This window comes from Sitophilus oryzae, unplaced genomic scaffold, assembly GCF_002938485.1.
Source record: "Sitophilus oryzae breed Bouriz unplaced genomic scaffold, Soryzae_2.0 scaffold_649_pilon_pilon, whole genome shotgun sequence".
Lineage (NCBI taxonomy): Eukaryota > Metazoa > Arthropoda > Insecta > Coleoptera > Curculionidae > Sitophilus > Sitophilus oryzae.
Genome location: NW_022147250.1, coordinates 149,696 through 221,784, shown reverse-complemented (window position 1 = coordinate 221,784; position 72,089 = coordinate 149,696). Strand labels below are relative to the sequence as shown.

At 33.8% G+C, this 72,089-nt stretch overlaps 1 long non-coding RNA gene across 1 annotated transcript; it reads left to right on the top strand.

Moving 5' to 3' along the window:
* The first annotated feature begins 64,446 nt into the window (after window positions 1-64,446).
* LOC115887865 lies at window positions 64,447-65,375 on the top strand. The gene is made up of 3 exons (XR_004051168.1): window positions 64,447-64,664; window positions 64,716-64,823; window positions 64,876-65,375. It is a non-coding gene; the product is annotated as an uncharacterized LOC115887865 (long non-coding RNA).
* Window positions 65,376-72,089: the final 6,714 nt, after the last annotated feature.

Here is a 72,089-nt window from a genome sequence, read left to right as displayed (position 1 = left end):
TCTTAAACACGTATATTTTATTTTGTTTTTTTACACATTTTAAGATTTTTGAAAAATGTATACAGGGTGTTTCATAAAATATGACCATTGAGTAATCACGATTCTGCTTAAACTGTTTGACGTTTAAAGCTGATTTTTGGCAAAGGGATTGACTGTGGGGTGTAGAGGTTTCTCGAATCTCAAATTCCAAGAGGGTGAAAACGACCCTCAAATATTACAGTATTTGTTATTTAAAAAACGGTTAGTCTTTCGCGAAAACGCTTGGGCACGCATAATTTATTTTGTTTTTTACATATTTTAAATTTTTTTAAAAAAATCATACAGGGTGTTCCAAAAAGTTGGGTAATAAGGTAGGGTAAATAAGTAATAGGTTTAAGCAGAATCGTGATTAATCATAATCACGATTCTGCTTAAACTGCTGGACGTAAAAAGCTTATTTTTGGCAAACGGATTCTTCGAAAATCAAATGATAAACGAGATAAAATTACCCCTCAAATATTACGAAGTTATATAATAATATCGCCATATTGTTTTTTCTCATGCTGACATAAATGTGAGAAAATTTTATCCAGTTTGTATGTTAATGGGAATTCTTGCTTTGCTTTATCATTACCATTACAAATGATTAATTCGACGCGAACGAAGTCGCGGGTTCATGCTAGTTTACAATATTAACATTAATAGTACAACCAGTAAACGAAGCAATATTTAATCCCAAACTAGATAGTTCTGATTTTGCTTCAGATATGGGGGTTTTGGGCTTTGATGCACTATCCAATTTTGATGTAGAGGCACTTGATCCTGGTATTTGACGCTCTAAAATTTTCTTTGATATTTGAATTTTATTGTTGATAGAATCCTCGACGTATCCCTCGGCCACTGTCGAAGATTTCCATCTTCCGTGGCGCTTCAAACTAAATATATCACCCCCTACATTTGCAAGGAGTGTGGCTGAAGTTCTCCGGAAACAATGCCCAGTGTAGGCCTCATAATCTGGCAGCTTCAAGTGTTTTGCTATCATGCTAGACATCTTACCAATAGAATTTATGCCGACCACTTGATTAACACATCTTTTATTTTGATATTTTAAAAACAATCTGCGACTGGTAGCATTTGTTGGACGAAGAGCTGCGTAATGTCGGTAAATCTCAATATAATTCAAATTTGACACTGTAAAGACTCGGTCTATGTTTGTTTTTGTATCGGGTACTTTAACAATCAAAATTGAATCTTTATCTTCTATGTTATCGACCGTCATTTTAGTAAGTTTCTCACGGCGGCAAGCTCCAGAAATAGCAAGTATTAAAACGACCTAAAAGGAAATCGATGACGATGTTCAGTAACAAAAAAACATACATTCCAAGCTCACGCTTTTTTTTCGAAGCAATAATATAATAATAATAATTTTTTGGGATATCCTGATTTTAATGTTTGTAGAAAAAATGTTGTTTGCAACTCGTGCGCGAACTACTTTGGTGATCTCGACTAATTTTTCAACTCGGCTACGCCTCGTTCAAAAATTCAAGTAGTGTCGATCACCAAAGTAGCACTTCGCGCCCTATATACAAAAATAACTATTATGGTTGAAAATCTGAAAAAAAATCTATTTCAGAAAGCCGAAATAACTTAAAGTACTTAATTTAATTTAACGTTTTGTTTGTACAACTATATTGGTGTGATTATACACCCAACACTTCCCTTATCTTGCTTTGAAGTGATTCCTCACACGAGAAACATGAAAATAAACATTGTGGCAGTTACAGTGCTCTTATCAAATTGTATTCTCAAAGGGATTATTTACAAAGTCGAGGAGAAATGGGTGTGTATTTACATATGTGTGTTAGTAATTCCCTTGATAATACGTATATAAGTATTGTCAAATAAACCATCAAAGCTGGTGGATCATTATATTATATTCGATTCAGTTTGTGTGTGATTATTTTGTTATTATTTAAACGAACTTAACTTTATGTTTGTGGTTAACGATTAATTGAAAATTGAATTAGATTGATTGGTAATATCTTTGGAAGCATTTTTAATAGTAGTTAAAGCGTAGGTAATAGGTCTGTTCCCAGAAGAATCTCTGACTAGTCAGCGCGTTTCTTATTGGTTGAAATGCGTAGAAACCTGACTAACAATCAGGTTTCTACGCATTTTAACCAATGAGATACGTGCTGACTAGTCAGGGTTTCTTCTGGGAACAGACCTAATATGTTAGTGTCAATAATTCTGATTAATTTTTGTCCATATGTTTATCTACTGGCTGTTGCACCGGCGGCGGCGTTGCAAGCATAGGAAATCCCATACAAATTTTAAGGTAAAATAATGCAAAAATTCTATAAAGTAAATAAAGAATACGGAGCTTCAACGGCAGAATAGCAACCTCGCAACAGACGAATCTAGGAATTTTCATTCATCCTCGAAATCCTTTGTACTACACCGGCATATTTCTAAAACTGACGTTGCAAAACTGTTTTTATTCTTAAAAGAAACACGACCATTATAGTTTTATTCCATTATAAAATTTAAAATAATTAAGCAGTTAGGTAATAAATGAAAAAATTGATGTTAACAAATTAATGTACTTGATATATTACAGAAACATAACGAAATTAATTATTACTTCATAATTGTTTGTGGTATTTAATCTAATACTAATACCAGAATACAGGTAAATCTGGCAAAAGTTTTCGGTGTAAGAGATGGGAAAATAAGGATAGAATAATGGCTGATGAAGGAAATAGGTAAATAATTTTTCAGCTCATCGAAAGTCGACCCAAAAACGGGCATTATCTTGCAACTATCTTGACACTTTTATTTTAGTTATTTAACACATGGTCCCAAATAGAGAATTGTAGACATATATGTATGCGGCAGACATATATGCGGCAATGCTCCTGGCTGAAGAACATCATAGATTGGACAGGCCTGGACTCACATACTTTGCTGAGAAGAGCGAAAAATAGAGAGGAATTTGCCATGGTTGTTGCCGATCTTCACTGAATGGAGAAGGCACTTTAAGAAGAAGAGAAGACATATATGATTCAAATCATTTTTGAACAACGATCATTCACAATGTCTAAAAAATACACACTAATTTATTCCACTAATTGTTTAATCTTGTCTAATCTGGCGTACAAGGCGTTTCCTCTTAGGCCTATCAAAAGTAAACAAGGTATACTCTGGTCTACTATAGGCTTACGTATATTTGCAAAGAACATGCGCTCATTATCTCACCTTAAGAAATTCACGGACAGCGTCTTCTTTCATAATTACGTGAAACTTTATAGAAAGGTTTATTGTAAGACTATAAAAGCTGCCAAGGACATTTATTATAATGCGAGGCTAGCCAAAGCCGGTAATGTCGCTAAGGAGACTTGGGCTATTGTAAATGACTTATGGAATAAGACTTCTTCGTCTGGCACAGTCTTTAATTCCACCTGAAGATTTAAACACTTACTTTGTTAATGTGGCTAAAAATTTAGTGAACACCATAACTCCTTCCCATGATTCACTTTCATATCTCCCTAAAGCAAATGATAATTTACACAGTTTCTTCTTCACGCCCGTAGCATTAGATGAGCTCCGTAGTACAATTAATAGTATTAAAAACAAATCCTCATCTGGGACTGATGGGCTTATTCTCAAAATGTTCTCTGAACTTCCTGAATGCACATTAAACCATCTTACTACTTTAATTAACGAGTCATTCCAAAAAGGAGTTTTTCCAAACTGCCTTAAGACAGCAATAATTATTCCTCTGTATAAAGGAAGTGATAAAGATGAAGCTTTGAACTATCGTCCAATTGCACTCCTGCCCACATAATCTAAGATACTTGAAAAATTGGTTAAAAAAAGGTTTCTATCTTTTCTCCTTAAATATAAAATACTTACTACCCATCAATTTGGATTTCTAAGTAGCAGTTGCACAAATGATGCTATGTTCGACCTTTTTAATAATGTATACTCTAGCCTGAATAACCATCACTCTACAGCTACAATTTTCTGTGATTTCTATAAGGCTTTCGATTGTGTAAATCATAATATCTTAATTAACAAATTGCAATACTATGGTTTCAGGGGAGTGCCGCTTGAATGGCTTAAGTCATATGTTGGCAACAGAAGGCAGCTTGGGAGGATTGATACGTCTATGTCTTCTTGTAAGCCTATAGAATATGGTGTCCCTCAGGGTTCAGTACTTGGCCCTATTTTGTTTCTGGTGTTTATCAACGACATTGCAAATCTAGACATTAGCGGTAAAATCTGCCTCTTTGCGAACGATACTAGTTTCACTTGGAGCGGCCCAGATATTGCGGCACTATATGATACTATATCCAGTGACTTACGCACCATTAAGTCTTGGTGCGATTCTAATCTCCTATGCCTCAACCTTTCAAAAACTAAAGTTTTGTCATATAAAAGTACTATACAACCTTTTGTACTTAATAACACCACCATTGACGTCGTGGACTCGTGTGAAATTCTTAGGACTTGTTGTAGACAACTCGTTAAAATGGGACTTTCACATTGAAGCTCTATCAAAGAAACTAAGCGCTGCCTGTTTTGCGCTAAGATCAGTTTCTAAGGAACTCAACTTCACGACCTCTAGAATAGCCTATTATGCCCTTTTTGAGTCACATCTTCGTTATGCCCTTCCATTCTGGGGTACTTGCTGCGCAACAAAATTTGATCGTGTTTACAGACTTCAAAAGAGAGCAGTTCGATATTTATTGGGACTGAACAGTAGAACTCACTGCCAGAATTTCTTTAAAAATTTGAAAATACTGACTCTTCCTTCTTTATTCATTTTTGAAACCGTTTGCTTAATACGCAAGCACATATCTGCTATTCCCGAAAGGCCATCTCATAACTATCCACTTAGGAATATCGATCTTTATCTGCCAACCCCGAGCTTAGAACTAGTTAAAGGTTCAATACTGTACAATGCCAAAAAAATGTACCTTTGTCATCTGCCTTTGAATATCAAGTCGCTTTCATTCTTTCCCGCATTTCGCAAAGCTCTAAAATTATACCTACTGGAGAGAGCCCTATATGCGGTAAACGACTTTTTTGTTGATGTTTAATTATATGAACAATTTTGAATTTTAAAATTTTTATCATCTCACACACTGGTCAAAGGTCAAGTATTTAATATTTTATAACTCTAAAATTATATATATTTACTGCGTACTGTTCTAAAATTGTCCATGTATATTCTTTTTGTAATTTTAGAGACTTTTTTGAATTGTATTATTTGTATTGTGTATTTTTTGTTGTTTGTATTTTTTTGTGATTTTGTTGTTTGTGAGTGCTTTGTCGATGAAGCTGTTTTGGCTTTTTGTACAATAAAGCGTTGTTTGTTTGTTGTTTGTTTGTATATGCGAAATTCTGAATGAAGCTTAATTCTAAAAATGTTCTTTCAAACCATAAACATGCAGGCTAACCCATCGACTCAGTTTCACTTTATTGACCGCGTCAGTGTCAGTTGGTGGCGCATTTTCACGCACAACCAGAGCAACAATAACCGAAAGTGTTCCACAAATCTACATTCTTTCTTTCGTTCATCTGAAACATTCGATTATAAAACACTCTCGGTCCTTCAATGGTCGGTCAACGACCTTCTTACTCTCCTCGAAGTCTTGCGTTGGCGATCGCGAAGAAGGTGCCGTTATGATGAGTCGTCGACCAAAGATAAAAAGGCCGTTTGCATTGCAAATTCGAATAGGTTTTCGTTCGGTTTGCGTTTCTCGTATTTAACGAGCGTCAAAATTATATTTAATTTAGGATTCCTTTGTGATTACTTCAATATTTTACCATAAATCTTTTTAAGTTGTGTAAATTTAACACGTGTAATTTAAGTGTCGCTAAATAAAGAAATGCTTTAAAGCAACTGAACATTCTTGGATAATTGCTTTCTTTCATGTCTAGGTCGCCTCTGATCTACGGACAAAAAGATATAATAATATACCTAAACCTAACCCTACTTATTTTTATTTACCGGTGAAAAGCTATATTTGGATTTAAATGATACACTTTCTTGTACACAATACATGAATGCACCATATTGACAATATCTTCAAATTAATGTCCACAGAAATCCACAAAATAATGCAAAAATACTATAAAGTAAATAAAGAATACGGAGCTTCAACGGCGGAATAGCAACCTCGCAACAGTAGAATCTAGGAATTTTCATTCATCCTCGAAATCCGTTGTACTACGCCGGCATATTTCTAAAACTGACGTTGCCAAACTGCTTTTTATTTTTAAAAGAAACACGACCAGGATATTTTTATTCCATTATAAAATTTGAAATAGTTAAGCAGTTAGGTATTAAATGAAAAAATTGGCGTTAGCAAATTAATGTACTTGATATATTATAGAAATATACCTAACGATATTATTTATTACTTCATAATTGTTTGTGGTATTTAATCTAATACTAATTACCAATATACAGGTAAATCTGACAAGAGTTTTCGCTGTAAGAGAGATGCGGAAATAAGGATAGAATAATGGCCGATGAATGAACAATGTAAACAATTTTATCTCTTGAGTTTAAATATCTTTGGTGTTACCCTTCAGCTCATCGAAAGTCGACCCAAAAACGGGCATTATCTTGCCACTATCTTGACACTTTTATTTTAGTTATTTAACACATGGGTCCAAATAGAGAATTGTAAACATATATGATTCAAATTATTTTTGAACAACGATCATTCACAATGTCTATAAAACACAATTAAAATTAATAGAATATCCTAGCAACAACAACTTGCGGTAGTCAATTGTATCCATAGAGAAAGAAAGCTAGTAACTTATAATAACTTACTCGTTTTGGCTCTCAAATAACTCACCTCCTGAACTAAAGCGAAATAAATATTTTAAACAATTTCAAAGGGATTAGATCGTCCTGAAAGAATCCTTCAGCTGCTCACGTATAAATAAGTAAGTCAATTTGAACTATCGATTTGCAGATATTGAAAAATACAATTTTCAACAATGGAAAAATAACCAGCCAGATCTCTTTCTTATATGTTTTTCGAGACGTTTAAAATGGAGTTTCTGTTTTGTGACCGAAGTTGTCGCAAAATAAAAACAATTCCGTAATGCTGACTGATCCCTGCTCAATTTTCCATCGACTTTTCTTCGTTTCCTTAACTTAATCGAAAAAGATGTTTTAGTTTTGTTGGTTGGCTGGAAATATAGTTTAAAAATTGCGAATTCCCTAGAACTTTATGTACTTTGTAATAAATATAAAGGTTCATTTAACCACATACAAATTTGGAAATTCCCAAAGAAAAACAAAATTCCCAAAAGAAATATCAGTTTTGACTACCTAATACCATGTCATACCGAGTGGTTTAAAAGGTTTTTCTACTTTGGTATAGATAGGTACAATACTTTTAATGATCAACGCCTTCTACTGAAAGAGCGAAAGTCAAATTTTGTCTTATATATTCAAAAGGAAACAATTTTCTTATTTGTAAAATCGCTTATTTCTGGGGCTTACTGAACCGGGTCTCACAATGCAAATTCACCTCAAATATTCATTTAGTTGGTCCTTGGCAAGCAGGCTCTCATTGTACATGAAAATAACAAAACAAACATTTACTGATCTGGATAAAATTGATAGTTAAATAGTAAAACTCACCCGGGGGTACTCCGCTCCCTAGCCACTGGTATTCTATTCAATATATCCCATTCCATATCTTCCATCTAATCCAAATATTATTAGGATCTATTGGTTAATCTTCAACAACTAGCTGGTGTCACCTGAAATAAGTATAGGGGCTTTCCCCGGACGCAAATCTGCATGCTAAACAGATTCGCATCCCTAACAGCCAAATAGACTCGCATCCTTAATAGTCATAAAGACTAGCATCCTAGTAGTCAAAAGACTCGCATCCTTCGCATTCTTAATAGTCATAAAAACTCGCATCCTAATAGTCAAAAGACTCGCATCCTAACAGTTAAAAGACACGCATTCTTAATAGTCTTAAATACTCGCATCCTAATAGTCAAAAGACTCGAATCCTTACCTAATAGTCAAAGACTCGTACCTTTAATAGTCAAAAGACTCGCATCCTAATAGTCAATAAGACTCGCAACCTTAGTCAAAAGACTCGCAACCTCCAAGTGTCAGCTCTGTGACAAAACACAACACAACACTACTTTACACCCGGCCGTCCCGTCTGCTACTGACTCGCCGGCAAGCTTAGCCTGTCCTCTTACATCACAATTTTACCTAATCGCAAATATTTACATCGCTTATGAATGAATAATACTATTTTCTCTAATCGACTTTCAAATTAATAGAGTGTTCTAGCATTATTAGATAAATAATTAGAGAGTTTCCGAATTATAAAACCATTATTATAACCAACTTATTTTCGAAGTTTTACATATTAAATATCGATTTTATGTATAGGAAGTGCTTAATAAAACAAAAAGATTAAACTAAACTTTGTTCGATTATGATACAAAATACAGGACAACAAGATTGCAAATATTCAGAGGCTTATATAACACAACACAATTCTGTTGCGCAACGAGTTGCCAATGTATGGTAACGTTTGATGCGTTGCGCAGTTGTTTGATAAGTTTCAAGAATGTTTGAATTCTTTTGGGCAACAGGCGTTTGCGCAGCGCGTTGTGTAGTGTATGTGTGTGTTACGCTTCGTTGTGCAATATTTTAGTTCTTTTATTCAAATAGTTCTTTCATTCAAATTCTTTGTTTTTTTTTCGTTTTTGGGTATCATTGACATCATCTAGGGTATATACGATAATAATTGACGCAATGGCAATTGAGGACATGATTATTTCTCAAACAATACACATCTTTTAATAAAAAGTTTGATCAAAACTTTACTAAGCGCATGGGTGACGCAGTTGTACAACGGAACGTTGCGCATCGTCTTCGTAGCCATACTAAAATAGAAATAGCCATACTTACGAAACTTTTTTGGAAGCCTCAGACAGCCTGTACGAGGCTATTCGAGGATAGAAAATAAAAATAAAAGAAGGTTAGGAAACAATACAATATACAAATATCATTTAAGACACAAAACACTGTTAAATCCAAGGGATTCAATCGCTTTATCAAAATCCCGTTGGATTATTGTGACAAATACCAGCAATCAATTAAATTTATTAATATTGAATGGCGCTACTCCCAGTGCACGGAAATATATTGACAGAAATATACCTAAGGGAATTTGGCTGCCACGAATCCAACTATTAAAGGGAAGCCATTGCCCTAGGATGTTTCCCAACATGTCGCAGAATATAACCAATTCCATAACATCGACTGATCCTGCGTCAATTTCCCGTTGGCTTTTCCTCGTTTCCTATTCGACATCGGAAAATAATAGCTTTTCAGTTCTTATTTTCTATTTTTCGTCGAATTTAAAACTGTCGATATATTTTTCAATTCATAACGGTCGATTTATTTGCATCTAAAATATAATAAGCCGTTCTTTAAACAATTACGTTTTATTTGGGGCATTGCTTGAGCCCTGATGCTCTATTGTTCAAATATATGTTTAAAATTTATTTTTTTCCATAGCAACTGTTAAAATTGCCTTATATCCATCAAAAATAGTAGATAAAATAGTACTTTAACCGCAAGGGTGTATTAAATGATACTTTAACAGCGAGGATAGGTTAAAAACTTTATTTTTTCTCGTACGTTTTTTAATTGCTTCCACTTTTGAAAATTTTTGTATTCCTTTTCATAAGTTATTAGGGATTTAAATAGAAGTAGTTTGGATATGTCGTTTATCAACCTTTTAAAGGTTGATAAATTAACTTTAATCTTAATTTTTTAAACCAGTACCTTTTGACATTATTTTTCTGCAGTACTAAAATCCATTATTTACCTATCGTGTGATGTCGATATTTTACGGCTACTCCAGTAGAATATGTTTAGTAAGATACTTGTAGCATACACGAGATGCACTTATCTACGACGAGATGGTATACAAACTTTATTGATGGTAACTTTATTGGTCTATAAGGCTTTCTGCCTGGGCAGCGAGTATTAACTACAAACTGTGCTCTGGGTCTACAGTTAATTTTCCCTCCACTTGGCTCCAAAAGACACAAAACACACGTAATAACACGAATCAAAATGTATCATCTTCCAAAACGCAGATATTTGACATAAGTTGACACAAAATTATAACCTATAAATTGGTAACCTGGCACAAGTCTCAAAAATCTAAAAGCGAGTTTATATGCATCGGCGTCCGTTTGTCGTTCATCGTTCCGTCAAACCAATAAAATTGAAATATGATCTGTCATTTTTAAAATAAACCAATAAAACTGGTTAAAAACAACAAGAGACAACGTATGACGGATTTATATTTAAACACATGCATAGTTAACTTAAAAAATATTAGTAACTTTTTTTAGTAAAATAAATAGATTGGTATGGGATGTCATCTGCTTTTCTTCTGTCATGGTCTATTGAAATCTTACCTGAGAAAAAAAAACAGAGTATAGGTATACGCATGGATGTAAAAAAAATAGTTATCAACGACTGAACCGAAAACCAGTTAACTCCCATACAGCACATCAAATCACATTTACGATGTGTTTACATTATTAGATGTAGACACAGGGTGACACAATTCCCCCAATGTAAATATGATACGTTTACACATTGTAGTTCAACACGTATGCACAAAAGGTTAAACGTCCGCCTCACAATGTAGCCACAGTATAGCATTTACGTATACACAAAGTAAGGGACACACAGTGTGCCGTAGGATACACACTGTGTGTCCCTTACTTTGCTTTGCTTGTGTATTACGTTTAAACTCTGTTTACACATTGCAGTTGTGACTACTGCGTGTATACGTATGTATTTTGCTTCGTATATACATCTTGTGCTAGATAAAACTACTTCTTATGAACGAATTTAGGAAATAATACAAGTTTTGATGCCTAACTTTTCGTTCTTTTTAAGAAATATTTATTCAATGATACGAATTATATCTTTTTAGAACGAAAATTAGGAATGCAAAACTTTGTATTTTCCAAAAGGATCTCGATCGTAAGTTCAAGAGAAGTAGCCTTAAAATTGTTCCATTTTTGTTTTGTATTAAATGTACCATTTTTCTTCCATAAAATGGATTAAGTGGTTAAAAATAAAATTCTTATATTTCTTTATATCATGGAACGCAATAGCGCAAATAACACAATAATAATAATTATTTACACTGCAGAAACCAGAAGTAAAAAAACACTGTAAAAGAACAGAATTTGTATCAAAATGTATTAAAAATATAAGTACCTAAGTATAACAACATACTAAAATGGTAAACACTGGTATATCGCCACGATTTGGTGGACCTCGTGTAGTCATTTTTTTCTCCTCTTTTCCCTCCAAGCAGTTGGTTTATTAGCATACTCATTCATCGAGCACTCTGTTGGACTTTGTTGTATTTTATTTCCAGATTAACAATCTCACCCTTAAATTTTATGTGAAACTGATTATTGAATATTAAACATATCTGTATATCGATCCATCAATAACTTACCGAATATCTGTGTAAGAAGTTCTTTGAAGTGTTTAAATCTTTCTTTCTCTGGTCCATTTAGATTTTCATTATTTCCAAATTAAAAAAAAATTATATTGCAGAGCTAACTCAGCTAACCTCTTTATCATTATACGAGAATATTTGGAGTTTTCATTCATTGGAGTCAAAATTTGGTAAATTGGGTATCGAGTAAGGGAAGAGTTGCTGCTATAATATTAATAATACTCTTAGGAAGGTGTAACAAGGTAATTAAAAACTTGTACTTACCTTAAAGTCTCTTTTAAACTACACACAAACAGAACATTTATATAGAGCTTCCGAATGATAAAACAATAATGGCTGCTAACACATACCACTCCTAGAAAGGAGAAAGGAGAGGGACACATAAGATACACTTGGTCGGTGTATCTACGCTGAGGCTATCCGCGCATGCGCACACCTTCATTTCATGCTAGAATGTAGACACAACAGTACACTATTACAAAGTGTCTATATAGATATTTATATTATATGTATACGTCATATTTTTACAAGGTGTGTACTATAGGCACAATATGATACGAAGTATCACACATACATATGACTTATACATTGTATGTCTCATATACCGACGTCAGATTTCATAATTTTAATAATTATTTGTTACGTTACAAAAAACTCTTTAGAATCTTGAGTGCATACGGTATACAACTAGTAAACACTGTATCACACAATTCTATCAATATAAACATGCGTGTATCTCATATGGATATGTTAGAACTAGATGAACACTTAGGTTCACTTTAACATATGTTGTTTCTCATGTGTCTCCCTTGTAGAAACGTAATTTCATTTGGACGTGCTATATGGGCTAGCACTAAATTAACAAAGACAATATAACAAACTTAAAATCTCATCATAAGAATTTTCAAAATAATGGGCCTTTTCTTTCATACAGCGACTCGTCGTAACGGTACCTTCTTTGTTATAGCCAACACTTTGCCAACGTCGAAGAGAGGTCGTCGACCGTTCATTGAAGAACTGTGTATTGCACAATGACTGTTTCGACTGGACGGAAGAAGGAATTTAGATTTGTGGAACACTTTCGGTTATTAATGCTCCGGTTGTGCGAGCAAATGCAGCATCAGCTGACGCAGGCAATGAAGCGTAACTGACTCGATTTGTTAACTTGTTCGCTTACGATCTGCGCTTTTATGAGAGAACGTACCACGTATATTACCAACTTTTAAGGTATAAAATTAAGACGAACACAAGCAAAGAAAAAATATAGGTATATTGAAATTCACATCAAACAATATAAACCAACTTAATTAAATTTGCGAAAAAAAACTTAAAATATTGAATTAAAATGCAAATATCTATTAAAAAGATCCGGGAATTCATGGTACTTCCAAAATCGGGATTTCTCGGTTCTGAGCTCTAATTGCGAGTATTACGGTTTCAGGAGCCAGAACTGTTTTTCGGAACCGAGAATTTCTGTAGATATTATACCTCTAAGGAACCGGGATACATCGGTTTTGTCCGTACCTTCGGTACTAGCAAATGTTTGTTTAATTATTAAGGTTAAGGTATTAAAGAAAAAGTTCTAAATGGGGATGTTTTGTGGTTGTTTGTTTTGCTGTTGAAGGTTTGCGCCATAACAACCACTGATACCGGTAACTATAGATATGGGAATGCCAAAACAGAAAACGACAAATTTTCGCATATTTTTTTTTCCAAATAAAATACTGTCCCTATTTTTTAATTAATGATGTGGTTGTAAATAAAATAGTATACAAAGCTCGGAGGAAAATTTTAATTATTGTCTCGAGATTTAGTTAATCTCTCGACAGTAATGAAATACTTTCCTCCTCAGTATGTAATATACTATTTTTATATTGTCAATCATGTTGAATGTCAAATTAATACTTTTGTGACGTTTGAAAAAAAAAAAGATTATCAAGTCCCGAAAGAACCAGGGATTAATAATTTTCAATTTCGGTTCTCTGGTGTCTCAAAAGAACCGGGAATGCCCGGTATTTTCGGTACCCAGGATTTCCCGGTTCTGAACCCTAATATTCTTATATATTGTATCGTCATTTAGATTATAACTATGTTGGACTTATTACTTGGTCACTAACAATGCCCGTTATGAGTAATTTGTTTAAATATTTACATAAAAATATTATGTGAATTCAAAATAGAGAGCAAATACATACATATGCCGACTGCATTTCGAATCCTACCACACTGCCGGTGCACAAATACCGACATACACAAATAACGCCTCCCCCGCCCGACACGAGAGCACTTGAAAAAGAACAGACCGCAATCCATTAGGGCTGGGGCTAGTTTTCAATTAATAATTAAAGCGGTTCGGTGACGCACTTCCGGTTGGCGACCGGCCTGCAGCCCGCCGCCCGGGCCCTTTCGGCAACTATGTTAATTAATATATTAGCCTGCTGCGGTTTTTTTGACCGGACCGCCATTTTCGACTTGAATAATGCAATCCGTAATTAGAAAAATGACCGCGGTTTTCCATTTTCGACGTTGCAATTAATAATGTGAGAATTGCGGTCATTGGCGAATATCTGTATACCGTACTGGCAACTGTTACTTTTGGCTCGGTATTTACATGTGTGGAAGTAAATCGCATAGGGATCTTATTAAGTCGGAGTGAGAGAAATGCGACGGTGTGCTGTTGCGGCGTTGCCGGTACGCCTTTCCCTATCAAGTAAAGTCAAATCACGATCGCTAACCGCTTATTTTTCAAAGACGTGTTTTTTTTCGAAAAGGTAACTAGATAAAATCATTAGGTATGGTTCTGAGCATCTGAAATGGAATTATAAGGATATCGTTAAGGTGTCCATTTATAATTACACGCCATAACTTAAGAACCACTTTAGATATTGAAACTCTTTTTTTATTTTGAAGATCGGATCTTTTACAATATGTTTAAATAAGACAAATTCGATAGGTAAGGTTGTTTTTTCCATTCAAAAAATTTAAACAACCCACCCATTCACTTTTAGTGCATAGCAATTTTCAGCAATCGTGTAACTTCTTTATTTGTAAAGATTGTCACATACTGTCTGCGAAGAAAATATAGCAGGAATGTTATGAAAGTTTTTGAAAAAACTACAATCAATTATTTTTAATGGTTTCGAGATATCGATTTTTGAGTTCTAATAGCGCGACCACTGTCGAACACATTGTTAAATCGTGTAGCTGAACGCATGATGTACACATTTCCCTAGAACTTTATGTACTGATAGGTGCTGATTGGGTCGGCCGGACGACTGCGACAAATCTGCTATATCCCCTTCCACGTTTCTTAGCAATGTTCACAGTTTCTCGGTTTATTTCATACATTTGGCAACGTGGTTTACTGTCATTTCTTTGTCCAGTACATTATAAACGCATTGTACTCTTCTTACATACGGAAATTTCGACCCAAGACTAACTTTTGCCAGCCCTTAGTATATGTGAATGTAAACACACACAGGTCCGAACTGTATTCCGGAAACTTTGGCAGAATATTCTGCAGATAAGTAATAAAGTTCGTATAAATGTATGTCCTAAATTGCTTTTAAGTTTCGAAGGTACAGGATGTAAAAGTTTTATTTTTATTTCGATTTTTTCTAAATAATTTCTGAAGTAAGAGTGTCTGGTAGTTTTTTGATATGAGAAATTTGATTTTGATGTCAATATGACTCCTACTTGTAGGGGGCGGCACTTACATATTTTTTAACTAATTTGAAGAGTAATAACTTTTCGTCCGTACCTGTATAAAACTACTGAGCAAAATATATACGAGGCATATTTTTTAAGTAAGTACCGTTTTGGAATTAAAAAAAACGTGCAAAGATATCGCAATAATTTTATTTTTACATGAAAGCCTGTACCTTAATCTACTTTTCTACATAATTTCCGTGAATATTGAGGCACTTGTCATAACGTGGCACCAGTTTTTCAATACCCTCCTCATAAAATTCTGCCGCCTGACTGGTTAACCACTGTATCACAACTGTTTTGACTTCGTTATCGTCTTGAAGACGCTGACCGCCCAGGTGTTTCTTCAAGGTGCAGGAATAAATGGTAGTCACTGGGCGCCAGATCAGGGCTGTATGGAGGATGATCTAGAGTTTCCCATTTAAAAGATTTGATGAGATCTTTGGTCCGATTAGCCACATGTGGACGGGCATTGTCATGCAGCAAAACAATACCCTTACTCAACTTGCCACGTCTTTTGTTTTGGATTGCACGGCGCAGATTGTTCAATGTCTCACAATAAGATGTTGCATTGATTGTCTCATTACGAGGCAGAAACTCCACTAGCAATACTCCTTTTCTGTCCCAAAAAACTGTGCACATGATTTTCCGGGCAGAAATTGTTTGCTTAAACTTCACTGTTTTGGGTGATGATGAATGTCGCCATTCCATGGACTGTTGTTTCGATTCTGGTGTGACGTAGGCCACCCATGTTTCGTCACCAGTAACAATTTTGTCTAAAAAATCTTCACCTTCATTGTGGTACTGCTCAAGGAAAGTCAATGCAATGCCTGCCTAAACGTTGGGTTTTGTGCAAATCCGTCAACATTTTCGGAACCCAACGTGAACACAATTTCCGGTAATTCAAGTTCTCGGTCACAATGCGATACAAAACACTACGAGAACATTGAGGAAAGTAGTCGCACAATGATGAAATTGTAAAGCGTCTGTTTTCTTTCACCTTTTCGTCCACTTTCTGCACCAAATCTTCATTAACGACCGAAGGACGCCCACTCCATTCTTCATCATGCACATTTGTGCGGCCATCTTTAAATGCTCTCACCCATTTCCTTACCATTCCATCACTCATAATGTTTTGTCCGTAAACTTCACAGATCTCACGATGAATATCGATCGGTTTTACGCCTTTAGCACTAAGAAATCGTATGACAGCCCGTACTTCACAATCGGCGGGGCTCACGATTGTCGGAGGCATCTTAAATACTCAATAAACAACGTATACAATGAAGAATCAGACTGTACTGGCGTCTTTGCATAGACAAGAGATGTAGGTAACCAGCGCGCATGCGCGGAACGCCGAACGTAGCACTGCTAAAAAACATGCCTCGTACATTTACGACGTAAAAAAGTCTCTTGGTAAAAATCGCTACGAGTAATGGTTTTCGAGATATTTGGAATCGAAATTGTCAATGCCTGTCATTGTCATAAATTACACATGTTGACTAAATAGTTATTAAGCCGAAATCATAAATTTGAAATGTTTTTGTGCCAAGAGTTCAACAGGAACTGTTTAACATCCTTTTTTCGCCTCATCATCCTTACACAGCATACGACGATAGAAGTACATCTCAAAAGCGTTAATGCGATTTTCCAATGTCTGATTTTTGAAATCTGAAATTTTATTTTGAGTGTCCAACTCTCAGAGCCGTAGAGAAATACTGGAAAGATGTAGCAACGCAGCATACGTATGCGCAGTTCGAGGCTTAGATCTCGGCTGGAGAAGAGGGTTTTTATGGAAGCAAAAGTACGTCTGGCCTGTTCGATCTTAGCTAAAATTTCAGTTTTCGCAAGCGTCGTTAACGAGGGCTCCTAGATACTTTATAGACGATACTTACTTACGATACTTGTTCATACATACTCGAAGCAAAACAAATATTGCACTTCTGTAGCAAAATCTGTAGAGGCATACATAAACTAATAGTCTAAGAGCTAGCAACGTTTTCGAGAAAGTATTTTAAGACGTCTGGCTCTTTGATATATCTTTTACTATGCTCTCTGGAACAGCATGCGGCCCGTCTGGCTGCCGATACACGTTACGTTTACTACTGCGCATCCAAAAAAGATCCTCTATTTTTTACTTAGCGGTTTAAATTCTAGTATTGAATAAAAACCGAGCAAGTCTCCATTAGCTCGGCGCGTAGAGCTTTTGCCTATGAAGCGAAGGTCAGTGGTTCGATTTCGGCTGGGGTTGCAACTTTTTTATTTCTTTTTTCGTTTATATTCTGATAGTAAAGTATATATATTTGCTTTTTTTTATCACCAGAACGGATAGCGTTTATGGGTTTATGATCCCTAGTGTATATAAGTAGAATTTGATACTTTCATTTGTTTTGAAGGATTATTGTGGTAATTAATTATTAGATAGGTTTAGGATGGTCTGGCTGCCGCGCCGGTAGGTGGCGTTCACTACTGCGCATCACATGGGTACAGGGTGTCTCATTTTCGTGCGTTTTTTGGGATTTGGGATATCTGGGATTTCTCGTTTATGAGTGGAAATACAATGATGCGTTTTTTTTTCACATTACTTTGCTAGTTTTTTATGTAACTAAATATTTTACCTCTAGATTTGTGCATTTTCTACACATTAACATTAATCAATCTTGTTTAGAAAGTATTATTATTTTATTTAATTTAATTTAACCAGATAATTTTGTTTTCCATCGTTATCTTAACAAACTGAACTGAAAATAAACTTGTGTAGCTTTTAGATAACAATCTGTTAAAAAAGTATTATTAAAATAATAAACAACAGCTGAAAAAATTTTTGAAGAAAGACAGGCAGAAATTACCTTAATAAAGCATTAAAATGTTAATTTTTATATATTATGTTTAAATCTTTAAAATAAAATTATAAACGAGAAATCCCAAAAAACGCACAAAAATGGGACACCCTGTACATATCTGATGCGCAGTAATGAACGCAACCTACCGGCGCGGCAGCCAGACCATCCTAAACCTGCCTAATAATTAATTACCACAATAATCCTTCAAAACAAATAAAAGTATCAAATTCTACTTATACCCACTACAGATCATAAACCCATAAGCGCCATCCGTTTTGGTGATAAAAAAGCAAATATTTAATACTTTACTATCAGAATATAAACGAAAAAAAAATAAAAATGTTGCACCCCCAGCCGGTATCGAACCACTGACCTTCGCGTCATAGGCGAAAGCTCTACGCGCCGAGCTAATGGAGACTTGCCCGATTTTTAGAATTTAAAGCCCTAAGTAAAAAATAGAGGATCTTCTTTGGACGCGCAGTAGTAAATGCAACGGGTATCGGCAGCCAGACGGGCCGCATGCTGTTCCAGAGAGCATAATAAAAGATATATCAAAGAGCCAGACGTCTTAAAATACTTGTTTTTCCGACGTTACTAGCTCTCGTGCTATAAATAATAGACTACAAAAATGACTTTTTTCCTTTTATATTCATTCTCTTTTAATCAAAATATCATCTGCTTATGTAGCTTTTGTCGACTGCAAATCTGCATGTTCCAATAAATAAAACTCGTTCGCAACTTGTGATTCATTTCTTCGCGTTCCTTGAAGCCAATTGAAAAATGCGAAATCCATATATCCCGAGGAAATATGACTATTATAATAACAAAATCCGCGAAGTCCCAACAAAGCAGAGTCCTGATTTTCATTTACCATTATCCATAAGATTTATTTTGGTATTGGTATATTAAATTTCATTCGGTACTCTATTCACCGTTATATTATGAACATTTATTATTTTCTACATATTTTTCTTTTAATTCTTCATGACATAAAAAGTTAAATTTTGGGAAATTTTATTTTTACTCAAAAAAAGTTCTTTCAAATCTTGCACGTTTTTCATGTAATTCATCATCATCATCATCATTTAGCTTATACCGTCCACTGCTGAACAAAAGCCTCCCTTAACTCTTTCCTTCTATTTCTCTCCCTTAACCATTTCTTTCTATTTTGTGCCACTTGAATCCAGTTTCCAGCCACCCTTTTATATACCGATGGTAGCGAGTAGATACTCATTTATGATCCCGATAGGTGACAGATCTACTTCAGGGATGCGCTCCTGCCTAACGTGAGCCTTGGTTTATCTCCAAATTCCATACAGGGGAAACCATTGTCCTATCCTCAGTTCCTGTCCAAACCTAAAAAAATTTCCCTGTTCATATCAAATCCAATCTTTCAAGACGTTTGGCCAACGTGGAAGATTATGGCTAAAAACCCCAAAGACATGGCGAATTCTCATATCATTGAATTACATGAAATGAAGTATAGCTGTTTCGTTACGTATATTTGATATCAATTAAACTTTCAGTTACGTAATCGAGGGCGCGACTTTTAAAATTATTGTTGCCAACCAAGGACATATTCGGCGCCGAGCTGACTAATTGGAATTTAAATTTCGCGCTGGGAATTCAGGTGGTAGCTCTGCTGCAAAAAATGTCAAATTGCCGCATCTATTTATTTATTTCCAGACCATTGCCTGGAAACTTATATGGTGAAATTTTGATAAAATAATTTAGTACTCACTAAAAACACGGTATGTCGCTAGTGGTAGGAAAAATAATTTTTAGAGGTTACTAGTTTATTTGGTTGCCTGTGATATGCATATACAAGGTGTTTCCTAATTAATCTAAAAAATAAAAAATCGTTAGAAAACGGCTTAAGGTAAGCTCTTAACAAGTATATTTATTTTTTTCTCGGCAACCGTTTGATGAACAAGAAAAACTGAAAAGATCAATTTTGTTGAAAAAGGATGGCCAGTCAAGAAAAAAATATATTTTCTTTAAAAAAGCAGTAGTGTACCATTTATTTTAAGCAAAATATCGATTTTTTTTAATTTTTAACACCCTGTAGATCAGAAAAGAAGTACTTTAGACCCAATGGTTATATAAAAGTTGTTTTAAGAACACATGAGAAATCACACCACAATTTTTTAGACTAATTAGAAAACACCCTGTATATTGTCAACTTGACAATGATTATTGATAAATCAAAAAATACCTTTTCTGTGAAAAAAGTCCGATTTTCGCAGGAAAAATTTTGGTTTTTATTGAATTTGAGCCTGCGTCTGCAAATACCGGTATGTTTTTTTAATATTCTATCTATCTAAATTTTAAATATCATAGTCAGAAATAGTTTTATTATTTATTACCTGTAAAAATGGTATACTTATAAGTTTTATCAAATATTGTGATTTACTTTCTACCTTCTAGTCAAAATTAATATTTAATAAACTGTAAAATATATATATATTCCTATGTTTTATTAAAGTTACTCTGATATACTAATATATTAGTGTAACTTTAAAACTAAATCCTTTGAAATCAAATATAAACATAAAAAATATTTACAGCAGAAAAGGCGAAGGCGCTGGGTTAAACGTAGTCTCTACTAAGAACACGGAGGGGCGCTTTGACCCAAAATTTTACTATTAAGTTTCATATCTATCTTAATAGAAGATTTTCTTTTATCTATGTTTCCAGACACTGTCATTCGTTTTGACACTTTAGTTTTGTATCACGGGTTTTTGGTTTAAATAAATAGTGTTATGATACTTTAAGCTTAAAAATATTTACTAGCAGACTTTGTAGTCGAACATTGTTCTTTTTAGAATCTCTTTTAGAATGGGGACTTCAGGTTAGTCTAAAAAGACGGGATAATTAGCTGTCAATCCCAACCCTTCTTTTGAAGACTTCGTTAATGATAACGTCCAGATTCAACAAGTAGACAAATTTAAATACCTGGGTGTTACTATCAACAACGAGGGTTTGGACAAAGAAGAAATACAAACTCGAATTCAGAAGAGCAAACAAGTTATTGGATGTCTAAATAGCTTCTGGTGGGACCAAAGCTTGGCTGCAACGACTAAAAAGAGACTTGAACGAACATTGGTGGAGTCAGTTCTTTGATTTGGTTCAGAGCTATGGACAAGTTGTTGAAATTGACTACCTTAGAAGGAGCGCAGGATGGAGAAAAAGACAAACATCGAGGTCAGGCGTATCATGAATTCATCAGATGAAACAGTACTAGATCGAAACGAAAAATCCAGCTTAAAGTGGTTTGGACATGTTCTGCGTATGCCGGAGAACAGGTGGCCAAATAAAGTTTTTCAATGGGCTCCCCAGGACAGAAGAAAGAAAGGTAGACCTAGAAAATCCTGGAATGACATGGTTAAGGAAGCAATGGAAACTCGTAACCTAGAAGCTGATGACGCTCTAAATCGAGATGTGTGCCGTAGGGTAATGGGAAGGCAGCTATAGGTTGTAGTTGGAAATAAGTATTAAATACTTACCAAATCCCGTTTATATATCTTCTTCTTGTCCGTTAACTCTCGAAAGAGTATGGTCGTATGGTGACATCATGTCTCAATTGCTCGGATCCTTGTTCTCCATCCATCCCTATCTCGAGCGGCTATAGAAGCCTCTTGCAGGCCGTGACCAATAATTTCTTTGGTTTGGTCCACCCAGCGCATCGGATATCTTCCTCTTGGTCGTTTGCTATTAATCTTCCCTTCGATTATGATTTTTTCTAGTCCATCTGTTCTTCTCGAAATGTGCCCGAAGTACCTAAGGTATGCCTTAGAATTGATACGTTGGTCCGATGTTCTGTGTATGAAATTCGCAGCATTTTTCTGTTGGCCCACATTTTGAAAGCATCTATTTTTCGTCTATCCAGGTCTCTGATGCATAAGTAGCGATAGGAAAGATCAATGTGTTTACTAATTTTAATTTGTTGTGATGGGATATTGCGGAGTCTTTCCATATTCGTGTTAGTTTTATCGTCGAGTTACGAGCTATTGTTAGTCTGCGTTGATTTCCTCGTCACAGCCTCCCTTATTTGCTATGAGGGATCCGAGGTAATTGAACTTTTTAACCACCTCAAAACCATCAATCTCCCTGATGTTAGTAGGATTTCGGTCTATTATCATGACTTGCGTTTTCCTTTTGTTTAGCATAAGGCCATGTTCCGCACTGATCTTACTCAACCTTCTCATTATTTGAACAAGTTCTTCCTCAGAGCATGCAAGAATTAAGGTGTCATCGGCTTACCTAAAGTTTGTGATCTTTTTTCCACCTATCGTTAGTCCGCCTCGCCAGCCCTGTAAGACTTTTCTCATTATGTACTCTCGAAAAGGGGGGTCCACTGTATATATATAAATCACTTGCAATAAAATCTGTAGAGGCATACTAAAACGCCATAATTTTACTACAAAAATGATTTCCTTTTATATCCATGCTATTTTAATCAAACAACAGTCATCTGCTTATGTTGCTTTTATCGACTGCAAAACTGCATGTCATTTCTTCGCGTTCCTCGAAGCCAAATGAAAAATGCCAAATCGATATATCTCGAACGAATGTATTATAATAACAAAATCCACGCTAAAAAGTCGCTACAAAGCAGAGCTCTGATTTTCATTTGCCACTAGCTTAAATCCATAACATTCATTTTGGCATCGGTATATTAAATTTCAGTTCCGTACTCTATTCACCGTTATATTACGAACTTTCTTTCATTTCGTCATGACATATAAAACCATGTTTTTTACAGAGCTCCGATTTTTTTAAAGAATAATAGTATATTGTTTTATTAGGAGCAATTAGGAGCATTAGGAGCGAGACCAAAAAAGTAATTTTTACTCCGAATAGTACATGTTATTTATTTATTTTTTTCAAATGTCATAAGTTTTTTATTCAACAATTTCAAACCTTCCAAATAATATATTTTTTTTCAAACGTCACAAAACTATTAGTTTTGCGACATGATTGACAATATAAAAAAAGTCATTTTAATGCCTAGGCATTAAAGTAAAGCACTTTTACGCCTAAGTATTAAAGTACGAAAATATATTAAACCTCTGATTAAATTGACATAAAGTGTCAAATTCAACGAGCGTAATCATAGTTTCTCCATATAATTACTCACAAGGTATTACTTTTAGATATTTTTATATTATTTGGAATGTTTTAAATTGTGTAAAAAAGAAATAGCATGTTCTACTCGGAGTAAAAATGCCTTTTTGTGCCTACTGTCAATCGAGCTTGATTTTCATGCATCCGTTGTCCGACGATACGTTGATACGATATTAATTTTATTGGTAGAATTTAAAGACTTTGATTGGTTAGAAATTAACGCAGGTTTTAAATTTGTTGCATTTTGACTTTGAATAAGAAGACTAAGGAAGGAGCATATCAAAAATCTTAGGGCCCCCGCGATGGGCCTCAAATATGGCCGACTTAAATTCCGGTTTATCAGTGCCGTTCTAATTTTATTTAAAAAATGTAAAACTATGATGTAGGGCAGACGTGGTAGTAATATTTTTTTTTATTTAGTGAATAAATGTTGGTAGTTATTAAAATTGTTATAAAAACATATTATTATAATAAAAATAAATAAGTTTTAATAATTATTTATTAACACAAACATCCGATACGCTACTGAAGCAGGTAAGTCAAATTGACGTATCTAAATTCTTTGACATCTAATCTTTGACAAGCAGTAAATAAAAGCAAAAATGCAAGAAAAAATATATAATTAGTTAATTTAAGTGAATTTCATAAATGATCGGTTTACTACACGTATGTATATTATATAGTCACTTACTAGCGAAAAGTTGTTCCATTATTTCACTCGATTTTTGCCGAGATCTACCGCACGCTACATAACCAACTATTTTAGAGTCTTTTTCGATAAATCGCGATAGTGTCACTGTTAATTTAAGTTCTGCCATAATTTCCATCTAGATTTACTACCTGCTTTATACAACTATCAGTAGTAGAATAAATAATAAATAACGTAAAATAAATAATAAATAACGTAAAATAGGCTCCGTAAAGCCTGACAAATCCACAAAATTTAAAATCAAATTCAAATGTGTCAAATGAATCATCAAACAGAACTGTCAAGGATCCCCACCCTAGAGTCCTTTTTCCGCCCACCATGCATGAATACATGGATAGCATTATGCTCCTTCCTTATGCTTCTTATTCAAAGCATTTTCATGCCTCCGTTTATCGGATATACGTTGGTGTTATTTTATATTATAGTTTCCATAATGATTTTGCTATTTTACTTATATTTTTATTAAGGTTAGATTAAATTTGTCAAAAAAGTGTCAAAACGTCTGTTATCGTATGAACCGGTCCGTTGACGGGCTGAAGTAAAATATTTACGGATGAAAAGTGGCGCGAAAACGCTATGACCAATCAGAGCACCGTCGGATCATCGTATCAACCTATAAAGCTTGATTTTCATGCATCCGTTGTCCAACGATACGATGATACGATATTAATTTTATTGGTTGAATTTAAAGGCTTCGATTGGTTAACCGTTTCTAACCAATCGAAGTCCTTAAATTCAACCAATAAAATTAATATCGTACCGTCATATCGTCGGATAACGGATGCATGAAAATCAAGCTTAAGTATCATTTTTACTCCTAATAAAACAATATATTATGTTTGCTTTTATATCGCTTTCGTCCAGTTTGTTTGTTGTTATCGATTTTGTCCGGATTTTTGGGAAGGTTTGCCGGGGGTGGACAAGTTTTCATCTGGTAACCCTATGCGTGAAAGAGTAACAAAGATCTATACATCCATCTATACATCCAATTAGTGATACCCAGAGAGAAACTAATAACTAAAGTGAGAGGGCTTGTGGAATAGGGCATTTCGTAGACAAGTTTATTTTGTCACCGCGCATCTCAGACGCGCATAACGTTTAGGCGGTCAAAAAAGGAAGTTTTCAACTTTGCAAGTTAAACATTTGACAGGATTAATTAGATTGTCAGTAGCTTTTTCTATTTCTTAGTTCTAGAAGGAGATAACTAAAATCTGTTGATAATCGGAGCAAATCGGAGTAATAAATTGTTTTTAACTGAATGTGCCTATTCTTTTAGCTTGTCAGAAGAGAAGATTATTGTCATTATTAATTATTTCAGATTCCACGATTATTCAGCATTTTGTAATTTTTGTTTGTGGAAGGAGACCCAGACAAAACGTTTCCTTTAAAGGTAAGTTTTATCTCGGTAATTATTTTAACAACCTAATAGTAATAGTGAGTGCACATAATAATCGTACATTGCTAATTTAATTTTTTGGAATTTAAAACATCACATTCTTTTTCCTGATACCTATGGAACGATCTAGGTATTTTACCTGGTATTATTTTCAGTAATACAAATTATTTTCTTCAACTGCTAGGGTTCTTGTTACAGAATAAAGACTATCAAAAACATTGAATACCACAGGGATATCTACTGATACTCTGTGCGAGCTCCCAACCGTGCTTCCCTGTTCACTCCCAACCAAGTTAGATAAAAAAGATACTGAAGATTGCAGCCTTGAGTTGGAGTATGGGCAAGAAATATGGAGTTAAATAAATTATTATGTTCCTACACAGTATTTTATTTATAGGTTTTAATGCTTTAAAGTCTAATTATAAATTTTCGTTGTCAACAAAATAATCTAAAAAAACTACGAAGATTTCTTATTATAAACTCGAAAGTTTAAGATTCGGTTCAAATAAACAAATTTTAAATTTTTGGCGCCAGTATATAGGTATGAATGTAACCTACTATATCGTTAATGCACTCATAGTTCGGGTTAGACGCCAAAGGCCGCGCCACTAACACAGTCTTCAAAAATTAACGTTGATCGGTCCAGTGCCTTCTATTAAAAGATCAGCCTGCGGGCGAGATATATGACGTCACGCTAGTTAGATATAACGGATTAATAAATATGTTGTAGAATACATGGAAAACATAATTATTCCTCAGATTTTTGGTTTGTATTTTAAAAATGATATAGTTTACATGAAATAAACATAATATACAGTTAATAACTACAACATATATACCTATTTATAGTAATAAATACTTTGGCAAATAAACTATGAACCATACAAATGCAGCAAATGTTTTACGATGTACAAATAATGTATAGGTACATAAAATAATGGGTAAAATGTAAATATATTTTAAATTTTGGGGTTTGGAAATCGATCTAATTTAACAAAAACATTCACTATCTACTAATAGTGATGTATTATTATCTTTTGCATTCACAAAATTTATATTATGTATATTTTGGCAAGTATCAATGTTCGAAAATTATATTTACAAATATTACAATATTATCTAAAAAGGCGTCAGCGATGGCTATGAAATGAAGATCGCTGGCATTTTATATGTAAAAGTTATTCTAAAATTTTGATTTTCTTGGGATTTTTAGGTTCAGGGAAAACGCTTTCGATTTATTTTTTTGACGTTTTTATTTGGGTTTTCATTATTTTTATTTTGTTTAAAAACGTTTCGGCTAACTATAGCCTTCATCGGTGTTGTGTCATATAGGAGAAATAGTATCGAATATAATACAAAAATTACATATACAATATAATTCACACCTCATAATATTTACTGCAATTAATAAACTAATATAAAACTAATCAAAACATGACCACATATTTTTTTTAAATTATTATTCTTAACACTAAAAATTATCTACATTGACTATGGAGTACGCAGTACGCAGTAAACATTATGTGCGTGGTATGAATATTTTATATGTAATTTTTGGATTATATTCGACACTATTTTTTTCATATGACACAACACTGGATGAAGGCTATAATGTTAGCTGAACCGTTTTTTTTTAAACCAAATAAAAATAATGAAAACCAAATAAAAACTTAATCAGCGTTTTTCCAGAACCTAAATCCCAAGAAAATCAAAAATTTAGTATATTTAGAAACAAGATTCAAGAATATCAAATTTTCCAAGATTGTAAAATTCTAGTTAATTATTTTATGTGTACAGTTATTTAGGGAATGCTTCGATGTTCATTTCCAAGCCAACTAGACGCCGATTTTTTTCGATGATACGGTATAATTCTTACATAAAATGTAAATAACATTAGACCAATTAAAACAAAGAAATATGAATTTCTTAGTATTTTTAGTAACACCTTTATTCTTAAAACTTAATTTTGTATTATGCAAATATACCAATTTTATTGTTATTTTATTCATATTGTATTCAGCCATCACTTAAATATTTGATATTAATTTGGTATTATAAATAATCAACACTATTCATTAAAAATTACTGAACAAATATATGTTATGCTTGACATACATTATATATTATCAAACAAAAACACACATTCTTCTTTTAAACTGTATCAGTCTTGTCTTTACAAAATCTTTTTAGAAAATTTGAACTCAAAATAATAATCTTTCTCATGATCTTTAATACACATATCCTTTGGCTTTTCCCTAGATCATAATACCAACTTCTTACGTGTTTGAATCTATCGAAGCTGAATCAACAACACTTTGAAGTGGAGATTCCACAATATGAATAAAATAAACATAATTGTCCAGTTTTCATTAATACCATCATGGGAGAATATTATTTTTAAATTTATTAAAGATATTTTCAATAGAATTCTCTTGATTTATAACTCCCCACTTTTCTTGCTCTTCCGGACACTTTAGGCTGCCTAGTATAACTATCCTTTCCACCAGGAACACAACAAAGATGAGGCATAGCACCAAAAACACACTCCACTTAAGCTTTATTGATGAATTGTTAGAGTCTTAAAAAACACACACAAAAAATCACGCTAAGTAAAAATGTATGGGCACTTTAGGTTTAAATCACTTACACAACGTGTAATTTTCTATTTTTTTTACATGTGAAACCGAGAGTGACCATATATCTGGTAGTAGTTTATGTCACTTAAACACCAAAATAATTAGTTTTTTGCACTACAATAATAAATAATACCAAAAATCAAAGAGTTAAAACCAAAAATCAACCGACAAAATATGAAACGGAATCTAACCCAATATCTAAGTATGTACAGCTGATGAAGTAAACAAAAGTCCGCCCCTAGGCTGATCTTTTAAAGAACGGCAGTGATCGGTCTCTCTCACTTTAGTTATTAGTGTTCTCTCTGGTGATACCTTGTAAATAATTATATATCGAGAAACTATGGTTACGCTCGTTGAATTTGACACTTAATGTCAGTTTTATAATATATTTTCGTACTTTTTGCTAAGTAAAGCACTTTTACGCCTAGGCGTTAAAATTACTTTTTTGTATTGCCAATCTCGTCGCAAAAAATAATACTTTTGTGACGTTAAAAAAAACAATATATCTTGCTTATTATTCAGGTAAAAAATATCTTTTTTTTAATTTTCAAGGGAAATTTATTCGGCTAGTTGAGACTTTCATTTGAAAAACGTCAAAGTTTTTCGTTTCATCGAGCTCTACTAGCAATCTATTTTACATTACTGTTAAAAATGCCAAATCCATCATAATAATGAACGTTTACTAAAACTTTATTTATAAATACATCGGATTCCAAAAAAAAAACTACAACCCGGGGATTTTTAATTTGCAATAGTTTGCTTTTTCGACGTTAATTCATGGACTGCTTTTAGCCAGAATTTCAATCCTGTTTATACAGATATGTTTTCCGTTCAAAATAAACCAATATTGGCAGCAAACCGACCGCACTATTCGTGGACTTCGTTATGATAGTAAACTATATTAAATTTATAGTCACGAAATCCTCATAAATTTATGGTTTGGTGTCGACATTTTCATTGTGCTTTAATATAAAGTCGAATTGGAGGATAGAACACCCGAGCAGTTCATAATATTATATTGAGTTTATCCTTTTATTTTGATTCTATTTTTTCTGAGGTTTTTAAAAATTGAAAATGTATTTCACGCATAAATTAAAATTACTACTTTACGTTACCTATACAGGGTTGTTCACCACATACGACACGGAGTATTGTAGCTAAACGATTAGATTTTTACAAATTGTAAGTTTTGGGTTCGTTGAAGGACTATTAGAGCTACAATTTAAAAATATTTTACAAGATACAGAATGTCCCAAATAAGTAAAATATATCATAATTGTATTTTTTTAAATGGAACACCCTGTATATTATTCTATTTTTGGATTCTACGATTGAAATAAAGGTAAATTTGATTAACGTTTATTACACTTAAACCTCACTGTTTTGAAATATTTTCAACTTTTAAGAAATTGCAGTAAAATTTTAATGTTTCATTTCTCCAAAGCGGTATCAAAGTTTTAATACTAAATATTTTACTGAAGATTATTTATTGATCAGATATTGTGTTGCAATAATAAAATTTTACACAATTACCTTATACAGAGTGTCCAAAATTTATATTAAATAATTACTAGCTTTAAACGGTAATAACGTGTTTAAGTTAAATGGAACACTCTGTATATTTTACGTGAATCATATGCACAATTTAATTGTCTATCAAATTTTATTATACCATTTTTACCTATCTCTGCAACTTTTCGGCTTAGAAAATGCATTTTATAATTTAGACCTCATTTATCACTTATACCCATGGAATATTGACATTCAGATTTTTTAAGCAACATATATGCAGAAAATGTACAAGTGGTAAAATATTGCAAGCCTATTGGCCATACCAAAAAACTATTTAAATCTTTATAAAAGGTATGATGAATTAAATATACCACCATTATTTCCGACCAAAAATTAGTTAATTATATACTTTTTAAATTGTTTTAATTAATAAAGTATTCTAAATAAATGTGGATTTGGCTCAGAAATCAATATAATAATAAATTATGAAAAATAAACGTCTCTGTTTTTATAAATCAGCATTTCGTCAAAAAATGAAATAAAATTTATAAGGCGTTACTTTTTTACCACACTGTCTAATACACACACAATAATTCAGTTTTTAGTATTTGGAGAAATTATTAATCAACATAAACAGTCAATTAATGTAGTCTGAATACTGGGATCATATTAATTCGGTCCTTTTAACAAAAAATATTTAAACAGTTTTTTTTATGAAATAAGCGAGCTTTATCGACAATATTAATATCTGTACTCTTGGAAAATTTGTTACATCTTAAAAATAATCTAAAATGTCAATATTCCATGGAATATGATAAATGATGTCTAAATTATAAGAAAATGCATTTTCTATGAAAACTTGAAGAGATAGGTAAAATGGTATAATACAATCTGATAGACAATTACATTGTGCATCTGATTCGTGCAAAATATATAGGGTGTTCCATTTAAATTAAACACGCTATTGCCGTTTAAAGTTAGTAATTATTTAATATACATTTTGGACACTCTTGTATAAGGTAGTAAATTTTTATTATTGGAACACAATATCTAAGTCAATAAATAATCTTCAGTAAATATTTAGTATTAAAAAACTTGATACCTTGGAGAAATGAAGCCTTAAATTTTTACTGGTAATTTCATAAAATTGAAAATATTTCAAAACGTTAAGGTTTAGTAGTGATGGGCAAACTGTTCATTTTAGATAACAGTTGGAAACTGTTATAGTTATTTATAAAAACAGCTTAAAATAACAGCTTAAAAATAACAGGTTTCTTTATTTTACTGCTAAATATCTGAAAGAGTATGAGACGGTCACCGCCAGGCGTGGTATTAACGCAGTTGCAAGTTGCAACAATGACGTTAGCTCGGTGGTAGTATTTCCAGGGTGTCAAAGAGCATTTCTAAATATCGATTGTTATCTAAAATACCTCTCTAAAAAACGTTCGTTGTTTTACAAAATGAAAGCGCTGTTTACAAATTGCGATATAAAAAGCCAAAATTCCGCCACTCGTCTATACCTACACGTTGTGATCTATCCTACGCCCTGCCCCTCGATCCGTAGATCCTGAATTGCGTAGCAGTGTACAGGGTGCATATCACTCGACGGGCGAGAAGCTCTTAGTTATGATTTTACCCATCTGCGGTCAAAAATAGCAATATAAGAAAAATGTGTAGTATATTCTTCATAAGTAAACCAACTACACACTAGGGAGTTCGGAATTAATTATACACTTAAACTATGTGTGCCACGCGACTTTGTTCGCGTCGAATTAATAATTTCAAATGGTGATGATAAAAGCAAAACAAGAATTTCCATTAACATACAAACTGGATAAAAGATTTTCTCACATTTGCCAAAATAAGCTTTCTAACGACGAGCAGTTTAAGCAGAATCGTGGTTAGTCAATTGCTCAACTTTTGGAACACCCTGTAAGGATTTTTAAAAAAATTCAAAATATAAAAAAACAAAATAAATTATGCGTGTCCAGGCGTTTTCCCGAAAGACTAACTGTTTTAAATAACAAATATTGTAATATTTGAGGGGCGTTTTTCACCTCTGTTGGAATTTGAGGATTCGAGAACCCCTCCTTATCGAACCTCAACCCCACTGTCAATCCGTTTGCAAAAAATCAGCTTTAAACGCCCAGCAGTTTAAGCAGAATATTACTCAATGGTCATATTTTATGAAACACCCTGTATATATTTTTAACAAATCTTAAAATATGTAAAACAACATAATAAAATATACGTGTTTTAAGAGTTTTCCGAAAACTCACCGGTTTTACTAAATAAAAAATATTCTAATATTTGAGAGTAAGTTTCACCTCTTAGAATTCGAGTTTCGAAAATCCCTTTATCGAACCTCTACACACTAAAGTCAATCCGTTTTCCAAAAAATCAGCTTTTTTACGTCAAGGGCTTTAAACAGGATCGTGATTAATCAATGACCAGATTTTCAAAAGGCACCCTGTATACATTTTTAAAAATCTTAAAATATTCTGAAAATTTTCCAGAATAAATAAATACCTAAATATTGAAACTTAATAAGTAAGTACTGAAACATACAGCGCCATAATATCTGGACCTCCGTTCGTTATGCCTGTAACAGGTTGAAACAGAATGTATCTAAAACAACTGGATGCGTTATTCCCCAACCTGTTTTGAACCTCCATCGACAATCGACCGATGCAGCAGCGTTCCTTTCCACACCGATTATCTCGACCACCGCCCTGTTATGCTCGTAACCGGGTTGAAAAACAACATATCTAAAATGACTGCTTCTCCAACCTGTTTGCGAGCCTGCATCGACAATCGACCGATGCAGCAGCGTTCCTTCCCACACCTGTTATCTCCACCGCCAGGCGTTATGCCCGCAACTGTTTCAAAAACCTGCTTCTTTATATCCTATTATTTTTTAAGCTGTTGTAAAATACGACCATCGACGGTATCGACCGAAGCAGCTACGTTCGCCGTGTAGCGCTTTCCCCACCTGTTGTCCGTTGTTATCGCCGCCTGTATCGATGGTTGACGAAATAACATGTTTTCCATCCATACTAGTTGTTTTTGAATTGCTTCGAGCACGGCATAGAATTTCGTGGTGATGCAGAGCGCCGACTTCGTTTTTCGTTTCACGAGCGGCCGATCTCTACGTGTGTTGTTATTTTATATCTGTTATTTTTTAGAAGTAGTAACGGTTGCGTTATGTTATTTATAAATAATTGTTATAAAATAACAGATAGTTAAATAACAACCCATCACTAGGTTTAAGTATGATGAACCTTAATCAAATTTACCTTTATTTTAATCGTAGAATCTAAAAATTGAATAATATACAGGGAGTTCCATTTAAAAAAATACAACTATAATATTTTTTACTTAGTTGGGACACTCTGTATCTTGTAAAAATATTTTTAAATTGTAGCTCTAATAATCCTTCAACCAACCCAAGACTTACAATTTGTAAAAATCTAATCGTTTAGCTACAATACTCCGTGTCGTATGTGGTGAACAACCCTGTAGAGTTCGATTTTTTAGTATCTCTAATGGTTATAATTTGACACAAAATTATAATCTATAATTTGGCAAGAGTTTGACAAATCTCAAAAATCTTAAGTTGAGTTCATACGCATCGGCGTCCGTTTGTCGTTCATCGTTCTGTCAAACCAATAATATTGAAATATGATCTATCATTTAAAAAAACCAATAAAACTGGTTAAAAACAACAAGAGAAGATGACGGATTTCTATACAGGGTGGCGCACCTCATTCGCCTCTGTTGATTATACGAAAACGGAAAGATGTAGAAATTATTTATATTTTTTATAATATATTATAGTAATATTTCATGGGTATATGTGGGGAGGCAATGTGCACAATTTAAAATTATTTTGAAATATACAGGGTGTTTCAGAACTAAGATCCATACCAAAGTTATATTTTTTAAAATCTTTGGTTTTTGAGATATTTAAAGATATTTAAATTTGCATGCTACAATAGAATAGATTATTAACACCCTGTACATTACTTTTCAGAATTAATTCTTGTGCTGAGTTTAAAGGTAAGAAAATAAACTTTACTGGGATGTAATTACTTCCATAAATTTACGCAGGGGTATCAAAAATTGCTGATTTAATTTAAGGATTTATTTTACATTAAAACTTCGTTATTTTCAATTCAACACCCTGTATTTTTTATAATAAATCGAAGCAGATTCAAATGCTCTTTCAAACTACATTGGGGTTTCCTATGCCTATCTAGCTCAGATTCATCAGAAATCAACCGAAGCGAATGAGGTGCGCCACCCTGTATAAACCCATCCATAGTTAACTTGAAAAATATTAGAAACTCTCTCTCTTTTTTAGTGAAATAAATGGATGGGTATGGGATATCATCTACTTTTTTCTGTCATCGCCTGTCGAAATCTTACCCGAGAGAAAAAAAAACAGAGTATAATATATAGGCTATGAAGAAACTATTGCACTAAAATATATGTTTACGGGATTGTTTTTAGGAAATGTTTTTAACCGGCCAGATAGAGATCGCAACAATATCGAGATGACAGCCCGATGTTAACAACTCGTTTCAAAAATCCATCGGTTTTTGGCAGCCTTCCATCACCGACTAAACATTAATCTTTTTCACTATGCCCGAATTATAAATATCTGGATCTTAGTTTTGTGTAGACAAGCGTTTACAGTAACTGTATGTGTACGCTACTATTAATTCCGTAATATATCGCGAAAACAATTTCCATATGATTTATTTTTAACGTTTTTGCTGCTAATGGATCGTCTATTAAGCCTCGTGACAGCCTATAGTAAATTGTGGTTGCAGGTGATTTGTCTCTCTTCCTATTAATTTTAATTTGCAATTTGTCTTTAAGGACATTATTAAATAAGACGATGGAAAAATAATGATGGATTATAGAAAATAAATATGTTCAGTGTTTACTAATTTGTTGGAATCTATAGTCCGTCTAGAAAGTATCCGGAATTTTATATTTTTCATAATTTTAATGTATTTTTTTTCTGTAACACTCTAAGACAACAGTAATCCATCACGTAGGTTGTGCCGAAGTAGGCTATGACTAAAATCGCATGGCAACACCATCTGCCAAATAATATTGTTGATTGTAAACCAGCTTAAGATTTGATACATAATGTCGCAAGTAAAAAAAAGAGAAATGGTGGAATATTTGTATAGAAAAGGTGTTCGAAAAGTTGAAAAATTAGTGCAATTGACTGAACTCGGAAAAAGTGCAGTATATGATGTCTCATATATGATGTCTCATATATGATGTATATGATATATATATATAAACGGGATTTGGTTTAAGTATTTAATACTCATTTCCAACTACAGCCTATTGCTGCCTTCCCGTTACCCTACGCCACACGTCTCGATTTAGAGCGTCATCAGCTTCTAGGTTACGAGCTTCCATTGCTTCCGTAACCGTTCCGTTCCAGGATTTTCTAGGTCTACCTCTCTTTCTTCTGCCCTGGGGAGCCACATTGAAAGCTCTTTGGGCCACCTGTTCTCCGGCATACGCAGAACATGTCCAAACCATTTTAAGTTGGATTTTTCGATCAGATCCAGTACTGTCTCCTCCGATGCATTCATGATACGCCTGACCTCGATGTTTGTCTTTTTTTCCATCCTAGATATACCTGCACTTCTTCTAAGGTAGTCCATTTCAACAACTTGATTTTGCGTCATGCGTCTGCACTCAGAGTCCGTAGCTCTGAACCATAGCAAAGAACTGACTCCACCAATGTTCTTCCGAAGTCTCTTTTAGTGTTGCAGATAAGTTTCGGTCCCACCAGAGGCTGTTAAGACATCCAATAACTTGTTTGCTCTTCTGAATTCGGGTTTGTATTTCTTTCTTTGCCCAAACCCTCGTTGTTGATAGTAGCACCCAGGTATTTAAATTTGTCTTGTGAATCTGGATTTATCATTAATGAAGACTTCAAAGACAAACTGTTGAATCTGACGGCTAAATTGTTCGGTCTCTTTAGACTAACCTAGAAGTCCCCATTTGTTTGTATTGTCGATGAAGCCTCTTGAGTCATGAACTCTAGATCCGTATGAGTCTCCAGTAGCAGCAATCACGACCTGATCGTCTATAAAAGCTCAGAGGGTAAATGGTGTGTTGTCCTTAATGGGTATTCCAATACCTTGACATTTCTCGTCTTCCATTCCCTAAGGGCTACTTCGACGTAAACGTTGAAGATCAGAGGAGATAAGCTGCATCCTTTGTCGCAACCCTCTTTTGTGGTGTTAATTGGATTAGATAAACTTGTGTCCCTATCTTAACGTACGATTCATTTTCTTTATATAGCTCTTTTATTATCTTAAGCAAAGGTCTATCTACTTCTAAGATATTCAAGACTTCCCATATCTTGCTGCGGGGAATAGAGTCGTACGCTTTCTCCAAATCAATAAATGCTAGATGGACTTCTTGATCGACTGCTATCTTTTTTCCATCACCTGCTGCAGGACAAAAGGTTATCTGTGCAAGATTTCCTCGGTGTGAATCTGCTTTGGTCTTCCGAGATTTTGTCCACCAATACTGTCCCTATCCTACCCTTGTAGCACCTTTCCAAAAAAGTCTGCTGACCGAACTGTTAATGCTTAAGCCTCTATAACAAGTGGGGTCGTTACGATTTCCTTTTAAAGATGGACACTATGTGAGCCACTCGCCATTCTCGGGGTAGTTTACTTGCAGACAGCACTGGTTAAATAGCTCTGCCAGACGCCAGCGCAGTCTTTTCGGTTCCACACTTTAACAATTCCGCTACAATATTACCGGACCTGGTGACCGTCCATTTTTCATTCTTTTGAGACTTTGATGTACTTCTCTTTCGCTTATCATTAAAGTGCCTGCAAGGTTGTTCTCATCTTCTACTGCTTGGAATTCTGGTCGGTTTTCTGTCAGTAATTCTGCATAGTAGTTGCGCCATTTTTCTATATCCATTCTATTCAAGAGCTTCTCCGTTTGATTGGTTTTCATTTGTCGGATTGTTCTCCATACCTCAGTACTCCGTGCGCCCCCTATTAGGCTTTCCACTTGCTGGCACCTTCTTTCCCAAATATCTGTTTTTCCTACCTTAATGGCGGCTCGTACCTCTCTATTTATTTGCTTGTAATGACTCCAGTTAGTATCTGTTCGGTCTGAGAGCCATCTTTGATAGAATTTTTGTTTGTCATTGATTAAGCAAAGGTTATATACATGGTTACAAAGGTTACATATTATGCTGTCGGTTATCCAAGCTGGTTCATCTTTTTTTTTTCTGCATGTTCTGTTCACCTAAAACTTCGAAAGCTACTTTTTTAATTAGGGTTTTTAGGTTGGTATACTCTAGTTTTACATCGTTACAGGCTTTCACTTCCTTGTATATGATAACCTCTTTATTGTCATAAAGTGGATAAAAAATGGCACAGATATGAAGCATGGACTTCAGGAAGAACGCTTAAGATTCGCGAAAACAATTTAAACGCTTTAGTGGCATTAGGACGACAGAATCCGGGCCTAGGGTTTTAACCAAACCAAACCAAACAGATTTGGAAGTCAGCGAAAATTAAAAGTGTGTCCAGAAACCGGTCCGCATGTCACTGAAAAGACAACTACATGTCAAGGAAGGCAAAAAAAACCTGCAATAACACCTCTACAAAGGCAGAGAAGTCAACGTTTTCAAGAAGATAATTTTAATGATGTTTTTATTTCTGACGAAAGTTGTTTCCAGCTTGGTGAAAACCACCTAAAAATCCTATCAAAAGAAAATGTTAGCGTTGAAGTTTCAAAATTTCCCACTAAAATTTCAGCAGGATAATGCAAGATGCCATACGTCTGCCTATACTCAAGCTTGGATGCAAGAACACCATTTGGCAACATTCCATAGCCAGCAGCTTCACCAGACCTTAGTCCCATTGAAAACATATGGGGACTAATGAAGATTGAAGTGGAACGAGCAGCTCTACGAAATAAACAACATTTGATTCGCTCAGTTTTACAGTGGACCTAGTTTCGGGTGTACCTGGACATTTAGTTAAGTGTTTGGAGTTAAATGAAGATTTTATAAGTAAATAAAATTAATAATTTGTTATAATCTTTTAACTCAAGTCCTCCAAATATATATCGATAATTGTAATTTTGCTTTCTTTTTTCCGTATACTTTCTAGACGGACTATACTTTGTTAATAAGCTTAAAAAATGATCAAAAATATTTGAGTTTGTTTATTGCAATAGAAGGATATTGATGATGTGCAGCAGAAAATGGATGTACTATCAAGCAAGCCTGACAACAATACGCTGTTCCAGGTTAACAACGAAATTTTAGAACAGGTTTCAGAATTTCAATATCTTGACAGTTTTATCACCACAGAGGGAGTATCAACAGAGGATGTTTCTCATCGAATATACTAAGCCAATCGGGCTTTTGGGATGTTAACAGATGTCTGGTCTACAACAAATATTTCAAAGTACACTGATTAGTCTAGTTCAACCGAAAATGGTGTGAATGTTCTTTTAAAGCTCTAGCAGTAGTCAAATGAAATAACCGGTATTTCACCTGAGAACGTAGTCATCTCCGAAAACAAATTAATTTCATTTTCCAGTTTGCTTGATCCTGATGGCATGGGAATCTCAGTTGCAGGGTTTTCTGGTCTTGGATTGTTGAAATGATTGATAGTATAATTTTTCCAAGTTTGCAATAATTCTTCATTTTCCGTTATTATTTTATTTTCCTCAGTTTTAATTGGGCCAAGCTAATTCACCCAGCTATCTCTTTCACTTCCTTGTAAGGATGGAAACTGTTTCCCCCCAAGGCGGATAAGATTTTTGGACTCTATATATCTCCTTCAACCATATTTCAATAAATTTTTCCACGTTTTCAATTAATTTTCTTGCCCAGCCATCATATCTTTGCCAATCCTCCTGTCATTTTATCGTAGAAGACGTTCCACAGCGTCGGGCCCACTACTGATCCCTGAGGAACTCATTTTATAGGTTTGGCCGTCCAATTTTCCTGCATGATAAGTAGAACTGGATTACCCTAATTAGGTACCTGCTGATGCCCATTGGCTTTAATTGGTCTACTATCTACGACCATTTCATGGTGTCTGTCTGTCCGTCTGTAACACGATAACTCAAAAACCGCTAAACCGATTTTAACCAAATTTGGCACAAAAATACTGTGGTACCCGAAAATCTGGCCATTAGTTTTTGGTGGGGGTGGGGGTGTCAGGTTGGTAAGGGGGTATGGGAGGGCTTTAAAATTTTTAAAAAATCGTAACCCCAAAATTACAGTAGTTAGAGAGACGCGGTTTTCAATTTAAGATTAGGAATAATATTTGCAACAAAATTTGTAATAACATCAAAATCAGTCAAAGTCGCAGTTTTTGAGATAAAAAAAATTGGAAAAATTCCTTTACTTTGAAACTAAAAGAACTGCCTACCGACTTTTTATTAACATATTTTAGTATGGGCGGCTATACGTGCCTCCCGGCGTCAATTTTTTTTTGGTCAAAAGAAAGAAAATATTTTTTTTTGTCACTCAGCATACAAAGTTTTTTCTGTCGAACTAAAAACAGGTGAGACACATAAACCATAGGGGCTTACCCGAAAGGACCGCGGCGTCCTCGCGCCGTCCCTAATGCAGATTTACTCCGATGGGCCCTACAGGGCCCCGTTCCGGCCCTCCGTAACGAGGGCTGAGTTATTTACGTAGCGCCGGGGGTCCATTTATTTACTTTTAATAGGAATTTCTGCGGCTTTATTGCCGAAATAAATCCGTCGGCCGCGCGCCGCACCGCGGCCGGTCCCCGAATTAAAACGCCGATAAAATATCGAGAGCGGGCCGGGATTTCCCCACGATTCGGTCCCTATACAAATTCAATAATATTTTCGAGCGCTATAGCATCACTTTTTCATGGTATTATCGAAAATTATCCAACTTTACTATACTAACTATACTAAGGGCTGGCAAAGGTTAGTCTTGGGTCGAGATTTCCGTATGTAAGAATTTCCGAGTACAATGCGTTTATAATGTACTGAACAAAGAGTGGACAGTAAACACGTTGCCAAACGTATTAAATAAACGGAGAAACTGTGCACATCGCTAAGAGACGTGGAAGGGGATATAGCAGATTTGTCGCAGTTGACCGGTCGACGTCGACCCAATCAATACCTCTGTCAGTACTTAAAGTTCTAGGGAAAGGTGTACGTCATGTGTTCAGCTTCACGATTTAATTACGTCTCGTGATACTTGATTTGTTTATTTATTAATGAGTCGTTGTAATTTTCCCTATAGCTTGAATTTTTTTTAGTGCAAGCTAGAAACACTTGCATTTTTGGTAAAAATAAGTGGAATTGAGTGGGTGTTCGATAGTGGTCGCGCTATTAGAACTCTGAATTCAAAAATCGATATCTCGAAATCTATTAGAAATAATAGATTGTAGTTTTTTTCAAGAACTTTGTTAATATTTCTGCTGTATTTTCTTTGTAGACAGTATGTGAAAATCTTTATCAATAAAAAAATTACACAATTGCTGAAAATTGCTATGCTCTAAAAGTAAATGGATGGATTGTTTACAATTTTTGAATGGAAAAAACAACCTTATCGAATTGTTCTTATGTAAACATATTGTAAAATATCCGATCTTGAAAATAAAAAAAAGTTTCAATATCTAAAGTGGTTCTTGAGTTATGGCCTGTTATGTGTTAAAAAGTTGAATTTTTAAATTATCGCGATTACTGACGTTTTCTCGTTATAAAAAAAATTAAACCTTAATGATATCCTTATAATTCCATTTCAGATACTCAGAAACATGTCTAATGATTTTATCTAGTTATCTCTTGAAAAAAATGTCTTTTAAAAATAAGCGGTTTGCGTACGTGATTTTACTTTACTTGATAGGGAAAGGCGTATCGGCAACGCAGCAACAGCACACCATCGCGTCGTTTGACTTTGGTTTTGTCGGTATTTAGCTTAAGGCCCAAAGCCTCGTATGCCCAGGTATATGTGTTCAACATCTCTTGTAATTGTTTTAACGTGTTTGCAACTAGAACGCAGTCATCAGTGTATTGAACTTTGTACGTGTTGTTGCCCTGAGTGTTTTTATGTTGAACAGACCGCCGTCGTATCCGTATCTAATGCCCAATCCTCTCCCCTGCAGTTTGCTGTCCACTATAATGGACAGCGCTGCCATAAATATGTTGAATAGGAGAGGCGCTAAGACACATCCCTGCCTAACTCCTGTATTTGCTAGTAAGGGATTGCTCAGTGATCCATGATGTCACACTCTTAACTTGTTGTTATGGAGGCTTTTACACACTGTAAGAAATTTGTTGGGTACACCGAACTTTTTCATAATTGCCCAAAGTGCATCCCTGTTCACAGAGTCGAAGGCTTTTGTTAGATCGATGCATGCAACATAAAGTTTAGACTGCTGCTCTTTTACTTTTTCCTGTAGTTGGCGGATGGAAAATATGGAATCGACGATTCTGGAAAGATTTTTTCTATAAATGGGTCCAGGCGGTTTGACATAATTTTTGTAAGAATTTTTCCTCCGATAGCCGATAGTGAAATTCCCCGGTAATTTCCGCACTCTGATGCACTTCCTTTGTTCTTAAATACATATTCACTATATTCGCGTCGCGAAAGTCCTGAGGTACCTCTCCGCTTTCCCATATGACATCGAAGAGAGCCTTAAGATGACCAATAAGTTCATTCCATAACCAGTTAAACCATATGCGAAAATGTAAAATTTTTACATTTTCGCATATTGTTTATTTGAAATTGTAAAATGCGGTTCATAACGACATTTTGACTTGAAATACCAAGTGTGTGGTACCAAATTATTCGTAAAAAATTTCCAAATATGCTAATGAGCCACCCTGGTTCCATTTGAAAAAGTTGAGATACGATTAAAAATCTGATTTGGGTATCTAGACGATCAGATTAAAAATTAGTGTTTCTAACACAGCCATGGCACTCTAGATTGAAATTTAAAATACTAATTTCAAAATTTGGCATATGATATGTCATTGTATTCAGAGTGTCATGTTTTATCGAATAAACTATTAAAAAAAATGAACGCTATACATTTCAAGGTCTCTATTTTTTTTAAATATCAGAATTACATACTTATTTTACGAACCAGATTTCGATATCCTTTGTTTTATGAATATTCTAAATAAAAACATCATAAACATAGTTGTAATATTGCCTTTGAAATTTCAAATTCCTTTTCCCTAGGTATAAAAGGGTCGATGTGAACCGATATTTGTTGTGGTAATTAGGCAGGTATTCGATGCCCTGAAAATTGCGAATATTCCTGGAATTTCACTATTATTTCCATAGAAATAATATCGATGGAAACTGCTGTTTCTGACCGTGGTTTTGATATGGATAACGGAATGTGTCGTTATATGGCTACTGACTAAACATAGCTGAATGTTGTTTGCTAATAGAGATCAAATTAAATTAGTCCATATACAGGGTGTTTAAAAAAACAGGTAAGAATAAGATGAAATGGTGTTCGGACCAGGAAATGAAAAATCATTTATTTATTTCTTCTCTAATTTTTTATTTTTATTTCATTACCTACCTATTGAGTCTGTTCATTTTTACAAAATGGTGGCTCATGTTAAAACTTAATATAATAAAAAAAGCAATGTCAAACCACTATCAGAAATCTTTATTTGTGACTGGTTTCGGCTATTCAGCCATCATCAGATCTTTGTCAAAAGCCGCTGTTGTTTTGACTTTATATTAATATTAAGTCAAACGAGTTAATCATTAAAGCTTCATTCAGAACCTCGCAATTAGTGGAATAAATTAGTGGTTTCAATTACACTTTATACTTTTTAGTTTACGATCATTCACAATGTTGATCAAAACACAATTAAAGTTAGTAGAATATCCCATAAAATAATAAATACAAGAAGAAGTGTCAAGTCAATGTTAAGTTATGGAAACAGCGTGGCTGCCTGGGTAACTAATTTTCAGATATGGCGGCTGGGACATTTGACATGACATGGACATGACAATTTCAATTTAATGAAATTTATTTCCGTTTCCGGTTTTTAATGGCGGGCTGTTCAGGAGGTTTAAATGAGGGTTAATATACTTTTTACTCTTTCTAGTAAATACAACAAAATTACTCAAAAATATTTGGAATTTAGAACAATGTAAATATGCAAATCAACACAATTAAAGAGCTACCAAACCACATAAACTACTGTATCAATATCAAAATATTTAAATAACATCAGAGATGCTGTGTTAAAGTGAATTAGTAAAGTAACAGTACACTGACTTACAGAAACTTGAAGATAAACAAATGTTTTCACAGCTTCACGGGCGTAAAACTAACTCGAAGCAGGAAAAAGACAACAGGAACCCACGCAAAACCTGGAATCAAAAAAAAATATGTAAAAAAACATAAATATAGGTACATAAGACTTTTGTGAATTGAATCAAACAGGACTTGAATGAAAATAAAATGAATAAAAAATATGATACATATACATCTAATTGTACCTCATTTGTATTTTAAAAATAATCTACAAAAAAATAATCTACATACATAGCATTATTGCTATGAAAATACATAATAGGTACCTATGTGATATATAATTACGCATTTCTGTTCATCTTGTAGATAATTAATGTAGGCTGTAGGCTAATAATAGTTCAATAATCATAATTTACCTTGTCTAACTTGCTTTCAATTGCTCAAAATCACCGATTAGTCTTTAAAGTAGAGATACGAAAAAATCCTTGGTAAAGAATATCCCAAGATCCTTGGATCTAAAGCTAAAAAAATATAAAAACAGTTAATATATTACCTATTTTTACATATAATATGGCCCATACCTACTACACGCAGAAACGTCGATTTCATCATTTTCTTCATGTAAGTAATATCATATATACTTTATTAAAGTGTAACAAGGAACTTTATATCAAAAAACATCTTTGTACTTATAAATTTCAGCCGAAATATCATAAACAAACTTCCAAGCAAATCTAAAACGGCAAAAATTAAAATGCGCCCGACCTTGCCAGAGTGGCCAGAGGCCTCGGGAGATGACACATGGCTGATACACAGACAAAAGAAGAGGACGCCGACGTGCAGAAAAATGTTCCGTAACAGAAATCGACAGAAATCATATAGAAATATTGAGATTTTTGTCTAGGACAGTCTAGAAGGCCATGCTTTCTGCCTGGGTAGGACCGCGCCACAACTGTTTCCAATTTTCCGGTTTACTGTCACCCCCCTGGAATATCCTAGCAACAGCTTGCTTTAGTCCGTTGTATTTATAGAGAAAGACTAATATTTAGCTTATAAAATAATCAACTTTTGATTTCTAACCTCAATTTCTCTTGACGAAAGATAATCAAAGGCCAAAATGACTTTTGTCGCAACTTTGAAGTATAATTAGTGGAAAAGTCAAAAGTTTGGTAACTTTTTCTACTAATTGAAAATGTCTGCCACTAATTTTGACGTTTTGAATGCTTATATTGAAATTAAAGGAATAAACTTCTACGCTAATTGAAATCACTAATTTATTCCACGAGGTCCTGGTCCTAAACCTGCGAATGTCATTTCTAATATAACATAAGGACACAACATTATTTAAAAATAAAATTTATTTTGTATATTGACATATAGTCAGTACTACCTACAGCAAATTCAAATAAAAATAATGGTATTTAGGGTAATTACAAAATACATATTTTTTTAAACTTTTAAGACCCTGTAACTTAAAACTATGGAGTCTTGCACCCATGTTTATAAGGATTTTTTTTATTTGTTTTTGGTGAGCTATCAGTGTGTACTATAGGCTTGGTGCATTCTCCGCCAGTGCTGCCACCATCGGAGAATATCGTAAACAACCAACATATACAAATACACCTATTTAAATACCGAGTATACGAAAAATGTATTATTATAATTATTCTAAAAGTGTTACGAAGTATAAATTGTGAACATTCTAAAAATAAAAATAAAAAAATAAATATTTTGATATCTTCAGAAGGTTTACCTCGTATTATAACTTACTAGCATGTACCCGCGACTTCGTTCGCGTCGAATTAATCATTTGTAATGGTGATATGATAAAGCAAAGCAAGAATTTCCATTAACATACAAACTGGAGCAGAGTCGTGGTTAATCAATTGCCCAACTATTTGGAACACCCTGTATGATTTTTTAAAAAATTTCAAAATATGTAAAAAACAAAATAAATTATACGTGTCCAAGCGTTTTCCCGAAAGACTAACTGTTTTTTAAATAACAAATATTGTAATATTTGAGGGGCGTTTTCACCCTCTTGGAATTTGAGATTCGAGAAACCCTTCCTTATCGAACCTCTACACTCCACAGTCAATCCGTTTGCCAAAATCAGCATTAAACGTCAGGCAGCTTAAGCAGAATCGTGATTACTCAATGGTCATATTTTATGAAACACCCTATATAAATTTTTAAAAAATCTTAAAATATGTAAAACAACAAAATAAAATATACGTGTTTAAGAATTTTTCCGAAAAACTCACCAGATTTTAAATAAAAAATATTCTAATATTTGAGGGGTGGTTTCACCCCCTTAGAATTCGAGTTTCGAAAAATCCCTTCTTATCGAACCTCTACACCCTAAAGTCAATCCGTTTTCCAAAAATTAGCTTTTTACGTCAAGCGCTTTAAGCAGGATCGTGATTAATCAATGACCAGATCTTTCGAAACACTGTATACATTTTTAAAAAGTTTTTAAATATGTAAAAAACAAAATAAAATATACGTGTTCAAGCGTTTTTTCGGAAACTTGATCGTTTTTTAAATAAAAAATATGGTAATACTTGAGAGGTGGTTTCACCCTCTTGGAACTGGGATTTCGAAAAATCCCTTCTTATCGAACCACTACACCCTAGAATCAACCTGTATGCCAAAATTGAGCTTCTTACGTTGAGTGGTTTGAGCAGGATCGTGATTAATCAGTGAGTCACTTAAGATTTTTATATATTAGTACAGATTATTTGAGGGGCGTTTTCACCCTCTTGGAATTTGAGATTCGAGAAACCCCTCCTTATCGAACCTCTACACCACACAGTCAATCCGTTTGCCAAAAATCAGCTTTAAACGTCAAGCAGTTTAAGCAGAATCGTGATTACTCAATGGCCATATTTTATGAAACACCCTGTATAAATTTTTAAAAAATCTTAAAATATGTAAAACAACAAAATAAAATATACGTGTTTAAGAGTTTTTCCGAAAAACTCACCGGTTTCTAAATAAAAAATATTCTAATATTAAGGGGTTGTTTCACCCCCTTAGAATTCGAGTTTCGAAAAATCCCTTCTTATCGAACCTCTACACCCTAAAGTCAATCCGTTTTCCAAAAATCAGCTTTTTATGTCAAGCGCTTTAAGCAGGATCGTGATTAATTAATGATCAGATTTTTCGAAACACCCGAAAGATTTTTTAAAAATGTATACATTTTTAAAAAATCTTAAAATATGTAAAAAAAGAAAATAAAATATACGTGTTTAAGCGTTTTTTCGGAAATTTAACCGTTTTTTAAATAAAAAATATTATAATATTCCACCCCTCTTTTTACCCCCTTAGGGGATGAATTTTAAAAAATCCATTCTTATCTCATGTAAACATCATAAAAGGAACCCCTGTGCAAAATTTCAGCTTTTTAGGGTTAAGGGTTTGGTCTGGGCGTTGATGAGTCAGTGATCAGTCAGGACTTTTAACTATGGTAGCTAGCATAGTTTTACGCACCGATTTTGGTACAGTAGAAATAAGTGGGGCTACTTCAACTGTAATTATTTTTTTAAAGACTTTTTAAGCCCTAGTTGATTAAAACAGGTATAATATTAATTGCAAATAATAATGTATCCTCTTATAGTATATGGCTACTAGCGTGTATCCGCGACTTCGTTCGAGTCGAATTAATCATTTCTAATGGTGATGATAAAGCAAAGCAAGAATTGCCATTAACATACAAACTGGATAAAATTTTCTCACATTTATGTCAGCATGAGAAAAAAACAATATGACGATATTATTATATAACTTGGTAATATTTGAGGGGTAGTTTCATCTCGTTGGAATTTAACTATCGAAAAATCCGTTTGCCGAAAATAAGCTTTTTACGTCAAGCAGTTTAAGCAGAATCGTGGTTAATCAATTACCCAACTTTTTGGAACACCCTGTACAATTTTTTAAAAAATTTCAAAATATGTAAAAAACAAAATAAATTATGCGTGTCCAAGCGTTTTCCCGAAAGACTAACCTTGTTAATAACAAATATTATTATGTTTGAGGGGCTTTTTCACCCTCTTGGAATTTGAGATTCGAGAAACCCCTCCTTATCGAACCTCTACACCCAACAGTCAATCCGTTTGGCAAAAATCAGCTTTAAACGTCAAGCAGTTTAAACAGAATCGTGATTACTCAATGGTCATATTTTATGAAACACCCTGTATAAATTTTTAAAAAATCTTAAAATATGTAAAACAACAAAATAAAATATACGTGTTTAAGAGTTTATCCGAAAAACTCACTGGTTTTCAAATAAAAATATTCTAATATTTGTGGGTTGGTTTCACCTCCTTAGAATTCGAGTATCGAAAAATCCCTTCTCGCTCTACACCCTAAAGTCAATCCGTTTTTCAAAAATCAGCTTTTTACGTCAAGCGCTTTAGGCAGGATCGTGATTAATCAATGACCAGATTTCGAAACACCCTGTATACATTTTTAAAAAAATCCTAAAATATGTAAAAAAAAATAAAATATACCTACGTGTTTAAAAGTTTTTTCTGAAACTTGACCGTTTTTTAAGTAAAAAATATTGTAATATTTTAGGGGTGGTTTTACTCCCTTGGAACTGGAATTTCCAAAAATCCCATCTTATCTCTACACCGTAGAAACAACCTGTATGCCAAAATTGAGCTTCTTACGTTGAGTGGTTTGAGCAGGATCGTGATTAATCAGTATGTCAGTCACTTAAGTATTTTATACATTAGTATAGATTGAAAAAAAAATAAAGACTAAAATTTTATCAAATTATATAAAAGCATCTTTGTCATATACAAACCTTATTATATTTTACATACTTCAAAAATTGATTAAAGAGTGGCAGTATCAAGATAAAAAAACAGATTCTTTTCTATACATATAACGCTCAACTTCTCGCTTTTATGTACATTTCTTTTAAAGACGTCCCGTCAGAATTATTCACAGGTGTTTCGTCGCTTTGATCGCAGTTGTAAATTAATTCAATGAGCGCCGGGGAAGAAAAGCAATCTTGCAGCAAAAAGGAGGATCGCTTAAAAAGAGAATAATTTATAATAGTTACTGAAATTTGAATTTTAACAGGTGCCCGTTAAGGCCCCGGCCGGTATTAAAATATCAACCAGCCCGGGCGAAGACAATGAGAATGACAAGTTAAAAAATTAATAATAAAGCAGAAGGTATTTTTCGGCGTTAGTGTGGTGCCTGAGAAGAATACGTTTCGAAATTTGAAAACATAAAGATTCTTTATCGGGTTAATTAATGCGAATTACTTTATAAGTATAAAAATTGTGAAGGTGGCTATTTCTGTTTTTTTAGGTTAATAATTTACTTCATTCATATTTCTTGTATTTCAATGAAAAGCATTTAAAAGGTATTATTTTATAGTGTTATAAAACTGTGAGGTTCACTTCCTTTTTGAGAACGCTTACGGACACCGAGTTGCCTTGGTTCGCTACCTCGGGCGCCACCCTCAAAGTTTATAGTGTTTGAGAGACCACTAGTGCCAGTACGGGTAGCTTTTATAAAGTGGAGATACCAGGGAGTGATGAGATGAAAAGAAAATAAAACACACATTTAACTATAACGTAACACTAGGTTTTTATTTAACAAATTAATTATGTACAAAAGTAATCAAAGAAAGTTTACGTCCTCGAATTGTAACAATAGTAAAATAAAATGAATGTTTAGAACCTCGTAAAGCAAAATTTACAATAACAACCGTGCACCTCTAGAGTTCTGATCGATTATTCCCAACCCCCAACTCTCTGACTGACTCTATCACTCGAACACAAGACGCGTTTCCGAAGTGATGTTCCGTTATACACAGAGACGCGGTTCCCGTATCGGCGGCGATATTAACAGCATCCTGTTAGACACGACGACGCGAGTTCCAGATCGGCGTCGAAGTTAGCGGCGTCCTATTGTACACAGACACGCAGGTACCGGAGCAACACACTCTAAAGCGACGCGACTCTCTAAACGGCGGCGACGTCGTTACAGGCGTCCCGATGGCGTATCACAGACGCGTATTTACCGGAGCGGCGTCCTTTTTAATAGCGAAACACGGATCCCGGATCGGCGTCGGAGTTAACAGCGTCCCGTTGGATACAGACGCGAGTCCCGGATCGATCTTGACGTTAACAGTGTCCCGTGGTATACAGACGCGAGTCCCGGATCGATCTTGAAGTTAACAGCGTCCCGTGGCATACCAACGCGAGTCCTGGATCGACGTCGAAGTTAGCGACGCTTCGCGAGTTATACACCGATCGCATTAGCACAGCACGCACACACACCGCCCGGTCAGGACAGCTTAGGGATTTCGGCGAGATCCCGTCCAGCGTCACTGTTGCAGGGTGCCGTCTGGACGATACACCTAGAGAAAAACGGGCGCCATAGAACCAGCCTCGGGAGTTGGGCGAGATCGTGTTCAAGCACCATAAATATTCGCGACCCGTGCGTTTACTGAACTACCCTGGCTGTCCCTTAAGAAAACAATTAATCATTAACCCTTAACTAGCTTTTCCCCGAGAGGTACGTTCTACCGGAGCAGATGTCAGACAGAACTCCGAAGGGCCACGATTCCTGACGACCTGTCCTAGCACAACGTAGTCCCTCTTTTGACTGATCGGCAACCCTGGTGATTTTAATGTCAATAAAGGAAACTAAGGACTCTCGTCTCCGCAACCGAAGGATACGTCGTACTTGAGCTGGTCAGACAGAACTCCGAAGAGCCACGATTCCTGGCGACCTGCCCTAGCACTGTGTATTCCATCTTTCGCCTGGGCGGCAATGGTTGTTCTCATCCCAATTTCAGAGTTGGATTTCTCGCGAACCACTCATTAGATTTTGATGATTTTTTTTTAAAATTGTAAATTAATTCCTTCTTAACGGATGCTACGTCAGAAATTTTTATTTCGAATTTATTTGGAACATATACAGGGCACAACAATAAGACAAGTTTTTTGCTCGAACTTTGTAACACCCTGTAGGGCGAAGCAGCTGTAGTAGCCATTGCCAATAAAATCACATTGTACCTTCATCTTTTGTGAGCATTGTTTTTTTTAATCACGACATTATCTCTGTTTGTATTGGAGATACGCTGCTATAAAACGAACGTCTCGGAAAAATGCTTTCCAGGCAAAACCGCGACCAAACCAATTCACATGTAAACGCGCAAAATGAATACGTGCTCGACGATGTCTTGGAAGTAGCTGGGCTCCTGTGGCAGGCCTCGTTGCAGACAAACTGTTTTCATTTAGTCTTCGTTGGATTGTTCTCTCACTGACTTGAGTTCTACGCACGGCTTGTAGCAGATGTTGATTCTGAAACGCTTAATTCTACTTCGTAAAGTATTCAGGACAATAAAGCGGTCGTCAATTGCATTTGTCTTCTTCTGGATCTTCTTCTCCGTTTTCTTCTGGAACCCACTCGACTTGTGAAATTTCCCGTTTCCATATACCGATTCCGGGCATCCTGGACTGTTGTTCGAGGTATACCCAGGGCATCGGACACATAAAGTTCACTTCGGCCATCCTGAATTAAAGCCACAATACGAGCAACATCCGTCACAGATAATGGCATTTTTTCATTTGACAATCGTTGTCATATTTCAAATACTCATAAATCCGTTTTCGCCTATGTGATGTCGCCTTGATTATTTACACACTTTCTGCCTGCGAAGCATTTTTCCGAGACGTTCGTTTTAAAGAAACGTATCTCCAATAAAAAGAGAGATAATGTCGTGATTAAAAAAATAAAATGCTCACAAAAGATGAGGCTACAATGTAATTTGATTTAGCAATAGCAACTACAACTGCTGCAACCTACAGGGTGTTACAAATTTCGGAAAAAAACTTCGTCTTATTGTTGTGCCCTGTATATGCTCAAAATAAATTCGGAATAAAAATTTCTGACGTAGCATACGTTAATAAGGAACTAATTCACAATTTAAAGAAAAAATCATCAAAATCTAATGAGTGGTTCGCGAGAAATCCAACTTTGAAATTGGGACTAGTTTTTAGTGGCCGGTTTTTTTTGCCGGTGAGTTTATTATAAGACTATAATATTGCTAGTAAGGAACAGAAATTGAAGCCAAATTTTTGAGAGCATTGTGTTTTTTTAATCACGACATTATCTCTGTTTGTATTGGAGATACGCTGCTTTAAAAAGGAACGTCTCGGAAAAATGCTTTCCAGGCAACAGAGCTATGCAAAATCCACATAAGTCGGTCCTTTTCGTTCAACAGCTTTGAACTCCGCAAGCGAGAAGAGTACTTCCCGATTAGTTGATTTATTTCCATACTACCCAATATATGTAGTTTTCAGAGTTTCTATGTACTACGTAAATCAAGTTAGCGTCTTACTGTTCGCGCGTTTACTTATAGATTTAAATTTAATCTCTTGGAAATACTGGCAGGACCATCCAAATTAACAACCAGGAAACTCAAAATAAAAAACTAACAAAAATATAAAAAAGACATATTTTTCGTGCAGCGCTGTTAAAATTTGTAATTTTCTATAGAGAAAAAAGAACATTTTGCGTAAAAGCAGTAGTTTTTTTTTGGAAAATTATACCTACTGCTCTTCAAAATGCTGTTGAAAATTATTGAATTCTGATTTTTCTTAGGAATAAATTCTAATTTTCTCGAGAATATTTAACGTCGATTTCTCACTGTCTGAAAAATAATCATACTTTATTAGGTTAATTGCGGAAAATTATTTTAAATGGAGATTGCCGACGCGGTAAGCTATGCGCTTTTTTATATCTTTATTTACGTATTAATTTTACTTAGATGAAAATACCCGATAATTATTCATCGTTAATAAAGTTATAATGATTTTAATTTATGTGAAAAATATCTGAAAATTATTCTTCGTTAATATAATATATACTCGTATATAGTGATCTTTATTAATGTTTGTGTCTCTTTACTGAATATTTAATGATACGCATAATACCAGCAAAGAAATGTTTTTCTTCTAAATAGCTTAATCTTAAATAAATGCAAAATATACCTACTTTAATTAATAATTTTAATACGAATCGTTATAATACTGCCATTTTGCTTATGTTATTTATTTTTTGTTAGCTACACTTAGACACAAATATGTTTAATATCAAAAATAAAATCTTCCAGTTAGAAATACTTGACATTTTAAGTTTTGGAGATAAAATCACAATTTTAAAATATATTTTAAACTCTGACCTAAACCAAAGTTTGAGGTTAGTGCTATAGTATGTTTAGAAGGTTTCCTAAATAACATTTTTGTATTTGGGGAAACACTTTTGTTTTTCAATCGCTTTATAAGAATTTTAATTCGTTTCTTTAACAGCAATTATAAAATTGTTTTCTTAGAGTAGCGGTCGCGACTAAATTATTGCGAAGACCAAATTGTTTTATAAATCAGTCGTAAAAACAGCTATAAAACATGTCGATAATGTTTTAATAAATTAAAATGCTTATTTTTATAGCTGTTTTGTAAATATTTTATAATTGTTTTAAATTATATTATAAATCAATTATAAAATATATCTAGGCTCAAGCATAAATATTTGTATAAGATTTGTTATATAAACGTTTCTGAACATATTAATGAATATATTTATAAAAATGTTTTATAAATTAGTCGCCAAAACATCTATATAACAAAATAATAAAACACATTTGTCTCTATGATAAATTTGTGTTCTTTGCGTTTATTATATAACAATTCAGTGTATGAGATCGCTTTAATAAATCGTATATAAAACACTTTACTCTCATAATAATTTATTGTGCTGCTTGGGAATAGAACGTAATGGAGGAGAATTGTAAACTCAGTTAACAACGACAACCAAGAAGTAAAGAGGCGACAAAGTAATGAAATTTTTGAATGTCCGGAGTGCGGAAGAGAGATAACATCACGTATCGGGCTTTTCAGCCACAGAAAAGCTGATGAGAGATAACGCCTTGCGTAACCATCTTCTGATGCGTGTCAAATACTCGTGAGCGAGTAATGACAGTAGTAGGAGTCACTAATGATAAATTTAAAACAATTTTTAATCATCACTTAAAACAATTTTTAAATATTTAAATATTATTATACATATATTTGAAATATTAATATAAAGCTAAATTATTTTATGCTGTTTTTCTTTAACAAATTTACCCTTATCTGTGCGTTTAATTATCAACATTTGAGTTGAACGAAAAGAAAATATAAATAGTGTTCAATTGATATTTGCATTGATTGAACATTTTATTAGAAGTTAAATCATATTTCTCAGCTATAGCTGAACTTAGAGTCAACTTTTCTATAAGAGAAAAATTGATTAAAAATACTGCTAAAAATAATCCATTCTAATGTCAATATGTAGATATTTTGTTACTTAATAATATTGGAAATAAATTTATCTTGAAAATTTCTGCAATTCGCTGGTTAGTAACTGCGATCCTTTTGCACCATCTTTTATTTCCATATTAAAAATGAATCATGAATATATTAAATTCATGAATATTTTAAATTCAGTTCCATTTTCTGACGTTATCGTCTTTTGACGACATTTTCTGACAAAGTCTCCGTTGGCTACTTAATTGTTAGCAAGTTTAAGAAGAAAATATAATTTTTTCCATAGTAACTGTTAAAATTGCCTTTTATCTATCAAAAATAGTAGATAAAATAGTACTTTACCTGCAAGGATACATTAAATGATACTTTAACAGCGAAGATAGGTTAAAAACTTAATTTCTTCACTTTTTTTTGCAAGTTTTTTAATTGTTTCCATTTTTGAAATTTTTATATTCCTTTTCATAAGTTATTCAGGACTTAAATGGAAGTAGTTTGGATATGGCGTTTGTCGCCTCAGCCTGAATATCTGTTGGTAATTTACTTATTTCGTTTTGAGCCATTTCAGGCTCCAATTCAATTAGCAATCGACACGAAAGAGAATTAAAAAATATTGACTCAAAACTGACAACTAAAGAGACAGCTTTATTTATTTGTCAAATTAGATAGAAACCAACACCAACCCAGCACAATATTTTTTCTACTCGTAATAAATTCCTTGACATAATAATTTCTGAATATTTTTTAAAACGTAATTCGCTATGGAAAAAATATTGTTTTATACACGACGATAAAATTGCATTATCATCCCCCGAAATTAATTCACTCGCGATTTCATCGCTCGTAAATTAATCTTTTCGGTCGATTCTTTTCTTGTATCGTCTTCTTTATATCTTTTATTGTTTTGAATATTAATACATCAATTTTTACATCCACTTCACATGCAAAATAAATTGGAATATATAAATAATTTTAAAAATGGTGTAACGTATTTGAAATTCCACTGATTCGTTAATTAAAATTTTAGTTTTGACACTATTTTAAAATAGTTTTAGACCAGCGAGCGTTTAGATGTCTTGGCATTGTAAGTGACTGGTGTGATTGATGCGCCTGTAAATGGGAATTTTTAAATACCTATGAATAACTATTTTACCTCATTTAAGTATGTATGATTTTGTGAATTAATGGTTGTACTATGTAGGTAGATATTATCATTATAAAAAAAACTCAAATAAATAAGAAACTCCTGAAACTTAGAGACATCTTTACAATAAATGTTTTTGATATAAGTGCAAATTTGGCGACTGTTCCTAATTCCTTAATACTGATTTAACATGAATGTATATTTTTATTGTTTGACTTGCCCTAAAAATTCTTTTTTCTTGTTTCAGGTATGGCATTTCCTATTGGTTATTGGAAAACAATTCAAGTCATTTTGAGAAAAATGTAGTCTTTATGGTTCAAAGTATTTACAGTAAGTCTGTCTCTTTTTAGCGAAAACATTTAATGGAAATGTATTTTCTCTGTGTATAATGTTACCTTAGGTACCGTTTGACTGCCGGGAAGAGATACTCTAGTCTTCTACAAAATGTCCAACTTTAGTTTGGGAGATGTGTTTTCACATACGAATAACGATTAAAAAAAGCAATAAGTGTTTTTTACTTTAATTTATTAAATAAAATATCAAATTTTAGGTGTATTAGTAAATGCAGTTTCAATTAGCGATGGGAACTATCGAATGAATTAGACTATCGAATGGTTAATGAATGAATGATTTCAACTATCGAATGGTTTTATTCGAATAAAATCACTCATTCATTTGTATACTAAAGCATATGTGACAACCTCGCCGTGCGACCAAATGGTTATCGTTGCGCCACGACTATCGAAACTTAGAGACATCTTTACAATAAATGTTTTTGATATAAGTGCAAATTTGGCGACTGTTCCTAATTCCTTAATACTGATTTAACATGAATGTATATTTTTATTGTTTGACTTGCCCTAAAAATTCTTTTTTCTTGTTTCAGGTATGGCATTTCCTATTGGTTATTGGGAAACAATTCAAGTCATTTTGAGAAAAATGTAGTCTTTATGGTCCAAAGTACTTACAGTAAGTCTGTGTCTTTTTAGCGAAAACATTTAATTGAAATGTATTTTCTCCGTGTATAATATTACCTTAGGTACCGTTTGACTGCCGGGAAGAGATACTCTAGTCTTCTACAAAGTGTCCAACTTTAGTTTGGGAGATGTGTTTTCACATACGAATAACGATTAAAAAAAGCAATAAGTGTTTTTTACTTTAATTTATTAAATAAAATATCAAATTTTAGGTGTATTAGTAAATGCAGTTTCAATATCTTGTTCCAAACCTTGTTCGTCTCCAGCGAATGAGTCTCCCTCTATTAGCAATAACAAAATAAAATAATTATTTTAGCCTAGTAAAATAAACCAAAAAACTAAAATATTTGACCAAAAACTAATATTTGTAGAGTTCACATATTTTTGAAAAAAACTTTATTATTATATGTATATTTATTATACAGGGTGAGAAATAAATGCAAATGTTTTTAGGGGTAGTATATTTCGACCCCATAAACACGATTATGAGGTTTTTTTCGCGAAAAAAAATTTTTTTTAGTTAGTTAGTTTAGTAATTTAAACTAATTTAAACTAATTTTGAAGTCAGAGTGTGAACTGTCCTTATTTTTATGAGTGTTCTTATTTTCTTGTCCTTATAATAATAACCATATTCATTTAAAGGTTTTTAGTATCAACAGAAATATTTCCGTTATGCATTTTAAGTCGACAAAACAATTCCACAGATTTTTGTTAGAGGAATTCACGCTGTCATGTAACACTAATTCATAATTTTTCACGTCGTCGCGTAACCTCTCGCGATCTTCTCGCTTGTCATCGGAATAAATTATGGTAAAAGCCGGGCCAAGACGGCTTTTCGACGACTCCGCTACTACTGGGGCCGCTGCCTGGCCGTGACGTTTGTTTATTTTCATTAATTAATTGCATAGGAGCCGGGCTAAAACGTTTGGGTCGCGCTCATTTTTATATTATATCTGTGGTAACCGAATTACAAATGAACATAAAACATAACCTCTTATGGACGAATATTAGTAATTAGTAGTATTCTTTCGTTCTGATCCAACTGAAAATTTTCACTTAAACTGATTTATAAAGGGAATATAGAAAAATCCAGAAATCATTGTTATTTCCTATACCACGTAGGAATAAATCAGTTTAAGTGAAAATTTTCATTTCGTTCAGAACGAAAGAATACTACTATTATTTGGTCCATTTCCATCTCACCCTAATTTCACCGAACACCTGCCGAACACTAAAATTAATTTTCTTCTTTCATCTAAATAATTATTGATTGCCACTAATAAAATAAAAAGAAATGCGAACCGCACGTAAACAAGGACATACTTATATCGTTTTAGAAGAAGCTTTTATTTTAGAGAGGGGGTCTTTTCAATAGGAATTGAAATGTTTATAAAAGGCCATAACAATAACAATCATAAACTCAGCACTTTTAAATTTAAAACTATAAATTATGGTTAGGCTAGTTTATTAAACGGCTTCGGCACAGTTAATACAATACATTGAATAAAGAACATTTTTTTTATTCTTTATTCAATGATAGAATATAGGTATGGCAGTTTGGCAATGGAATGGTTCAGATTTGTTTAAAATAGCCCCTAGACGAGCACTAGCTAGGACGAATTTATTTTTAGGTTAAATTTATAATACGGCCCAGAGAAAGCTACCCAGCAAAAATATGATTTTGTCATTGTCAAATTCGATGTTCACTTTGTGTCTCTCTCTTTGGTCCGTTTCCCTGAAGAGGGATTAGTGACTATGATGTTCCTGTAGCGGTTTTTATCGTATTGTGCCAGTCCGCTCTGTTTTGATCCATGCTGACGGTTTCATGAAGGCCTTGGCCGATTAGGTCTTTAGTTTGATCAACCCATCTCTTGGGTGATCTTCCTCGTGGTCGCTTTCCCTCTACCTTTCCCTCGACTATTAGCAGCTGCAGTGAGTCCGTTCTTCTAGCAATGTGACCAATATATGTCAGAAAACATCGGTTTATTTTTTTTGAGAGGCTGAGTTGTGAGTTTAGTTCTTGGAGAACTGACTCATTCGTACGATGTGCTGTCCAAGGTATACGTAGCAGACGTCTATATGCCCACATTTCAAAAGCATCTATTCGCCTGGTATCGCTTTTCTTCAGCGTCCATGTTTCCGCCCCATACGTAGCAATCGGGAAAACAAGCGAGTTCAGCAGTCTTAGTTTGGTATTCTTAGTGATGGCTGTATCTTTCCATATCTTAGTTAATTTAGTTACGGCTGTTCTAGCCAGCGCAATTCTACGTCTTATTTCGCCTTCGCATGAGCCGCTGTTGTCGATTAGCGATCCCAGATATAAGTATTTATTAACCACCTTAAATCCAGCTATGTTTCCCACGTGAGGTTGGTTGTTGTTTTGTCGGTCCACAATCATGACAGGTAAATATTAAACAAAAGAGGGGATACGCAACAACCTTGTCTCAGACCTTTCGTTGTACATATGGGTTCCGAGAGTATCTTTCCTTGTTTTATATAACTGATGTTATCGGTGTACAGTTCTTTGATAACTTCTGTAAGATGTTAGTCCAATTCTTTTACAAGACCTTTAAAGTTATCTCCGCCCAGTACCAGGTACTTCGTCCACAGGCTCTAAGAACATCTTGTCAAACACTGTTGACATCCGAAGTCTACCACCTTGCTCTGACTCGACATCCGTAAATATACCGGTGGAGGTGAAATCTGTTAAGATTTGATCTGACAAGGAGGCTATTGCTGCCTGTAAGTCTCTTGGGCTGAAAAATGTGGAAATTGTTGTGGAAGAAAGTGCAAGGAAAGATGGTGGGCTACATGTGGACCAGTTGACTCCGCCTGTGGTTCAGATGACGCGGAATTCGGATGAGGCAAATGGGCGTTATTTGCTAGCTAGACTGAGGGACCCTTCCATATTAAAAACTATTCGGCTATTCCTTGCCTATCTCCATGATCAACCTTCAAGTGTGTGTTTTGAAGGGGACACCAACACCAGCATCAAATTATCTAAGGTCTCAGAGGGACTTGCTAGTGACGCGGATTCCCTGCGTAGGCTATATTATCGCTTTCAAAACGTCTATGGTATTGACTCAGCTGAAGTGGATGCGGATATTTTTGCCTTCAGGTCCTTCTTTTCAGCGCAAAAACTTCAACAGCTTCAGATAATTAGGGAAAGTCATTCCAAGTATTTCTTCAATCGCTCGCAAATAAATTTTTTTAGGTGAAATGACGCGAGCAGAGGATCAAACACCCTCTGAAATACTAACGATAGCAAACTTAGTGTTTTTTTTTAAATTAATATTCACATAAAACGGATGAATTGTATATTTTATTAGAAGAGCTCTATTTTCCACAAATTGTTGCCATAACTGAACATTGGTTAAATATGGATGAGCCTGTATTTGTCAAAAATTACACTACAGCAACTTAGATTCAATAGAAGTAACTCATCTCATGGAGGTACTATGATAATGTCTACTAACAACGACTTTTCGGCAATAACTAAGTTTGATACTCTAATATCCGAAAAAAAAATTTGAATTTTCCGTCGTTTATCATAATGTTTTTGACCTCTATGTTATTTGTATTTACAGAACACCTGACACTGACGTGCATATTTTCAGTCAAAAATTGCTAAGTTTGCGACCTAAATATTGACTTTTCCAGTGTGTGGACAGCTAGGGAGTTTCTCCAGGCCATTTTTGATTCTATTGGTATACTCATGCACATTGACTCACCAACTAGAATAACTAAAACTGGTTCTAGAACTATAGACTATATCGTGTCGTCTTTTGACCCGGAATTCGTTGACTGTAGAGTCCTTCACTCAGGTTTCTCTGATCATGAGGCAGTATTGACAAAGTTTTTGCCAAAATCGAAATGCAAAAATACCTCGCACAAATAGGGCTGCATTTTTTCGGATAAAATTTTTCTAAATTTTCACCACCTATGTCTAACAACTGAGTGGGTTTGCCTTGTCGAATCTGGCGTATACAAGGCGTTTCCTCTAGAGGCTACACCATAATTGGAAATGGTTGAATAAGCTGAAAATGATGATGAATACTAATATACAGTTTCAAAGCATTTTAAGTTAGTATACATTTAGCTTGAAGCTTTAGCAACTTAAACTGTTCATTATACACCTTTACCTCTACGATTAAAAAAGAAGAAATCATCTTTAATGAATTCAAAAGATAGATTTAATTACCTCTTAAAACTTTCTCGTTCACTTTTTTATTTCTTACCTGTTGAAAAATCTCCCCTTTAAACTAGCTACAAATTAATAATTAAAAGTTTCTTTTAATTTTAAAGCCAATTTAAAAAGAACTATGATACGCCGCTCTGTTAAGCAAAGTTTCGGTTGAAGCCCGAGGCCATCCGAAGGTAAACACTGCATCTAATTTTAGGTGGATAATTTAACTAAGAGAGAAACAAGAACAAGATTTAACTAGCTATCCGGAAAAATTCGAAGAAAATTCTGAAAGAGACGACGTAGGTCATATTAACTAGAGCCGCGAGGCTTTGTAGCTTGTTAGTAAATATTTCAAAAATTTTGCTATAAAATATGCACATAAAGCTATTTTAATTCTAATATATTTTTAATATACAGGGCCCGGTACATAGACTTAAAATAAAATATAGACTGAGCATCTCATTCATAAATAGCTGGAACATGCGATCAGACACTGTCTTGTTATTGTTGTGTTATTGTTTTAGGTTATAACGAGTGCGACACGAGCGATAGATAGGTTGTCTCTGTCGTAACGGTCGTTCCCTGACGACTCTGCCGAGAAACACAACACTGTCTTTCGTTTCTCAAGTACACCTGAACTCTCCGTATCATAGCCGGGTAATTTTTTTATTTTAATGAAGCTATAATTAAATTAAAAATATATCGTATTTAAACTTTTTTATATTTTATTAAGATTTTTTAAATAAAAGTTTAGAAAAAACAATTTAGAGTCCAAAAAGGATAAAAATAATAAAATACACGTTATAGAAGAAATTTTATCATCGAAATTAGGTAATTTTTGAAATTAATAATAAATTATTAATTTTAGTCAAACATTTACAACCCCTAATATTAATCAAAACAGGATCTATTCCACAGATATAATAGAATCGGCAACAGGGAGAGAAAAAAAATATGATTGTTGTAATTTTTTTTCTGGTTAAGTGATGTCTTATTATGTAAATTAGAGCAAACATAAATCTGTTCCATTAAAGCAAGGAAGGTGATAGGAAGTGGATAAAATAAAAACTACATTTATAACTCGGTACTGTCTTTATTATACCGGGTGCGTCTCAAAAGTGGCTCATCCCCATAATTTTTTTATATTTTCAAATAAAAAAAACAAGATTTAGTATGTTAGTATATGAAATAAATTAGGATTGATTGACGCATTCAATTGTTTTTGGTCACTTCCTGTTTCACCGGAAATGACTATAACTTTTAATTTTTAAACGGCACCCTCGGTAATTTCTACTTTATTCGATAGAAAATGACACTCTGAATAGAATAACATACCATATGTCAACTTTTGACATTTTCGCATATGGTTTAATTGTAATTGTAACACGCGGTTCATAACGACAATTTGACTCGAAATACCAAGTGTGTGGTATCAATATATTCATAAAAAATGCTTTTTCCAAATATGCTAATGAGTCACCCTTGTTCCATTTGAAAAAATTGACATATGTATGATTAAAAATACGATTTATACATCTTTTAACCGGCCTAGACAAGACACGAAACCTATTAGACGATCAAAAACTATTTTTCCAAGGCTCCTTGATTAAAACTTAGTGGATTGAAAAAAACTGGATTGAAATTTAAAATAGGATATGTTTTTAAGCGACAATGTCAAAAGTTGACATATGATATGTCATTCTATTCAGAGTGTCATTTTTATCGAATAAAGTAGCAATATACCGAGGGTGCCTTTTAAAAATCAAAAGATGTAATCATTTCTGGTGAAACAGGAAGAGACCAAAACAATTGAATACGTCAATAAATCCTAATTTATGTCATATACCTACTAACATACAAATCTGTTTTTTATCTGAAAAAAATAAAAAAAATTATAGGGTGAGCCACTTTTTGAGACGACCCGGTATATTAAAAAATATTGTTTCATAATGTAATATCATTTTAAAATTCTTGTATGTTATTTTAGATTCTGAAGATAATTTTAGAATAAACCGGAATATATTTTTAATAAAAACATTATTAATTATTAACAGGGTTATAATTATGATTTTGTTACAATGTAAGTAAGTAAATAATGTAATGTAAGAGAAAAAATTCAGATTTTACATTTTACTAAAATATTATCTAAATAAGCGCCTTTCTACAACAACGCCACTGACTCCCAATGGGTAAATTGAGAGTTGCCTACCGGTCAAAAGTCGTTTCAAGACTTAAATGGATTATTTAAGTCAAATTTCTTGCAAATTTGGCACTGGCGAACCATATTTTATAGTTCTTGAACAGAAAAAGTCAATAAAATAAACACTTAAGCACTACAAGCTAAGAAAATGCGTTAATACAGCCGGGGAGATAGCGGCAACAAAGCTTTACCGCACACGTGCGACACGTACTACAAGGTAATAAATGAATGAATAGGCTCCCTCGCCTCTAATCGGTGTTGTCATATTGTAAAGAACTTATCCTTTTTAAACAGTATCCGACTTATAATTTAGTAGTATAAGGACTATTTAATACATCTCTGGAATATTAAAACCTACTTTATTAAACTGTAGTATTAATATCTCAATATATGTGTATAACAAGAAAAAAAATATTGATAATATTAAAGACGTGACAACATAGGCTGGATGAGGAAGGCTCGGTCGACTGTACCCAGAAGTAAACATGTGTACAAAAAAGGTTGTTTGTCCGCGTTGAGATGTAAATAGTGCAGTCTATATTTTATTTTAAGTCTATGGCCCGGTAATAGTGCGTGGGGCATCTGTAGCTCCTATAATTAAAAAAAATAGTGTGTGCACTATGTGTGCATATTTGAAGTAAAACTTCTTATCGACAACTATTAAATTGAAGGATTTGGAGGATATGTATTTTTTATCGATGCTTTTTATAAATTTCAAAAGAATTAGAGTTAATTCTAACTATCTCTACTAAACCGTATACTAATTTTAGAATGTTTTTTTTGAAGACGCATAACCAGATACCAATTTGGAGAACTCTTGTCTAGTTCTTGGGGAAAATCAGCAACATCTGACAATGGCAATACAATACAATGGCTTTAGAGCTATAGGCATATACTCCTTTAATCCAGAAACCGCCAGAAATGAAGCGCCAAGACACCATGAAAAGCTACAATTTCACGAATCATCACCCCATCTAACAGCTAATGAATTACAGATGGAAACAAATATTATTGCTAATCCATTGTCTTTAGAAGCTGATGAAACACCAAGTAAATTTTTGCATGAGTTATCCCCCATACCAAAGTTGCAAATTGATGGTGTAAGAAAAAGGGCAAAATCGATTGTCAATGTTAAGACATCGATGGAAAAGTTAAATCCAAAGAAGATAACTGAAAAAAAGACTGCATGGTGAGAAAATGCACGATGTGCAAAATGCAAAAATAAAGTCTTGTACACAAAGTGAACATCGAATTTGACAATGACAAAATCATATTTTTGCTGGGTAGCTTTCTCTGGGCCGTATTATAATTTTTTAATAATTTGAAGGTGGATTTTTGCAAATATTTTTCAATTATTAAAGTGCCTTTAGATACAATTAAAATTAATTAATTCGTGTATAGTATTTGTATTATGGTTTTGTTTATTTTTTATGAAATGAATTTTTTTCCTATTAAAATAAACATAGCTTACTAAATCACTAGCTAGCCATTTTTAAATACAGTATGTTAATTAAGTATCTGGCCAAACTTCAGGAGGTGATTCTTTGAGTGTTTTTAAGGTAAAAAGTTTACCGGGACCCGGGCGGTCGCCCAGGGCGCCGGATGTGAGGGGCGCCACAACAGCAACTAAAATATTTTAAAAAAGTAATCTAAACAAATAGTAACGAATAACCAGATCAATAATTAATCGGTACTATTAATTTCCACATTAAAATATTAGCAATTACCACACCACATAGGGAAGAATATCTGATTAAACATTATAATCACTACTATATCTTAGACGTATCCTATTATAATTTACTGAAATTATGCTCAAAAAATCCTTAGCACAAAGGCTTCCGGATAGTTTTGATTTCTTCTACTCTATATGTTTTTTCGGTGCTCTATTCGAAACTGGGATTTGCGAATCCATTTTCGTGGAAAAATCTTAAAATAAAATAAAAAAATATAAATCTGATTGGTTCATGTTATTTTACTTATAACTCAAAAGCTATCAACTTTTGTAAATAACCTTTCTTTCTATAATTCTTGATTTTATACATTTTCTCTAAACGAACTGTTTTGGGTCAAGAGCCAACAAAATTGATAGTTTTAGACTGACTGCTCAAAATCGCACTTTTTCCTACTATCCTCACCTTTTATTTGTTATTAATGGCTGATATACACTAAAATTATATGAGGTAAATATTTATTCGCATAAGCTAAAGAGGATTCCGATATCCTTATTACCAAAAAAAAAGCTTATAAGTTTGCCTCATTAATTAAATTAATTTATTAACAGTAGTGTTAAAAGATATCAATCTTTTGGTGGTTTTGGTTGTTTCGGATTGAATGTGTAGTAATACACGGAAAATTGTAGCAGAATCGTAGAATTTTCTGATTAGGGCAAGACAAAAGAATGCATCTCTCACACTACAAAATGAGCAACCTCATTTTGAAGCCGACCAAACTATATCTGATCATAAACTGATTCTGCACGAAATAATTGATTGTGAAAAAGGAAAGAAAATTTTCTTAAATTCTTATAGAAAAATAATGCAACTGCTTGAAACTAAATACTAATATTTTCCAAGATCACTTATACCAGACGAGACTGCCGAAGTTGGAAATCTATTTCTCATAACTCTATATTATACGGGATGCATCTCAAAAGTGGCTCATCCCTATAACTTGTTTATTTTTTTCAGATGAAAAAACGAAATGGTAAGTTAGTATACGAGAGAAGTTAGGATTAATTGACATATTCAATTGTTTTTGGTCACTTCCTGTTTCACCGGAAATTACTACAACTTTTGATTTTTAAATAGCACCCTCGGTTAAAGTCCCTAGATATATAAAGTACCGCAATTACCGCCATATTGGCGCCAAAACTAGCGGCAAATTTAAAAAGGAGGCCAACATTTCGCTGTTTCGGCTTTTTAAGCAGCTGGTCGGTCCGGCGCCAATATGGCCGACCAACATTGACAGGCAAGCCGTAAAATAAAATATTTATTAATTGTAATAGAATTACGTTTATTATCTACAGTTTACCTTCATTTTAACGTAATATCAGGTGGTATATTAATATTCAATTTCATAAATTTAATTTTTTAGGCCTATATATGTTAAGAGGTTATAAACGAATGGTTTCCGTACAAGTGTTTTTCATTTGTATTAGCATTTATTTTATGTTACCTTTTAGCGCAAAGTACGCCAACAGAAGTAAGTTAATAGGTAAGAAGAAATAAAGTTGGAATAACATTTAGAATTTTAGTACTTAATTCAGTCGAAACAATTGGAAAAACTTTGTTTGTTGATGAGAACGGGATACCTATACCATAAGTAAACTTTCCCTATTATACCAGTTATGCTGTAGTTAGTTTTGACAAATAAGCATGATTTAACGAAAGTCTTTGGAACTATGAATAAGCTACAAACTTAAATTTGAAGGCCGGCTTTTATACGAGAAAATTTTGAACCATGGTTGAAACAAATAAATGTAATAATTAAATTGATATGATACATACCTGCTATTTTTGAAATATATTAATATATTGATAGAAAGATTGTTTCAATTAGTATTACTTCAGGTAGTTTCGGCATTTTAGGTATGTAATTGTGCACTTAATTTAAAAATAACTTAGAAAGAAGCTTGAAACGCATAGGGGCTCTTTATGTGTGCTGTATAATTAAGGTTTGTATGTTATGGAGTCATTTTTATACAACAAATTTATTATTAGTTGAATAAAAGCAAGTTAATACCACATAATTCAATTAAAATATATTTTGCTCTGCAATTTAATGTTATATTTTTAAAACAACAAGTGTCATAATGTTTAAGTATCATTATTATAAAAAAGTTATACTGCTATAAATTTAACATTGAAATAACTGTAATTATTGTTATACATAAATTAAGTAGGCATAATTTTACCTCAACAATATGTAAAACTTCAAATGAATCTTAACAATTTTATGTCATGTATAAAAATCAAATTTAAATCACACACTTTTATTTATAACTGACAGTATAAGACCAAATTTTTAAATATAACTTTACATGCTTACATTATATTGTTTACTTTTTATTAGTAATTACAATATGAACCAAAAAATATTAATTACTATCAATAAATACATAAAAACTAATCTATTTAAGTCCATGAAAATAACTATATAGTTAGCATATGCATAAACAACATTCTTGTTATTAGGATCAAATTTATTTGAGCTTTTTTTCATTGTTTTGATTAATATCCCTGTTAGTCCTGACTGGTAAAACCACCTGAAGCGATGTCATCCAAATCTATATATGTATCATAACATAACTTATTCTTTTAAATAATTATCCTTCGTTTGGTCTGATGATAATATATTGTAGATTTATCTAAACTTCTTGCTGCAAAATGTTGAAAACTAAACTACACTAAACATTTTAGGGAATGATTACGTAGAGATTTCACTTACACTTAGCATCCTTTTTAAAAGATATGTATGGTAGTTTGCAAGTAAGGTCTTTGTTTTGTTCTAGATTAGATTTCTAGAGGTTGATCTCGGCCTGACCCACTGCGACCTTCTCAGATCTATTGTGGTCTTGTCTTGTTCTATAATGAAGTTTTATGTACCAATAGGTTATACTACAAATAAGATTGTTAAAAATATTCACTGGAGCATAAATAAATTCAATCCACTACCTAACGTGTATTGAATATCGACGATGTTAGAAAACACATCAAATGGCGGCCTTTTCGTGTAATACACATTTCTTCACTAAAGATATCGACGCCTATACATTATTAATTAATAAATTTGTAGCATTTTAGTGGCTTTATAATTATTTTAAAATATGTGGATAAATATTTTTATCCTGAAATTGACAGCTTCTCAACATTTGACATGACATATTCAGACAAATGTGACATTTAAACAGTCCTACCACTACAGTTTTTCCAGAAATACCCCAAATATCCGCCATTTTGGCGCCAATAACATTGAACAAACCAATTGCGGTACTTTATATATCTAGGGACTTTACCCTCGGTATTTAAATAGCACCCTCTACTTTATGACAAATGTCAACTTTTGACATTTTCGATTAAAAATACGATTTTGACATCTTTTAACCGGCCAGGACAACACACGAAAAACATTAGACGATCAAATCTATTTTTCCAAGGCTCCTTGTTTAAAATTAGTAGATATTTTTAAAAGAACCATGGCACTGTAGATGGAAATTTAAAATATAATATTTTTTGAAAGAAAATGCCCAAAGTTGACATATTATATTTCATTCTACTCAGTGTCATTTTCTATCGAATAAAGTAAAAATATACCGAGATTTAAAAATCAATATATTATTTTTGTCATTTCCGGTGAAACAGAAAGTGATCCAATCAATTTTAATTTATGTCATATATTAACATACCAAATCTCGTTTTTTATCTAAAGAAATAAAAAAATTATAGGGGTGAGTCACTTTCGAGACGCGCCCCAGTCGGCCTACTAAAATTATCCTAAAAAAACTCACAAGTGAAAGGCAGAAAAATGCATGTTTCATTTAGAAATATGTAATAATAACTTTTATCCACATATGCAATAATTGTTTTGAGTAGTTTATTCGGGGGGGGGGGCGCCAGGTAGGGTACTCGCCCGGTCTCAATATTTCCCTTCCGCCGGCCCTGGGTACGGACAAAAAGTTATTACGCTTCAAAACAGTTAAAACACATGTAGGTGGCGCCCTCTACCAGTAGGAGTCATATTGACATCAAAATAAAATTTCTCATGTCAAAAAACTCCCAGACACCAATTTTCATCTAAATATTGACGTTACTTCAGAAATTATTTGGAAAAAATCGAAATAAAAATGAAATTTCTACTATCTCCGAAACTAAGCATTTTGGGACATTCATTTATACGAACTTTTTTACTTATTTTTATCTGCAGAATATGCTGCCGAAGTTTCCGGAATACAATTCGGACCACCCTGTATATCTCGGCTCCTTGATATCAAACAAAGGAGGATGTGACGCAGAAATCAAAAGAAGACTGTGTATAGCACATAATTCCATGACCAAACTCAATAAAATATGGAAGGATTCAGCCATTTCAATTAGAAACAAACTCAGACTACTAAGAGCCCTAATTTTCTCCATTGCCACTTACACCTCAGAGACCTGGACATTGAAGTTGGCAATGAAACGTAAAATCGATGCTTTTGAAATGTGGTGTTATAGACGGATGCTGCGAATACCGTACCCGGCTCACCGTACTAACATTTCAATACTCGAACAACTGAATATCGAATCCAGACTGTCGATATCAATAAATCAATCATACTTAAGATACTTTGGCCACATATCCCGGAACACCAATGGCCTAGAAAAACTGATTGTGGAGGGGAAACAGGAAGGTAAAGGGGAAACGTCCTAGGGGGAGATGTCCAAACCGTTGGGTGGACCAAATGAAGACGATAATAGGTCACAGTCTGCACAAGGCCAGTACTGCTGCGCAAGACAGAACTACATGGAGAGACACAATAAATGCAATATCATAATGTCACCATACTCTTATAGAGTAATAGGAAGGAGGAGAGAGAGAAATATATTAAACTAAATAATTATTTTAAGCAGTAACGTTTTTTCTTTAATTTGAGTATTTTTTCGGTGAAGTGCCCCTTCACCTACTGCACCTGACGAGCCGTCACTGCTGTCATGGCCTGATGATAGGAGAAATTAACAGGTTTGTTATTACCAGGAAAAGCAGTAAAATTAAAAAAATCACAGTTGGACGGCATGCACCCTACCAAAAAAAACGCGCAACCGGAAAGTCCTTAGCCTTCGGGGCATCAAAACGGGGGCTAAATGGATATTTGCCGCCATTATTGTTCCGCTCCCGCATCGGCAGAGGAAAATTCGTTTGTCGGCACATAATTTTATTTGCCGTATCTAATTTCCCGCGTACAAATGAATACAATTTGTTTGTTAATTTCTCATTTGCCTCTGCTAATAACGATTTTAATTTAAACCTATTCGATTCAATTTACCGTGAGCAAATTAGGGTTATTTAATATACGTCTGGCAGATAACTTTTAAGCGAAACGCGAGCTCTGGAAATTATAGGATATTATGAGGTTTTGTTTCGTGTATTTTGCGAGCATTTTTTTCTCTCTTTTGGCGGGAGATAAATAATATTGAATTTTGTTTCAAAATAAACTGATAGAAAAAGTTAAGGATATTGTGTTTTCGTTAAGAAGAAAAATTTTCAGAAAAAATATGTTATAGCTATTAATACCTATGATGTTTGTGTTTAAAAAATACTGTTTCTAAACATAAAAAATTGTACCCAAACAAATAAAAAGGATTATCATCAAAAATGTACATTTAATTTTTGTTTAGAATAGAATTTGTTTGCGTGTTGCTAAGCGGCAGTTTGCGATATTGTAGTTATTCTGTCATCGATAATATGAATATACGTTATTTAACAGTAGAGGAAGCAAATCAAGCCAATGGTTTGCTTCTTGGGGGTGCGCGACAGATTTAATGAGACTGGATCTGTCATAGAAGGCACAGGGAGGGTAGACCAAGGTCGACAAATGCTAGGGAGGACCGAAGCTTAATGAGAGGAACTAGGATGGATCCTGCAAGAAACTACACGTTGCTCAGCCAGGGCCTTTTGGCTGTCAGCAGAGTACGTATTGCCCCTCGGACGTTCTTAAATCGATTAAAAAAAGCAGGTTTACATTGCTATAGGCCTATAAGACGCCCTCCGTGATCCTCCAATGATGTCGTCAGCATACATTTCACTTGTCATTGTACCTTCATTGGTACAGACATACAATTCCGTTCGGCTTCCGTAGAAAATTCCACCCCAGACCATTACACCTCTAACTCCAAAGGGATGCCCTTCTTGAACATATCGGTCGTTAAGTCTTGTATTTCTTAGTCTCTACACACGAACTGTACGTCTGTCAGTACAAAGAGAAAAGCGGCTTTCATCGCTGAACATCGCAGTATGCCACTCATGATTCCAGTTAGATCTTTCATTACACCAGAGCAAACGTTGAGCTTTATGACCTCAATCTGATTCTCGCGGTCAACGGAGGGCGTCTTATAGGCCTATAGCAATGTAAACCTGCTTTTTTTAATCGACTTAAGACCGTCCGAGGGGTAATACGTACTCTGCTGGCAGTCAAAAGGTCCTGGCTGAGCAACGTGTAGTTTCTTGCAGAATCCATCCTAGCTCCTCTCAGTAAGCTCCGGTCCTCCCTAGCATTTGTCGACCAAACCCTCCCTATGCCTCTCCATGATAGATCCAGTCTCATTAAATTGATTTTCAAGCCTAGAAATTACACTTTAGGTGACTTTAAATCCATCAGCCACATCGATCTGTCGCGCACCGCTAAGAAGCAACCCAATGGCTTGATTTGCTTCCTCTACAGTTAAATAACGTCTATTCCTATTATCGATGACAGAATAACCACAATATCGCAAACTGCCGCTTAGCAACACGCAAACAAATTCTATTCTAAACAAAAATTAAATGTACATTTTTGATGATAATGCTTTTTATATTTTGGGTACAATTTTTTATGATTACAAACAGTATTTTTTTAACACAAGCAACATAGGTATTAATAGCTGCAACACATTTTTTCTGAAAATTTTTCTTACTTTTTTTTGGAAATTTTCGAAGTGAAACAACTCAATTATTTTGGATTTATTTGAAAAACGGAAATACAAACACTTACTTTGTTAATGTGGCTAAAAATTTAGTGAACACTATAACTCACCTAACCATGAAATACTTTCATATCTCCTTAAAGCAAATGAGAATTTACACAGTTTCTTCTTCACGTCCGTAGCATTAGATGAGCTCCGTAGTATAATTAAAAGTATTAATAACAAATCCTCATCTGAGACTGATGATCTTACTCTCAAAATGTTCCCTGAACTTCCGGAATGCACATTAATCCATGTTACTATTTTAATTAATGAGTCGTTCCAAAAAGGAGTTTTTCCAAACTGCCTTAAGACAGCAATAATTATTCCTCTATGTAAAGGAGGAGATAAAGATCAAGCTTCGAACTATCGCCCAATTGCACTCCTGCCCACATTATCTCAGATAATTTAAAGATTGGTTAAAAAAAGGCTTCTATCTTTTCTCCTTAAATATACAAAGTACTTACTACCCATCAATTTGGATTTCTAAGTAACAGTTGCACAATTGATGCTAAGTTCGACCTTTTTAAGAATGTATACTCCCCCCTGAACAATCATCACTCTACAGCTACAATTTTCTGTAATTTCTTTAAGAAATGTAAATCATAATATCTTAATTAATAAAAATTATTAATGTATTTTTTTCTAGAATTATTAATAATAGACGCTAATAAGATTAAAACATTCATACGCATAATTTGTATAGAAAGTTAAAATTACAGTGAATACAAATATTTTGAATATGGATCATGTAGGAGGTGGCAACATTGCGATGTTTAGGTACACCGTAAAGAAATATCAGTGGAATAAACAAGTGGAACTAAATTTTTTTAAATTTTCCAGAAAATGCCAAGAAAAATATAAAACATTTTTTTTTCGCAAAAAAACCTCATAGACGTTTTTCTGGGGTCGAAATCCAGTAAATACACTTGCACTTATTTCTGACCATATTAGCACTATACCCGTGGAAACAGAAAAATTACAAATGTTATAACAGCAGTTAAAGAAATTTTAATAATTTTGATGAATATAGTAGCATTTTGAAATATTTTTATGAATTTAAGTAGCAGGGAGATAATCGGATTCGAAATATTAATAACGGCTCAAAAAAACCTTTAAACATTTTTTTTCTATGATTTTTATTAATCTACTAGAATCGCTATGACTGGAGAGGATTTTTCGTTTTTACATTAAACATAAAATGATGCTTTTGTATAAGCGAAGCTTTGAAAGGAATAAAAAGCAGCTTTTAAGAAGTTCGAAGCGAAATCAATTACCGGCAGAACGGAAAACGCTGCGAATTTATTTCGGCATCCTTTTTGCATACGTCATATTTCCTTCCTTCCGCGCACAGCCGTAATTCCATAGTTAAATATGAATAGGTAGACATGTGTAAGCTGTGTAAATTTATTTTATTCGTTCGCGTTTTCTTTATGTGCGCGTAAAGTAATTTCGCTGAGTAGATAAGTAATGTATTTTTAAAGGGTGCACCGGGAAAACATATTTTTGCATCTTCTATTAGATTTAGGTTCAATAGAGACTCTTGGAGCGTAAATGCTTTTAGATAGGCTTCTATTTCGAGATACAGAACAAATTGACATCGGTTCTTATGAATGCTGATGTATGAAATCAGCTTACTGGATTTTTTTACTTTTGAATGGAAGGATTTGAGCTAATTTAGTTTAATTTCCAATATCATCATTAACACAACCTTCAATTTTTCGAAGCCGAAATTATTTTTTAAATCCCAAAATATCAAGATCTGTATTAG